Source organism: Magallana gigas, chromosome 5 (genome assembly GCF_963853765.1).
Source record: "Magallana gigas chromosome 5, xbMagGiga1.1, whole genome shotgun sequence".
In the NCBI taxonomy this organism is placed as follows: domain Eukaryota; kingdom Metazoa; phylum Mollusca; class Bivalvia; order Ostreida; family Ostreidae; genus Magallana; species Magallana gigas.
This window is the reverse complement of record NC_088857.1, coordinates 52402818-52474662: the sequence shown is the minus strand read 5'-3', so window position 1 is coordinate 52474662 and position 71845 is coordinate 52402818. Positions and strand designations below refer to the sequence as shown.

At 34.1% G+C, this 71845-nt stretch overlaps 4 protein-coding genes and 1 long non-coding RNA gene across 9 annotated transcripts; 2 read left to right on the top strand and 3 right to left on the bottom strand.

The window, feature by feature from the left end:
• Positions 1–11664: 11664 nt before the first annotated feature.
• Positions 11665–15505, bottom strand: LOC105336353 (multimerin-1). The gene is made up of 3 exons (XM_034446921.2): positions 14752–15505; positions 14514–14645; positions 11665–12189 (listed from the first exon to the last, which is right to left on the bottom strand). The coding sequence occupies exons 1-3, from the start codon at positions 15479–15481 to the stop codon at positions 11798–11800; spliced, it is 1254 nt and encodes a 417-aa protein (XP_034302812.2). The 5' UTR covers positions 15482–15505; the 3' UTR covers positions 11665–11797.
• A 7151-nt stretch (positions 15506–22656) lies between these two features.
• LOC105325130 (cullin-1) lies at positions 22657–38850 on the top strand. 2 transcript variants are annotated; one of them, XM_011424527.4, is made up of 20 exons: positions 22657–22776; positions 23181–23470; positions 25183–25363; positions 25680–25847; positions 26193–26334; positions 27115–27278; positions 27595–27757; positions 30963–31093; positions 31390–31497; positions 31589–31695; positions 31821–31869; positions 32126–32257; positions 32344–32467; positions 32783–32865; positions 33067–33198; positions 33499–33591; positions 33692–33807; positions 36135–36240; positions 36718–36831; positions 37754–38850. In XM_011424527.4, exons 2-20 carry the CDS (start codon positions 23331–23333, stop codon positions 37832–37834), a joined length of 2334 nt encoding a protein of 777 aa, XP_011422829.1. In that variant the 5' UTR covers positions 22657–22776; positions 23181–23330; the 3' UTR covers positions 37835–38850. The 2 variants fall into 2 exon arrangements, with proteins under 2 accessions (XP_011422829.1, XP_011422830.1); XM_011424528.4 differs by lacking the exon at positions 22657–22776 and adding an exon at positions 22914–23052.
• LOC136275919 (uncharacterized) lies at positions 31598–44466 on the bottom strand. The gene is made up of 2 exons (XR_010714432.1): positions 44305–44466; positions 31598–31773 (listed from the first exon to the last, which is right to left on the bottom strand). It is a non-coding gene; the product is annotated as an uncharacterized lncRNA (long non-coding RNA).
• A 3849-nt stretch (positions 44467–48315) lies between these two features.
• Positions 48316–57800, top strand: LOC105318089 (probable G-protein coupled receptor 139). The gene is made up of 2 exons (XM_011415015.4): positions 48316–48611; positions 55403–57800. The coding sequence occupies exons 1-2, from the start codon at positions 48498–48500 to the stop codon at positions 56522–56524; spliced, it is 1236 nt and encodes a 411-aa protein (XP_011413317.3). The 5' UTR covers positions 48316–48497; the 3' UTR covers positions 56525–57800.
• Positions 57801–62054: 4254 nt separating this feature from the next.
• On the bottom strand, positions 62055–67739 carry LOC105325129 (E3 ubiquitin-protein ligase TRIM56). 4 transcript variants are annotated; one of them, XM_034446849.2, is made up of 2 exons: positions 67587–67739; positions 62055–65339 (listed from the first exon to the last, which is right to left on the bottom strand). In XM_034446849.2, exon 2 carries the CDS (start codon positions 65334–65336, stop codon positions 63117–63119), a length of 2220 nt encoding a protein of 739 aa, XP_034302740.2. In that variant the 5' UTR covers positions 65337–65339; positions 67587–67739; the 3' UTR covers positions 62055–63116. The 4 variants fall into 4 exon arrangements, with proteins under 4 accessions (XP_034302740.2, XP_034302743.2, XP_034302755.2 ...); XM_034446852.2 differs by having other exon boundaries at positions 67607–67715; XM_034446864.2 differs by having other exon boundaries at positions 67521–67701.
• Between the last annotated feature and the right edge of the window lie 4106 nt (positions 67740–71845).

The following is a 71845-nucleotide window of genomic DNA, read 5'->3' as shown; positions in this document are numbered from 1 at the left end:
ACCTTGTCAAATAGGTCTAACTGACAATTAATTGGTAGGCTAAAATAACGTATTTTACGTAAAACACCATACAATGCCTTTGACGCTTGTTCTACTAAATGTTTTTTAGCATTATTAAATTTTCCACTTCGTGATAAAACAATACCCAAATAGCAAAATGATTTTACGTTTTCAATAGTTACTCCTTTATACAAAAATTTACGCTTTGACATTGCACCTTTTGAAAAAATGAGGATTTTTGTTTTAGCTATATTGACATTAAGTTTCCATATATCACAATAATTTGCAAACACATCTAAAGCCTTTTGTAAATCAGGCGCAGATTCAGATATTAAGACAGTGTCATCGGCATAAAAAAGTAGACAGAGTTTCAACATAGCAAATAAATCATCCTGTATTTGAAGAGAAGGACAAGTAAAACCCTCTATCTGGTTTCTTAATAAATAATCTTCCAAATCGTTAATAAAAAGAGAAAATAAAAATGGTGACAAATTTTCTCCTTGTCTTACACCTATGTTACACATAATAAAATCTGATAAATGTTGACCAATTTTTACCTTTGATTTAATACCCTTGTACATGTTAATAATAAATCTCAAACATTTTCCATCTATCCCACTTTTAAGAACTTTCGTCCATAGTCCATCTCGCCAAACTGTATCAAAAGCTTGTTTAAAATCAATGAAGGCACAGAATAGTTTCCTCTTATTGATTAGTGCATATTTACAAAGAAAATCAATAACAAATATATTATCTGATGTACAATAACCCTTTCTAAAACCTGTTTGCGCTTCATTGATTAAGTGTATTTCGTCAGCAAAGGTGTTTAAACGGTCACATATTATACTAGTAAAAAGTTTTCCTAAACAACTGAGTAATGTAATAGGTCTATAATTTTCAGGCTGACTCCTGTCGCCCTTGCCTTTGTAAATTGGCTTAATTATTCCTAATAGCCAATCGTCTGGGACTAGGCCACTATCAAAAACCAAATTGAAAAAGTTTACATATAAGGGTAAGAAGGTTTCCATAGTTGTCTTAATATATTCGTTGATAACATGGTCACCGCCAGGCGCTTTATTGTTTTTTAATTTTTTTACAGCATTCCTAATTTCTTCACAAGTTATAGACTGATTAAGAAGTGTATCATTATCTAAATTTATGTTTATATCCATCTCTTGGTCTTCAACTGTGCCTTCGTTTGTTTTTTTTCATAAACTCAAACATTAAATCAATATTTACACTAGTTTTGTCTTTCTTATTGGTACTATTTAAAATATCCCAGTATTCTTTAGGTTTCCCTTTATGGAGTTCCTTAAGCTTGTCTGAAATACTATTATTGTAGTCCTTGATGCTTGTATCCAATGTTTTCTTGTATTCTTTGCCATACATTTTAAGATTATTAAAAGTTTCATTTGATTTTTCTTTATTATATAAACGTTTTGCAATGTGGTATTTTCTTCTGGCTGTGCGACAAGTTTTATTGAACCATGGTTTATTAGCATCGTCTTGTCTTTTCTTCGGGGGAGTTTTATTTTTTAATGTCTTTCCTGCTGAAGCAATAAAAATATTACAGACTTCACTAGTGATTTTGTCTATATCGTACTGTTCTACAATGGGTTTACCTTGTAAATATTCAATATTTCTGACAGTTTCGTTTAATTTATCGCTATTGATATTATGTGCAAATTCTGTAGCTTTTCCAGACTCCCAAATGAATAAGTTTGAATCGACTTTTTCGGCTGATTGGCTACTTGATTGTTTCTCTATTGATAATTGATCCAAAAGCTCAAAAGTGATTGGACTGAGAACATCGGAGTATAAGTTACAAAAATCGTGAATAAAAAACCCATTAACTGACTGCAACAAAGACGCATTACATAATACATAATCTACAGTACTTCTATCTTTACAAGTTCACCGGTTCTCTCCGAGTCGGCCATTGACAATGAAGAGATTGTTATTCTTACACAGTTCAATCAATTTGTATCCAAAGTTATTACAGTGATCATCACAACTTGACCTTTCAAGTGAAATATTTGAGTCCAATAATATATTAACCTGTTCTAATGATTGCCGTGTTTCTTCGTCCATGTTATTATGGTTTGCTAAAAAATTATCTAAACATACATAATCTTTCAATTTGCCAGTTCTTGCATTGAAATCGCCTAACAGACATATATTCTGAGTAGTTTTTAACATATTCAACATTTCTTGTTCTATGTCAGTAAAACAGTCGCTGGACGAGTATCTAGTGTTTTCAGGAGGAACGTATGTAATTCCAAACAATATATCTGAGGAACTGTTAGATAAGTTTCTGAATAACTTAAACCAAAATACATATTCACATTCAGATGTTAAAACTTCAATATATTTAACCAAATTTTCTCTTATTGCTAAGATAATTCCTCCAGATTTTACCTTTGCAATGTCAAATCTTTTTTTTCATATATACAACAAAACCTGGAATATTAATAACATCAGTATTGTCTGTTTTCGTTTCAGTTAAGCATAAAATATCGTATTTACAAACAAAAGTAACAAAATCAGGATACTGTAATTTTTTCCTGAGTCCGCAGACGTTAAGGGATAGAAAACTTAGAGTCTTTGTTGTCTGGGGGTCTATTCACAAAAAGTCGTACGTCTACGAATACACTTTAAACTTACGACAAACGTACGTTTACGTTTATGGTGCTATTCACAAAAGCTGTCGTAAGATAATAACGTTGTCGTACGTCTGTTACAGTCGTAAGTGCGTCTAAGTTCTTAGTTACCGACAATGCTCATGCGCAGTGGGCATTGTGGAAAAATGACGTCACGCTGTATTTTCGCTCATTTACATTCGCAGAACTTTTATAGCGCCTTTGAGCACTGACGTTTATAACAAAGTCACTTTTTTCTTCTCATACGCCTATTTAAATGTATGTATGTTTACAATTATCGACAGAAAGAAAATCCCCATGTGCCTGACGTTAAAAATATTTCTTATGTATTATAATAAAATATTTCCCTGTTTTATAATAGTGTTATTATATTCCTGGGATAATTTTGTTGTGAAAAGAAAAATTTTGAACGTCAGACGCATGTGAGAAAATCTTAGTTCTGTATGAAATTTATGTCATGTTTTTAACTTCCAAAAAATATACTGCAGAATTTGTTTGTAATAAAACGTGGCATTTTTAAAATACTGTCAAAAACACTGAGTTTATCGCTACATGTACATTCTAAATATGCCGGTTTATTTTGTCTGTTTCGGCGATAATAAAGTCACTAAGTGTTATACCCAGTTCGGCGTGTCCATTGATAATTTTCCTTTCGATATTGTGAGTTTTTTAAAGGTCGTCTAAAGAATAAATGTAATATTTCTTTCATATTTTTTCTGTAGAAAAGTGAATAGAAGTTATTTAGTTCATGACTATCATTAAATTTTTATTAAAAATATGACCTAACATGATGGATTTTTGTGCATAATTTAATAACTCTTGAGATCATGCTTCATTGTATTAATATTTGGCGGTTGAATATTTGGATCTTGTCGTGAGCTGAAGCTCAGAATAGGAAAACCAACGTGCAATGGTATAAATATTTCGGTCTTTTTAATAAGTTTAAAAGTTGTTAAAAAAAAAAGGTTTGACACAAATTTCTTAAAGGCTGGGAGTACCTTAAATAATTAAATTGTTTAGGGGGACCAGACGGACCCCCCCCCCCCCCGAATCCATGCATGATATGTAGTACGCTGATTACATTACATACTGATATCTAATTAGTGTGTATGCATATGACTACTGTTTAACTGATTTAATGCATTTGTAGGAATAAAAGAAAACGCCTATAGTATCAAATAATTTTCGTAGTTTTAACTAATACTGATTCGATCTACCCGGTGTAACGACGAAAAGTGACCCTGTAGAATACTGACCCGGGTGTCAAATTTCTACGGAGAAAACTGACCCAGTGTCAGTATTCTATGACAAGTAGGGTCCTTTTTCTACAGTAGAAAACCATTCCAGACCTGTAGATCTACGACCCCCACACGTTGAAAACTGGCCCCATCAAATTTTGACCTCGCTTAAAAACAACATCAAAAAGTTTCTTCTTGAGAAAAAAATAATTGCAGAGACCAGTTAGTGTATTCCAACAAACACGAATGGTCGCAAACTGGTTTGCTTTGTTCAAATTCTTATATCAAATTTCCCCCATAGAAGAAAACTTGTTTCCTTAATATACAAACAACACGTGCAAGAAACTTAATTCTAGTCAAAAGGTAACGATTAACGCATCGCTGAAACAAGTTATTGGAGGATGCAATTTTGCAGTGATTCAAAAATGACATTATATTATGCTACTAATATTTACATGTAATATTTCACATAATAAAATATTGTTTAAATTATTAGACATTATACATGTATGTATTAGATCGAATGCTTTTTACCTGACAGATCATACATTTTACCTCAAATAAACTGTAAAGGACTTCCCTTCCGGACTTTCTGTATGCAACATGTTGACGATGACTTAATTTTTTACTTATCGGCAAACATATCTCAATAGATGATATACTTTATTAACACTTAGTTAAGAGTTCACTTTTTCAAGAATATTATTAAAATAACCGCTGTTTTTTTCTCTCTAGATATTCTAGATTGAATATAAATGCCTGTGCTAAATCAAAGGAGAGTTTAATGTTGAGTCAGAATATGCCGATATTAATCGCTAGATTCAGATGTCGTTTATACATGTAAGTACCGTGGTTGTATTCAATAGGAGTCAAAGTCAATGCTACATGTAAAGCCCTTTTTAGTGTCATAGTTACTTTGCGATTTGCTATCACTGTTATATACCGAAGTTTGCAAGTACATTTTAATTTTGATTACGATAGTGATCGATTTCAAACTCACACAGAATCATCTGTAAAGTATTTTGTTTCTTTTGTTCAATTCTAAATTCGAAGTTTTGGAATTTGTGACGTTTATATTGACCGATTATTATATTATATCAAGAATTGTATTTGTCTAACATATATTTTTCTTAGTAAACATGTTGTAACAAAAAAAAATTGTTCTTAGAAAAATCAAAATGGGATGATGCATGCAATCGTGGATTTAAGGAGTGGGGGAATTCAAACTTTTTAAATTCACTCATCAAATTAACCGATAATAGGCCTAGAGCCCCCCCCCCCTTTGGCAAATATAATTATCCCTCGGATCCCCCTCCCCCACCCATTTTTTCTTTCTGTTTTTTTTCTGCATACAATAAGGCGTGTTTTTTATTCATTCAGATTGATATTATACCTTTTCAGTCATGGTTTGACAATGTAAACATATGTCATTCCTCTTACCCCCCACCCCCCCAACTCCCCTAACATTTTAATTTTTTTCTCTCCTAGATTTGCGCCTGTTTTAACTATCTTTTTCCCTAAGGTACGTCTTTTTCTTCTGTTGTCTTGATTTAATGTGAGGGAAACATTTTTAATCAATGTAATTTAATTAACTAAACGTGACTATATCTTTCATTTTCAATTTGAAAAATTAAATAACAGACTAAGATAACAATGCAGAAAAGCAGTAACAGGTGATCGGAAAAGCGTACTCAAGCTGGTTTTTCGAACAATTAAGTATCAAACAGGCAACCCCCCCCCCGGCCAGGCACCAGCACCACCCCTGCATCCACCCTAAAGACAATAATAATATAAAGTCGATATTCTACACGATCATTTTTCTACAACTCTTACGGAGAATAATGACCCACAGGCCATAATTCCTATGATGTAATCCAAGTATTCTACAAAGAAGTGGGTCATTTTTCTACGTAGAAAAATGACCCCCGGTCAATATTCTATGGGGGTCACTTTTCGTCGTTACACCGGCATTGCTGTCGCGTAACATCTTTTCCAATATGTGTAAGGTTTTTAATGGTGATTTTGGATTATACACTTGAATGATTATAATTGAGCTTCAAATAAGATTAAGAAATATAAATTTCAACCACCATTAACATATTTTGCAATACGGGATACAAAAGGATCTCCGGCACTGTTTTTTCATGGCAAACCACAGCGCGTTATCAAATAGGAGTTTCTTCTCTTAATTTTGCTTATGACAAAAAGAAGGTAGAACTGCCATAACTCAACTATAAACATACCAATTAAAGACTTACGTCAACCCAATAGTAGACGTAAACTTACGACTGTTTTTTGACGTAACGTCAAACGTACGATATTTTGTGAATAAGCAAAAGCTTTCGAAAAACTCTTACGTCAAACTTACGTCTACGATTAAACGTACGACTTTTTGTGAATAGATCCCCTGGTCTCCCACGCGTCCCTATCTGACCCGGTCAGGCGTTGATCCGTGGCGCGGTCTTTTCTGCGGTTGGCGGCTACCAGTGTTTACAACTCGGGAGTAAGGCATGCGTTCTGGCTGGGTGGATACGTCCTTTTCTGGGTCATATAACTCTCCGTTGACGTATAACAAGTCTTTGACCAGTCGCACACGCTTTCCATCTCTCTTCGCTAATCTCATGATCGGGTACAGCTTCTTCCTCCTTTCCTCAATCTCTGGCGGGAATTGCTCGTTGACCCACACATTGGACCCCTTTAATTTCTGAGGGGCACGCGTCCGGATCAGCTCCCTCTCTTTGAAGTAGGTGAACTTAGCCACAATGTTCCTGGGGTATAGGTTATGCTCAGACCACTTTCCCATGCGATGCACCCGTTCAAAGCTAACGTTTAAGAATTACTGTAATGGTTCTTTATTATTTTCAGAAAGAGGAATCTGATAACATGTTGTTCATAAATATCACAGAACAATGAATAAATCAAGAAATATCGCTTGGTTAATTTAAATTTTGCGCCACTATGAAAGCTATAACAAGATGTATAATTTTTGGCATGAAACAGCTCAATTTAAACTGATTTGTTTGCTCCGAATTGAATACAGCTTTTGCTATTCATGGTAAATGCAGCTTAATTCTAGCCACATTATTCGCTTACTTTATTATTGTATTATAATGTAGATCCTCATATATTATTATACCTCTGTAATTCACAAATAATATACGTAACATGTTATTATTCAAAGACATGGTTATAGTTAGATAAGTATATATATTATCCTATATAATTATGAAAATTTATGCAACATGACCTATTATACAAGAAGAGGGTATACATAGGCTATGCCTGTTGTCCAATCCTATTGAATTTATTCAGTATAATATGTTTAAAGGACTATATATGGTTTGAGCATAAAATGGCCCCCTTAAATGAACATTGTTATTTTACTGTAATTCTTTGTTTTATTTGTACAAATATACATTTGAAGTTTTTACATAATTTTCATTTTGATTTTAGTGCCGACAATTTAAAAATATGACATCATAAAGTTTACCTTTTCCCCCATTTTCTCATTTCTAGCATAAAACGACTTGTTTTAAAGCAGTTTTCTTTACGGAAACATTGAGCGACTGCTTGAACAAACAAAATATTTTCACCAAAGATGTATCTCTCCAATACTTATAAATGACAAATAGTTCGTTCTTGTTTAAAGAGTCGCTCTATATTTCCCATTCGAAAAAAGATAAGAAAAATGTAAATTTTTGACTGATTTTGATTGAATTATAAAAATAGCGTCACTTCTGACGTCGTATACTGCCAGTGAGTGCATATAGGAATCAAATAAATAGGTGAAAAACATATTTTTATTTATATCAACTCTTTTATAAATTAACACAACAAATTAATGTGCCTGAATCATTTTAAAAATAGCGAATTATGGGGGCCAAATTTGACTAATATCATATATAGTTCTTTAAAAATTCGTCGATTGTAGTACCTAAGAAGTAACAAATAAATAAAACTTAGCATTTATTAAGAAGTAAGTCAATATTTAATTATTATGTCCTTCCTGGGCTGATAACAATTAAGAAGTAAGTCAATGTCCTCCCAGGGCTTCCGTAGGTTTCCTAGATTTTTTTTCACGATTTTGCATCATTTTTATTTCTATGTTTTTCCTATCTGGCTATGATTTTTTTTTATAGAAGTCATTTTTGGTGTTATAAAAGGAATGTAATTTTTTTATTTGTATGAAGTTACTTACATGTATTAACGTTGAAAGGTGTCATATAAAAGTTTGTATTATGTATCACAGAAAATGAACACATGTACATGTAGCAAATGTTTAATAAAATTTGTATGGCGTTCAGCGTACACGGCCAGCTGTATGCAAGGTATATATGTGTTGTTGTTATTTGTTAATAATGTTATCATAAAATACTGTTATCGATTTTGTACACAAACGGAGTTATCGATACTAGTATATCAATTTAGAATAAACAGAATCTATCTCTTTATCTCTCTCGTGATAAATTCAAAATATAATATGTAATATCGAGATGCCTTTTCATGCAGCACTAATAGTTTTACGAACCATTTGGTCTGGGAGAGTATGCGACCAGCCTGCGTACGCGTAAGACCAAAATGACAATATTCAAGAAAAGGCAGATGGACGATCTGGGTTCTAGGTCGTCCATCCGATTTTTTTTTCAGACGGAGAGCTACAGATCTGCAGCTAGAGATTGTCTAACTCTTGTTGGCCATGTCGATTTATTTTTGTTTCAAGGAGGCAAATTTTCATATCAATGAGGTTTTCCCTTTAAAAAAAATAAGAAATTGGTCACATTTTTCAGTGTAATCACTTTACAATTCATTTAATTGAAGCTTTAATAAAATTTAATTATACAGATATGAAGTTTCAAGATACAGAGCTTACAATTCTTCGTTATGTAAACAAAGCGTCTGTTTACATTTTTAATGTTGAAGTGAAAATTCTAGTTTTAAACACAAAATGAATGTGTTAATCGTTAAAAACTGTTAATTTACGCTTAAAATAATAGGCTTTCCATCGCAGCAACGAGTAGAAAATGTGAGATGAACACGGGTTGATGTTATGACTAGATGGATGATGTTAAGTTAATGTAAAGACACATGGTCCGCCTGATTTCTTGATTCAAAGGAATCCGCATTTGATAAACGTAAATTTATTTGTTTAGTCAATTTGATTATTTTATTGTACAGTCGAATAACTGTAATTAGACGGAGGATGAATAATTAGGATCAAGATTATACAAAGATAATTATGTCGACATGCACGTTACAAATCATTTTAGATGATCTGCTTTATTTATGGGTAAAATGACTAACTAAAGCCGGACTCTGATATCATAGATGCAAGATGCAGCATAATTATGACAACATGCGGCTTATATATGTTGACATGCGAGATACAGATGTAATTATGTAGACATGCAACTGTTTTATGTCTATATGTGAGTTAATTATGTTCACATGCAAGATAGTTATTTTGATATGGTTGACGAATTTCAACACAAAACATCATTAATTACGGACAAATCAGCCTAGTTAAAATGAAGGGACACGCTTTTAAGCTCACTTGAGCTGAAAGCTTAAGTAAGCTTTTCTGATCACATTTTGACTGTCGTCCGTCTGTCCGTCCGTCCGTCGGTCTGTCCGTAAACTTTTCACATTTTCGACATCTTCTCAAGAACTACTGGGCCAATTTTAACCAAACTTGGCACAAATCATCCTTAGGCAAAGGGAATTCAAAGATGTGAAAATTATGAGCCACACCCTTTTTTAAGGGGAGATAATTAGAAATTAAAGAAAAATTGAGAAATTTTCAAAAGTCTTCTTTTCAGAAACTAATCAGCCTGGAAAGCCGAAACATGTGTGGAAGCATTCTCAGGTAGTGTAGATTCAAAGTTGTGAAAATCATGACCCCCAGGGGTAAGATAAGGCCACAATGGGGGATTGAAGATTAACATAGGGATTTATAGAGTAAATCTTTAAAAATCTTCTTCTCAAACACTAATCTGCCAGGAAAGCTGAACTTGCGTTGAAACATCCTCAGATAGTGTAGATTCAAAGTTGAGAATACCATGATCCCTGGGGGTAGTGTGGAGCCACATTAAAGTTTTACATAGGAATATATAGAGTAAATCTTTAAAAATCTTCTTCTTAAACACCAATCAGCCAGGAAAGCTGAAACTTGTTTGGAAGCATCCTCAGGTAGTGTAGATTCAAAGCTGTGAAAATCATGACACCCTCGGAAGTACGGTTGGGCCACAATGGGGGGGGGGGGGTCAAAGTTTTACATAGGAATATGTAGAGTAAATCTTTTAAAATCTTCTTAGAAACTAATCAGCCAGATGAATATTTTATGATTGTTAAGACGTTGGCCCCAGGACAATTCTTCGGCCTCACAAGAAGGTTCAGAATTTGATGTAGGTTTATATCCCATATATAAACAATTGTTAAGGATCTTTTTGAGAACTGCAATCACCCAAACTCGTCCATAAAATTTACTCGGATCCGACTCGAGTGAGTTGTCGTTGATGGATGAGTCAGAGAGTACGGAAGGATAAGATCGAAAACAGAAACCGGAAGGTTGAGGAGAACGAGCAGAACTATGATGAAGAGGAAGCATAAATCGTATGCTAAATCGGATTTTATTTACAGATGAAAAATGATCGCCAAACAAAAGCTGTATATCTGTTTTGTTTTCTTATTTATGCAGATAAAACTATAATGTCATGCAATACACAAGGGCTTATGTCCTCGACTATGTACCTAGCGAGTATGCTACGAAACACTTACAGTAATTGTGATTTGGTACTGCTGAGCGAACACAAGTTACCACCAAAGTATTCCAAGTATTTGGAGAGGTAAAATAATAACTTCTATGCATTTAGCAAGTGTGAGCTTCAAGCAGGTAATGAACTGCATGGTAAAGCAGGCGTCGCTGTCTTAATGAAAAAGGGCTATATGTTAAAGAGATAAAAATTGCTTCTTCAAGACTTGTTGCAATAGAATATAATGTAAATACCAATGTACATTTATATATAGTTGGTGCGTACCACCCAGCTGAGACCAATATCGAGATGTATACAGACTAAATGTCACTGTTACAACATTTTTAAAGTTCTCATTTAATATATGGGCATGTAGTAATGGCTGGCGAATTTAACATAGTTGTTTAGAATTGGAAAATAGAAGATGAAATCTATACAAATCAAGGGAGCTTAGGCATTTTGTAGAGCAAAATCACCTAAAGAAAATCATTGATAAAGTCAAGCATATACATTTACTGGTACGTACTAAGACCATGTTAGATTACGTTTTTTCTGATATACATATTTACATGTCTCTCAGATCCTATGAATGGAAGAACCTTTTCAGGTATATCTGACCACATTCTATGAAGTCTATGAAACAGAAGTTAATCAACAACTGGAAATGGTATCTAGAAATAGTATCACCAAGAATCTCCCTGAAATTAACGATTTTTATGTGTCATTTCTTAATACAATCATCCCACGATTTAAATTCAATCCCAACATAAACCGTCTTGGACAAAATAAGTAAAAAAGGCACATGCCCAGGAAAAGGGAATAAGGGACCTATGGGTAAGAGAGTATCAGCCCTCGGATGGTATCGACCCGCGTCTTTGGGGCTTGGGCCGATACCAACCGCTCGGGGCTGATTCCCTGGCCGAGATCAAAACAGCAATGAGATATTCTATTTGTCAACTATAGTAAATAGAACAAAAAGCTTAATTTTAAAATATTAAAAGAAAACAATTACGTATGCACTGTGTAGCATTAAAATTTATTACATATATTAGTATTAGATAGGAAAATACCACAGCAACCACCAAGATACAAAAATCTTTTTTTAGAACAATGAGGTCTGGCTAGGATAGATTTTTTCATATTCATTTTTTTACAGAAGAAACCCAGAAAAGGTTGTAATGGGAACACTACGAGAGTAATAACTTTTCCCGCTGTAACGACTGACCCAGACAGAGTTTCCTGTGTACAACTGTAGCACCGCCATGTTTGTTCCCGTCATGTAGTTAGCAGTGTTGTGGGACATTGTTCTGACTTTCTTTGAACCATTCAGAACAATATCTAAATATACAGTATTTGCGCTGTACGAATTGACAGTAACAAAGAAGACGTATGTCCCGTCCGTGGGGGCGGTGAATTTCCCGGTGCTGGGATTGTATCCGTTTCCATTATTGGTGACAACGTGAGGGAACACCAAGATGTCTCCAGACCAGGTGCTAGACGAACTCGTCACCCCGACTGTGAAGCTCACACTTCTCTTTGAAGCTGTAATAAAGATGAGTTGAGTTGAACATATTTTATTGACTAATGCCAAAGGGATTGGACACAAGTTCCAAAAACTTAGAATGCCCTCTCCTTGTACATAATATATTACAGTGCCATACAATGCCAGTTAACATTTATAACAGTTATAGTACATTTAATGAAATACAAATAAATCATTAGTTTTAAATCTAGAGTTAGAATTAGGATGGATAAGAAAGTTATGCAAATAATTTAAAAACTTAGATAACTCTACCACACTTTAGTATAAATTTATGAACTTCTTTAAATATTTTTATGTTTTCGTCATAAGATAAAGTTTTATCACCCTAAAGTAACAAATGTACATCAATTATATTCAAAAAGTTCAGTGATAAAAGATTATACATAAATGATTGTCTTAATAATGAATATTTCTTACAAACGAAGAACAAGTGATATGCATCTTCTAAACTTCCACATGAACACATTGGGTTGGCTATTATGTTACACCGATAAAGATCACAATTGAGAACACAATTATGCCTTAAATTCGTATGAATGATATTTAAGAATCTTTTACCAAAACCAAAAGAAAAATACTTAGGAGGTTTAATTGCTCTGTAGTGATTTCTTAAAAATATTTAACGAAGTAGCTTCCTTGGTATTATTATTCAGCCTATTCCATTTACGAATAGTGTCAGGAAAGAATGACTTGTTAAAAGCTTCTTATCTACATCTAGGCAAAGAATAGTTTGAGGAGTTTCTAGTATTATAGTTGGAAGTGACATTTCTAATTACAGGAGTTAAGAAGGAACAAGATTGTTAGAATTTTGAACATAGTAGATAATTTAAAGCGGTCTCGTCTCATTATTAATGGTTCCCATCCTGTTTCCAAATATAGAGAATTTCTTGAGGCTATGACTGAAAGACCTGAAACTATTCTTGCTGCATATAGTTGAACCTTTTCAAGCTTATCCATATCAAATTGGGTATATCCAGACCAAACTTAAAACATAAAGATGAAATGGCATACATTGATATATATTCCAAAATAATGTTGATCATTTGACTAAGACTTTGACAATTACACCACTCAATCGAGAATACGAAGAATAGAAGTTTAAGGTGTTAAAATTAAGAAACAATTTTTTTAAAAAACGCAGCACAGTTAAGGCGGTCAATAAAAATATGGGCAAATTTTTGTGATGAAAACACGTATACTTTAGTTAAACTGGCATGTCCTTTTTAAAATCAATAACAGTCACTCAAATGCAATATATTTCTAAAATATATATATAACAGTACAATATTTTATGTTCATTGTGGTCACGTGATATGGCAGTCGCATGGTACAAGCAGATGTATTTGTGGTTTTGAGGTCATTTAAAAAATTCAATATTGCAAGGGCATAATCATGTCAAAATTCACAACTGAATTATGAAATAACTTGATGTTATATCGTAGATTTTGAAAAACGGTGCGAACTTTTTAAGATAAGAATATTTGTTAGTAGAAACCGTAATTTATAATGCATATGTTGAATAATTTTGAAGGTCACAGGGTTAATTTCATTAAAAAATAATTAATTTGTAAGATTTTACAAGGATCGTAGAAGTTTTTAAGTTACATAGCATATTTAAAATTCACATGTAAAAGTTTGTCGGGATCAGGTAAGTGTATGCCCTTGCAATCAAGTGATTTATTTAGGTACTCAGATTTTAGATATACGATATTTTATACAAAACCGAGGTGGCTTCTTTATACGATGCATACTTTTAACAAAATGAAAATAAGACTATATAGGTAGCATTCTACTAATAATAATTTTAAACAAAATATTCATTTATACTCTTCCGTTAATGTATGACATTTATTTTTCTTCGCTATAAAACTGCACGATAGCCTTCAATGATTTAACTTAATGCGTCATTTTGAAGCATATGACGTCATATTTTGTAGTACAGCGAGAACGACATCTCGCTTATTTTTCAGTGTGTACGATATAACGGACATCAAAATTGTAAGTAATAGCATTTGTTGTTTTTAATTAAAAGATTAGTATAAGTTAATTTTACTAATAAATAGATTAATAAGTACTTTCGAGGTTTGTAATATACTGTGATGTCATAATGCACATTTCCCGTACTTTTTGTCTGAACGGAGTTTATTGACAGCCTTAACTGTGCTGCGAATCCAATAGAGTCACATTCTAACGTTAATGAATTGCATTTGCGCTGCGAGTTTTCGTTTAGATTTCTTTAAATTCAAATCTTTAAAGTGGATCTGAAATCAATTTAGCGATGTTTATGAATTACGCAACGCGCTTTGTGGCGTTTTGAACTTACCGCAGTTGTTCAACAAGGATATGTTCATTCTGAAAACCTCAAGTGACGACACAGCAGCCGACAATTTCAACTGGGACTTCTGGGATTGCTCAACATCCGCTTTGATTGAAGTTATGGTGTTGTTCATTTTATCTTAAAATAAATTTCGATTTAAATACCCGGTATGTTATAGAAAGTAAGTCTTAGCCTCACGAAATGTTTTAAATTTTAAAAGATTATTTTTCAAAGACAGATTTACCTGATATTATTTTCATTAAACTAGATTGGTCATTTCCTAATGCAGACAAGTTATACACAAGCTGTTCTTGATATTCCTTTGAGGTGAGCAACTTTTGGTTTATATCACCGACAGATCTATTCAAGTAGGCTGAATACTCTGTAAGTTTGCTTTCTATCAGGTCCGGAATGGACATGTTCAGTTCCATGGTATGCTTATTCAAGTCCAGTAACGTCACAGACAGATAGCGCACCTCTATCTTGATGTCATTCAGAATCGTAGATGTATTTTTTTCAAAGTCTTCTAATTTTTTATTCACATGTGTTTCATATTGATCTCGGCTGTATGAAACCATTGTAAAATTCCCTTTAATTTCATCAAACCTGCTGTCAGTAGTCTTGAACTCTTCTTGAAATTTTACAGCTTCTTCTTTCAATTTCTGGTTCTCGGTTTTCAGTAACTGTACCTCATTTTTTAAGCTTGAGATTTCTTTCTCCGCATCATGGAGTCGTTTGTTGCTAGTTGACATGCTTTCTTTCATCTCGACCATATCTTTCATTAGACTATGAACATTCTTCACCAATGACATTCGAATCAGAGTCTCCTGGTTCAACAACTGTCTGAAGACATCGGTCTTTGAGTCCCCTGATTCATCTCGTAGCGTGCCATTCTGAGTTTCCCCATCAGTAAGAATAGACAAACAGCTTGATGGGATCACACACAGGAACCCAAGTATGATGTACGACATCATGGTTAGAATGAAAACGACTATAAGAGACAAATCAATCTTATTTATACCTTTGACAAAAAGGTTACAGTGTACAAAGTTTAATGCCCATAAAAGGGAAAACAGTGTTCACAATTTTCAAAAACATGCGCAGTGAAGAAAGCACTAAAACAATTAAAAAAGTAACAATTCTTAATTGCGTTTTCCAGTGTTTCCTCCCTAAAATATTCTTGAATCTACTTTCAGTGTCCGTGAGAGAAATTACGGCTCAAGTGAGTAAAGCTGTAAACAATTAGATCTTCTAGCTAAGGATGAATCTTTACGTCAAACTACGTGACAATTTAAATACTTGGGTAAAGGTTATTCACGTCGGAAAAAGGAATACATTTTCAAAAATTCATATACCTAGAAGTCCATATTCCTCTTTTCAGCTATTTTAATTCTTATTATATTAAGAAATAAATTATTTATAAGCACAAAATTCTTACTAACACATTGAAACACAAAAAATCACATTTATATTTGTTAACGTCTTTTAGTTATATTTTTATTTTGTATAGATATCAAGATAAATACAATAGCATACAGTGATATGCAAGAATTATGCGCAATTCATTATTGCGTATACATTACCAATAGTAAAAGGAAAGCAATCAAGATGTGAAAATTTTATCCTATCCTGATACAAAGAAATAACGAGTAGTGTAAACGGTTAAGAATGAGCGGTGTTGGTAAGGAACAGTGTTAAAATCAAAAGTCCAAAGGTGAAAAACAAAACAGGAGCATACCAAACACGGACCTCTAAAAAGATAGAGGTAGGACCAGGTGTCATAGAGGAGTGAGCATCCTCTGCTGACCGGTCGCACCCACCGTGTGCGCTTTGTCGTAATCCGGAAAACGGAAAAGCTCGAAGACAATTTGGTGATTGATTGTGATCTAACAAAAGCATGAAAAACGTCAGTCAGCCTGCCACCCAGTGTAAGATTGTATTTGCGACCATAAGGTAGGTTTTATACTTTTTAATTTCATTTCTATGCAAATGTTATACATATACTTGTATAAAAGTAGTATGGGACTAATCATTCTATTTGCCGTCCTTTAAAAAACACCAAATTAAAGGACGCAGAGAGATATTGAATATTTATTTTTGAGGTACGAGTGATTGAATATTTTGAGGGCCAACCCTTTTTAGTCCTTAATGGGGACAGCCATGATGTTATGGTTAGTGGAATCGATTAGAATCATCAATACAAACATTTGTCTATTCTACAATGCTTAACAAAATACGTCTTCGTCACTAGAAATATTGCGTTTCAGGACTTTGGTCCTATAGATACTACGACACCTTCGCGCTAACATCCGTGCCAACGAGAGAATATAAGTTGTAGAACTTCTATAACAAACGATATTAAATAAATAAAGTTTAGGTTTTTAAGGTAGTCCATCCATAACTAAAGCAAATCTAAAAATGTTGATTGATCTATACTACATCACATACATATTTTAAAGTTATGAGGCTGATATAAACCAAACTTTGGAGTATGTATATAGTCAATCAAATGAACTTCTTGCACTTAAATCTTTTTAAAGAGTTGTCTGTACTGTGGGAATTTTTTTTAATCATTATTTGAAATATGTATGGTAAATTATGAATTATTTTAACATATTTGAAAAACGGTAAAATTTTTGCAATTTTTTACCAAGAGAATAACTTGTACTAAACAAATATAATTATTTAAAAATGCATTTTCCCCATAGACTTCCATGTTAACCTCCACATATGATAAATTTGTTAATATTTTTTCTCAAAATTTCATAGGTCAATCTTTAATTATTTAATAAACCCCTTAAAATCAAACTAAGATTTTAGTGATCAAACTTGCAATCAATAAGATATGAAATATGATAGTTATGGGTGGACTACAAATTACTTAATAAGTGGGCGTGACAATTATTTTTTCAGGTAGTTATTGATTTGAACATATTTTTATTGTACAAAATATAATTGGGATTGGGCACAAGTTCTATAACTTAGACCGCCCTCTCCCATAAGGTAGTTATTGTTACAATCAACAGCATTGCTTCTATAATTTATACCAAAATCTTGATGGTTTTTAAGTGATTTGTAATAGTCTACGAGTCCTTTGACTCCTCGTTTAATGGGTCAGTCCCTATTTCTTGATTTCGTAGGAAGTTACCTTTATTTCTCTTCCACTTTTTGTTATACATATGTACATGTATATGTGTTCACAAAATTTTAAACAGTAAAAACATACAGATTTCATGCAATAGCGATCTCCAAGGAATGGCGCTACGGGCATTAAACAACTACCGGTATATGATGAACACAACTTCAAACTATAATCTACCTATCCTAAAAATGTCATATTCATACCTTTGATAGTTTCTGAGTTTATCTCTGCACTTACTTGAATTGTTTTGGCAATATGGATGCATTGACCCTTACAGAAGAAATTAGTCCTGGGAATCGGCCGGGCTCAATTTCTCATGTCTAATGCACTGACAAGGGACAGCCCAATGATGACCAATGCCAGCCATGAACCAACGAGTATATCCTGTAAGAACATTTTTAGCTGACCTGGGTTTTTTTCAGCGTTTAAGTATTGCAGCATGAAAACTCTGAAGATGTGTTCCGCGAGAACTTTGCGAGAACAAGCCGAGAGATCTACTCATATGGAATTTCAATTTCTTCACAGAGAGAACATGAGCTAATTCAAGAAAAAAGGAATTAAAAACAATCAGACAGTCTGGAAAACAAAAAATGTATATTGCAGATGTTAAATAAGGAATAGAATATCTAGTGAGTAAAGGCACAATTTTGGACAGCCTACCGAAGATTTGTACCGAGGGTTTAACGAAAGAAGGCTTTTGAAAAGTTTGGAGAAAAATGAATTCTGAAAGAGAACTAAACCATGATTGAGCGAGTGTTTGTAGTTGTACATTGGAATCAAACATCAAAAATAGAAGCTGAAGGTACTGCCAAATCTAAGCGCGGGTGGAGGATGCATCAGTATCCATAAAAATATGAGAACCTTGTACGTTTCAATTTGCCATATGATCAGGGAGTAGATAATGCTCTTAAAACTCAAGTTACATGTACCATTGTGAAAGAGAGAAATATCGACCAAGAGCAAGTTCTCTAGAACTATTATATTTTGGAGAAATGGTTTACGAGTACCCAGTCATAGTAAGGTGTGTAAACAATAAACTTGGAAAAGATTTCAAAACAAACTTCCGCTGTATATTGAGATAACGAAGAATCGTTCTTCATCCCGAATGAATGTCTAATAAGATTACTTTAGAAGCAAATGGGGAGTTTGGTATTGCTCTAGATACAACCACGTGTATCGTCCTTGGTGGTTCTGATGTCATTGTTGCTCGACTCGTGGGGCGAGCTGACGAAAACTCTGGATTTTTTTTTTTGAGTTTCAAATGGGCATGGTCACGATTTTGGTCAAATTTTATTTTTCTGTTTTTATTATTTACAATACTTTAGCAATGTATTTCTAATAATCAAATGAAATTTGGGTGCCAATCGATGAGTTTTAAGCAAGATACAGGGCTCACAATTCTTCGTCATGTAAACAAGGCTCGTGCCCTGTTTTTGTTTACATAGGTTCAATATACCAGTAAAAAATCTTTTTCAAGCTAATTTGTCTATCTTCTTGGTTTTTTTTAAGCATAAAAATCAGTTCCTAACGATTAACTCATTCATTTTAGGTCTAAAACTGGAATTTTTACTTCAACACTCAAAATGTAAACAAAAGCTTTGTTTACATAGCGAAGAATTGTAAGCTCTTTAACTCGCTTATAACTCAACAAATGACATTAAAATTTTGGTTGCTTATTAAAAATGCCTTACTTAAGCATTGTAATAAGCATTGTAAACATTAAAATCGAAAAAAGAATTTTTGACCAAATCGTGACCGTGCCCCTTTGAATACCTGATATTAGAAGACCTTTTATTAAACTTCATGAACTCACAATCGCCAGGACATTAGAAGATGGCAAAAATGTTGTCTTCTTTACAAGACTATTTAATCTAGGGGTAAAAACTAGAATAGTTTACCATCTCTTGCATATGGTCTTGAATACATCAAACTATTCGAACGGTTATATACAATTGAATGTTACATTAAAGTGTATTAGAAATTGACGCAGAGTATGGTGTAAAAGTAGAGATATCTGGGCTTTTAAAGGGCCATTTCAAAATACAGATTTATTTACTATAGGAATACATAGAAAATTGTTATTTTCCGCACTTCAAAGCAGATTTAAACAATACTACTTTAGCGATTTACTTCAAATTGTAATATGTGATTAGTATTATCATTTTCTTCCTTATAAGACTAGTGCAAATTAATGGGGGTCAACTCAAAATGTGTAAATGCACCAAAATGTTGCTATATATTTGGAGTATCACAAATGTAGATTGGTATCATAGATGCATTCAAAATTTAAGAAAACAATCCTGAGGAGAGCATTATTCTGTGTGTAAAATTTCAAAGGCGTACACTTTTTACTTCTGTTTTATATTATATATCTTATAACGTATACCTACAAAGCTTACTTTTATCAGAAAGTCATAAAAGCACAATGTCAACGCTCTCCTATCGAACAACGGAAAATTGTTTGAAAAATAAATTTCCGTTTAAAATGTCTGTATTTTGTTTATTGTGTTCAATTCAAAAATGGTATCGAAACATTTTCATGAAAGGTACATGTATATACATACGAAAGACGAATAGGGCCACTTAAAAAAATATTTTTATCTCGTAAATACGAGATAAGATCTCGAAATTACGAGTTAATCATCTCGTTATTACGAGAAACGATCTCGTAATTACGAGAAAAGATCTCGTAATTACGAGTTAATTATCTCGTTATAACGAGTTAATTATCTCTTTATTACGAGAAAAGATCTCGTAATTACGAGAAAAGATCTCGTAATTACGAGAAAAGATCTCGTTATTACGAGTTAATTATCTCGTTATTATGAGAAAAGATCTATTTAAAATGTTGCCTTTCATTATTCTAATCTTTTATGTATAGTGTATGAACTACTGCAATGTCTATTGATATATACATACTTAGCATAATCATCGTTTAAAAGCGTACGCATAATTTGATATAAAATCGGATCAAGCAGTTTTAAAGAAATTTCAGAAGAAGTAGCAAAGCAGATTGATTAACAAATTCATCGAACTGTTTATCAATAATTAAGAAGGATACGTGTAATTTGTTTTCAGACTCCAAAATGTTAGAATACAAAATCAATTATTTTCAATATACATGTATGTTGTGTATAAACATATAAAACACAAATTCGGGTAAATCGTGTATATCCATATCCATGACTGAAACTATAAAGTCATTAAAGTTATCTGTAACTTTTACGACTATAGGACTACCTGGTATATTTACTTCGTAGTGGGATTATAATATATATATATTATAAATAGTAAAATTACATGAAGTTCTCTCCTTTTATTCATATAAGATAAAATGTCAAATCCAATTATTGATATGTAGAAATTAATGAAAAATGATCGTTGTTATTTTTAAATAATCAAAATTGAATCAACGTTTCTTGAATGAAAAAGACTGAAAGGGTGATCCAGTCGAATTCTTTTCAGAAACGCACCATTTTATGTAGATCTTTTCTCGTAATAACGAGATCTTTTCTCGTAATAACGAGAAAATTATCTCGTAATAACGAGATCTTTTCTCGTAATTACGAGATCTTTTCTCGTAATAACGAGAAAATTATCTCGTAATAACGAGATCTTTTCTCGTAATAACGAGATAATTTACTCGTAATAACGAGGTCTTTTCTCGTTATATCGAGATCTTTTCTCGTAATTACGAGATCTTTTCTCGTAATTACGAGATAATTAACTCGTAATAACGAGATCTTTTCTCGTTATAACGAGATCTTTTCTCGTAATTACGAGATAATTTACTCGTAATAACGAGATCTTTTCTCGTAATTACGAGATAAAAATATTTTTTTATGTGGCCTTATTCGGCTTTCGTAATATACATGTATACACCAGTCTGTATTTTAACCCGTAACGCTAAAGCATGCGCAATGAAAACTAAAATCGGCCTCTTAACTTCGATATACATTTCTTTTACATTTGTTAACAATTTTATCATCAAGGTTACTGGTTTAAAAAAAAACAAGTCAACGATTTTGTATGTTATATTTTACAAATATACTTGTTATGATTTTGTAGATTAAATATTTGCGTATTTTTATAATGTTTTGTGAAGTTATACATTGATATGTTAGTTTTTTTGTCAAGCATTTTTTCTTATATTCTAAATTAAACTTGATTTTACAAAATGTCCCCGCTTTGTTGTAAATTGATGAAAATTGAAGTCATGTGTCCAAATGAGTGGAGGCGAATGCTTGAAAATGCCTACTATAGAGCCAAATTTATGCCCTAACAAGTGCATGCCTAGAGGCGCAACGACGTACGTTAGGTTACATTTCAGGAAATCTAGAGATATTGACTAGAATTGGCAATATGAGAACCGATCAGTTTTTGATTTTGGATGCGAATTGTTTCTTCTTATGGAAAAGCGCCGCTTTTATCCATTTTTTGAAGGTTCTGATTAGATTTGTAAAAAAAATTGGAATTCATATTAAAATCACATGGTCCACAATATTTTTCTACACTGTTCCAATAATCAACCCGCATGAAAACCAAATAAAAAGAGCAGTACATGCATTGTTTAATTCAAAATTAAATACATCGACTGCATGGTTCCCGAAAAAGAAATATATATGTATAATTTAGAATGAATGAAATGCTGTATAATTAATTTTTTGAATTGAACGAAAACGGCCAAGCTTCAGGCACCCCCCCCCCACACACACACGCGCGCCCCCCGGCACCCCCCATACACACTAGCGCCCCCCCCCCCCCCCATATGCTCACTGAAACAATTTGTGATCCTCGCATGAGAATGAGTTACTTGTATGTTTGTTTTGATATCACCTTTTGTGGTCAAGGGCCTCTTGTCAAATAAATTTCAGTCACTGAATTTATGAGTACATGTGATTTGCGGGTAAATCTAACATCAAAAATGTGTAAAATAGAAAATACGCGTTATTACGAGATATCATTACCGACGTATCTAAGTACAAGTTAATAATTTTATATAATAGATAGCGCCCTCTTTCGACAACGTTGTTAACTAGGAAAATATAATTAGACGATAATGTCAGCCAATGGAACAATCTGGGTTTTTTAAAGTACATCAGATAATGTTCTTTTATTTTAATGATGGTGAGTCTGATGTTATTGAATTGTTGATGGATATATATTTTGTAGATTTTCTTAAAATCCTAGACAGATTTAGATGTCGGACCTTGTTATTATTGAGAAATCTTTGTGATGGTCGCCATCTTGGTCACGGTGAACAAAACCCATCCGTGATGTCTAAAATTCGTCATGATCTCAGAATTGTGAAAATAATTGTTACCTTATTTGGAAGATCTTTGATAAAAATTTAGCAAGTATTGCTGTAAGATAACAGAAAGTTTACATAGAAGCATGCAGAAGGTAAACGTTATTCCAAACAAAAGAATAATTTAGTAAACTGTCAAGTCATTCATTGAAAATGCACAGAATCCATAAAATGTTTTGGTTATTATCTTGTATTTTAACACATAGACTATTTCATTTTACAGGCTTTTCCACCACCAGTCATATTGTGATGGAACAGCAAACCTGATTTTCATTTTTTTTTTTGGTAATCCAAATTGGACTTTTGGAAAGAAGTCGGATTGTGTTTGGAAGATCATCAGATCCTGTTGTGATTTCACAAGACAGCTTTTGCCATGTCTGGTGGTAGACCCTCAAATCCACACGGGCTGAAACAAATTGGTCTCGATCAAATCTGGGATGATTTGAAAGAAGGAATAAAAAATGTCTACAGTAGGCAGAGCATGCCGAAAACTAGATACATGGAACTTTACACGTATCCTTAAACGATGTCTCAGTAGGCACTTGTGTCCTGTGAAGGAGTGTTAACTTTGTAGTAAATGTAGAATGAACTTCCAAATAGCGATCTTGTTTCACACAGTTTTTGGCTGAATATTGGTTTAGATTAGGCATAAAAAAATTATCATATAAATTATCTGAAGTATGTTTGTTCATAAAAAAATTATCAAATAGGTTATCCTGATTATGTATTTTTCCTGTAAAATCAACTGATTGATTCAAATCACAGTTGGAGTGACAATTTTTCAGCCAAATCTGTGATCAATAGGGTGATGGAATTTTTACTAAAAAAGCATTATTTTAGTTTTGATAAGAATAAGTCAACTAAAATCAAATTCACCTTTAAAAATGACAATAGTGGTCATTAATATCATTTAGCATTTTCACCATGAATTTTTGAGTTTGTTTATCATATGTACATTTGACCTAATTGGTACAGTACTTATAGAATTGATAATTTAAGATGGAAGCTTTATAAAACGAACATCCAAATATTTTATATTCAAGTGTGCAGTATTTCATTGATTATCAATCTATGAAATATTGATACATTGATTCATCCAAAATGTTAGAGATTAACAAGGATTTTTTTTTTTCATTAAAAGAAAAGTTAAAAACATCAGGTGCCTGTGGTTTTCTCATAAAATATTTTTTTTACACATATTCTTACCCATTTGTTGGTATCATGATTCAAAGAATACGAACTGCTAGGTAAGGTTTTCTAATGACCGATGAGAAAAAGAGGAGCAACTTAACAAATCTCTAGAAGGTATCCACAGCAAAACATGACACATGATAAGTTTTCTAAAATTTTACATTGGAATTTTACAGATTGTTGTAACAACTTTAAATTACTATTTTTTTTATAAATAGATGTAAAAAAAAAAAAAAAAAAAGACCAAAATTACTAACTCTTAACTATTTATGAGACGGATTTTGTGATAGTATAAAAATTCCATGTTACATTCTAGGTTCTCATTTCTCGGATCTTTTTGGGGTCTAAATCAGAGTGTGAACACATTGTCAATATGTGAAGATCAGATTGGAAGTATGCAATGATAGCTGTAGACTGTATTTCATGTTTGATAAAGTATGTTGTTTCAGTGTTTGAAAAAACCGTCCGCCCGACCACCCGGGACCCATAACTTTTGACACGGGCAAACAATTTTGTTTGTACAAGGGCCCGACTGGACATGGTTATTTTTTTAGCAAAGTGTATATAATATCGGGATCAGGCAAAGTGTATTTAATATCGGGATCAGGCAAAGTGTATATAATATTGGGATCAGGGTTTTAAGAAGTTTTAATTTATCCTAGTTTCACTATCACTTTCCTTGTATGGTCATTTAACAACAGTCAAGACAAGTGATTAATTCACATTGACTATGCTAGACATGTGAGCATGGCAAGGTAGAGTCCCCAGACATGCTGCTGAATAATATAGGGCTACCATCCCTAAACAGAAAGGTAGATGATAACAGAGTTGAATGGTTTACTTAAAATAAAAAAATAAAGAAATGCCAATGTTTTCTCCGGGCTGGTTAAATCTGAACAGGGCTGGCAACTTATACTAGCTGTCAGCCCTGAGTGTGTAGCTACATGTAGTTTTGTGACGAGTCTAAAACAATGGTTGTTGTAACAATTTTTTTTTCATTTTTTTTGGTTTAAAGTTGTCCTTAACTTAATTAGACATGTGTATAATTACTGCACCAGTGTCCATCAGTCCAGTCCAAGTGGACAGAGGCAGTCCAGGATGCCCACTAATCGACGCGGCCCAAACCAGCCCACAGGTGGTGCCCAGTTTGTGGGTCTAGAGCTGTACAAACGCCTGAAGGAATTCTTGAAGCAATACTTAGTGAATCTTCTGGCGGTGAGTAATTTTTACAATACAGCTCGGCCATAATTCTTCAGGTGCATAAGTTTAAGATGAATATTAAATAAGTGAGAAAATTGGCAAAGAGAAAAAAACATACCTTGCATGTGAAGTTCAGAATTTTACCTGGGATTTTCCACCCAGTTTATTGTATTTAAATGATGAAATTCCCCTTTCCCCAAAATACAGTGTTTTTATTGAGATTAAGGCTATGATACTGCTTCATCCAACCATCTGCATGTAAGGTATTTTAATGGATTGGTGGAAGATTTGAGGGTTGTTATCATCTAATATTGTTTTTCCTCTGTAACAGGATGGACAGGATCTGCTGGATGAGCAGGTGTTGTCTTTCTACACCAAGCAGTGGGAGGATTACCAGTTCTCTAGTCGCGTGCTCAACGGGGTGTGTGCATACCTGAATCGGCACTGGGTGCGGCGAGAGTGTGACGAGGGAACCAAGGGCATATATGAAATTTACTCTGTAAGAGATTTGTTCAGTAGAGCTTTAACAGCAATACATACATTGTACATTGTTTTGAATTTTTATCCCAAAATTTGACACTTAAAGCTGTATCTACAAATCAAATTTTCCGTTAATTAGCTCAAGTGGTTTTTAAATATAGTCTTTACAGTTTAGTTACTAGTATTTCAAAGTTCCTACTGTTACAAATATCAAGATGAAATTGTAATTTAATGTAAATTTTTAGACTGCACTGAAAATCTTATTTTTTTTCCATGAAAAATTCAAGATTGTATCATTGCAGTAATTTGTTATACTATAAAGAATTGGATGAAAGATTTAAACTGTTGTTTTACAACTTGACAGCTGGCATTGATTACATGGAGAGAACATTTATTCCGGCCATTGAACAAACAAGTGACTAATGCTGTTCTTAAGCTGATAGAGAAGGAGAGAAATGGGGAGACAATCAACACCAGACTGGTCAGTGGGGTGATCAACTGCTACGGTACGTCCAAATGTGTGATTGGTCTCTAAACCTCCATTTGATATCTGTGAATGCTATAAATACAAGTTTTATTAGTTTGTAAATCGTTGTGTCTTATATGTTTGTTTGTTTGGGTTTTTTTGTGTGTGTGTTTTTTTTTTTGGGGGGGTGTTAAATATTTCATCCTATCCATTCAGATTTTGAATTTTTCTTTAAAAAAATGAACATGAAAGGTTGAAATCAATAAATAGGATGACAACTAGACATTCTGTTGTGGTTACAACAATCTGGATTAATGTTGTGCATGTGTATTGTCTTAGAATAAACTTGATCAACAAAATAGTAGCTATGTTTTCCAAATTATTTTGTTTTGTGTCTTTAATCAAATTTCTCGTGATATACTTATCGAATTTTACTTCTATACAGTGCATTCCTTAAGAAGTGCTTTCCCAATGTTCATTTTGTGATCATTCATCATTCAATTCAGAGAGGGGATTGTTTTAGAAATTTGATTTTACACAATTATAATGTTTTAAAAAGACCGTTTTATGCTTTTTATTACATGTTAGGTTACTAAATTGAAACTTTGAAATTTTGTCTAATTTAAAAATATAATAAAGTAGGGAACTAGTGTTAACTAGCTCCAGTTATTTTAAGGAGAAACTGTCTGAATACTCTGGAGTATCCATTTTACATTTACAATCTATTTATTTAAACTAGCTATTCTGTTTCTTTTATTTTTTCAAAAAGAATGCATAGAAATCACATGTACATTGATGAACATGCTTGTCCTATTTTTAGTTGAGCTTGGGTTGAATGAGGATGACCCCACCAGTAAGGGCCCCACCCTTGGGGTGTACAAGGAGCACTTTGAGACGCCATTTTTAGAGGACACAGAGCGGTACTATACAAGGGAGAGCACTGAGTTCCTGAGACAGAACCCTGTCACGGAGTACATGAAGAAGGTACCATTATCTAGGGATTTATTGTCATGTAAAGCTTCATCCTGATACACTTACAATGATCGCACTTAAAATGCACTACATTTGATTTGTGTAGATCAGGCCCCTGCATCATGTAGCAGTTTGGAACTTCAAGTTGAAATTTTAATCATTTTAAAATTGCAATTTGTCTTGAATTTACATGTAAAATTCATTTGTAAAAAGAACATAATCACAAAAATAAAATAAATGAAACCACTAAGACTATGCTCAACTTTAACATTTATTGCAACATTTCTTTTATAGTACTGATAATCAGTGATTTTTCCAATGTTTGTAGGAGGAAGCTCGTTTGATGGAAGAGCAAAAGCGAGTCCAGCTGTACCTACATGAAAGTACCCAGGATGTGTTGGCCAAAAAGTGTGAAAAAGTGATGATTGAAAAGCACCTGGAGGTCTTCCACTTTGAATTTCAGCATCTGCTGGATGATGACAAAAATGAAGGTAAAAAATTGTTAAATTCATAATTATTTAAACAAACCCATGATGAACCCTTTGTTGTCAATATATCAATATGTATATAAATCTTTAACAGTCTTTAATCTACTTCATAGAATCAGTTTAATATTATATATTATGTTCATTTATTTTAGCAGTTTGTTATAATTGTTGGATGATTGCTTTTAGTCTTGGTCACAATAAAATTTACTACTACAACATTGCCCCCTTTTGAAATCATTTACTTTAACTTAGTGCATTTGACTGTGTATTAAATTTAGCCTTTTTGACAGAGAATTAATTAAAAAACATAACTAAACTAAATGTCATGCATACCTTTTTTAGCTCACCTGAGCTGAAAGCTCAAGTGAGCTATTCTGATCACTTTTTGTCCGTCGTCCGTCCGTCCGTCCGTCTGTCCGTCCGTCCGTCTGTCCGTCTGTCTGTCCGTCTGTAAACTTTTTACATTTTGAACTTCTTCTCTAAAACCGCTTATCCAATTTCAACCAAATTTGGCACAAAGCATCCTTATGGGAGGGCGAATATAAATTGCAGAAATAAAAGTCAGATCTGTATTCAAAGCGGAGAAAACCTTGAAACTGTAAAAAAAGGGGGGTGCATTTTAAAAAATCTTCTTCTCAAGAACTACTGATTCCAATTCAACGTTGTTTAGCATAAATTATCCTTATGGGAAGGAAAATATAAATTGCAAAAATTAAGGTCTAATTATGTTTCAAATCTGAGTTATTACGAAAATAATAATAAAGGAAAGGCGTGTTTCAATCAGTTTAATAGCTTCGGATTCGGCATTCGGTAAAATGGGTAGACAAGACTTGGCCTGGGCAAAACAAAAGATTGGCAGTTATTAATCTGCCAATCTCATTAAAATTTCAGGATATTTGATGGACCAGTATATTTGTATTTGCTGTAAATATTGCTGCAAACTAATGCGTATTTGGAATTGACGATTGCCGATCTGCCCCGGCTTTTATTTTGCCACGGCCCAGGTTTGCGTACCCATTTTACCAAGACTCGTATTCCATACATCTAAAACGAGGTTCTTTGTTTTAAGCAGCCATGACATTATACGAAAAAGGGTCGATCTGACTATGATGAATTTGCTTGTTGTGCAACAGTTCGCGAATGAAGGGAGAGTTTTGAAACATGCAAAATGTATTTGTGCCGATTTTGTGAAGTAAATTGAGGCTAAATATTTCAATGCGTTGACAGTTTTCACACATGACGTTGGTGTTAGCTTGTTCTGATTTTCGTTTCGTTTTCATTATTTATGCTTTGTAACCTGGGAACTATCGTCTGTATTTCGTGATTTTTACGTATCAAATCAAACAGAGACTTCGGTAAATCAAACAGTTAACTGTTTACCTGCGCAAATTAAGCAAAATCTGATGTATCAAAAAAGTACTGAAATACAATTCATTCTATCGGTAATTCGGCATTATATTTTGCGTAATGGTATATTAATGCAATAGGTTTTGTTGAGATGCTCGGCATTTTCTCGAGTTTATTCAGTTTAAATAGAGTTTGATATCGCTGTCGGAAATATGTAGGTATATACATGTACATGTATATATATGATTCATTTCGAAAAAATAAATTGTGTTCTTTATTTGTTATAGTGCATGTTTCTTGTGTTTTATATAATTGTTTACAATTTCTATTTACTAACCATATTTGAGTGTTAAGCTTCGAATTGTAAGCAAGATACAGAGATTTGCTCACAATTCTATGTTTGTACACAGATCTTAAAAACTAAAGATTAAAAAACTAAAAAAAATTTCAATATTTATTAAGAAAATTTTCAAAGTCTCTTCTTCCAGAAACCAACTTTAACAACTTATTGCATTGTAAACTTAACCTTTTTTAGCTCACCTGAGCCAAAGTCTTCTCAAAAACTATTAGGCCAGGAAAGCTCAAATTTGAGTGGAAGCATCCTCAGATAGTGTAGATTCAAGTTTGTTCAAATCATGGTTCCCGGGGTAGGGTGGGGCCACAATAGGGGGATCATGTTTTACATAAGAATATATAGAGAAAATCTTTAAAAATCTTCTCAAAAACTATTAGGCCAGAAAAGTTCAAATTGAAATGAAAGCATCCTCAGGTAGTGTAGATTCAAGCTTGTTCAAATCATGATCCCCGGGGGTAGGGTGGGGCCACAATTGGGAGATCAAGTTTTACATAGGAATATATTGAGAAAATCTTTTAAAAATCTTCTTCTCAAAAATATTTGGCCCAGAAATCTCAAATTGGCATGTAACCATCCTTAGGAAGTGTAGATTCAAGTTTGTTCAAATCATGGTCCCTGGGGGTAGGGCGGGGTCACAATGGGGGATGAATTTTTATAGATAGAGAAAATCTTTAAAAGTCTTCTTCTCAAAATTATTAGGCCAGGAAAGCCCAAATTTGAGTGGAAGCATCCCCAGATCGTATAGATTCAAGTTTGTTTAAATAATAGTCCAGGGGTAGGGTGAGGCCACAATGGGGGATGAATTTTTACTTAGGAATATATAGAGAAAATCTTTAAAAATCTTCTTTTTAAAGAATTTTTGGCCAGAAAGGGTTAAAACTTGTGTAGAGGCATCCTCGGGTAGTGTAAATTCAAGTTTGCAAAATCACAGTCCCTAGTGGTAGGGCGGGACCGTGATGGCGGTTTGAATTTTTACATAGGAATATGAAGAGAAAATCTTTAAAACTATTCTGGGAAAGTGTTCGGTTCAAAACTCAGTACTTAGTGTGAAAGCAAAGGTTATGCAGATTTAAGTCTGATGAAACCATGATTCCCTAGAGAAAAATGGGGCCATGAAATGGGGGGAGGGGGGGGGGGTATATAGGAATAGAGACAAATCTTCTTACAGGTACAACAACAAAAGGGGCTTGGTATTTACCAAAAAATAAGAGGTTGATAAAAATTGGCAGATTTTCAATTTTTTTTAGCAAGATCTACTGTACTCAGTTGTCAAGATATTTTGATACTGTAATGCTAATTTGATCAGAATTAAGGCAATTTTTGCTCAGGTGAGCGATGTGGCCCCTGGGCCTCTTGTTTTTAATACTTAAAATATTTTTCATCTTCTCTCAGGCCACTGTGATAATTTTACTGAATTTTTGAGTAAATATGTTCTGTGTATACCTGTGGGATATATATCCCTTTGATGCCTTTCGAGCCTTTGATTTATTTCTGTGAACTGTGTAGACCTTGGGAGGATGTATCAGCTTGTGTCCCGGATCCAGGACGGGCTGGGTCAGCTAAAGACTCTCCTGGAGACCCACATCTACAATCAGGGTATAGCCGCCATCGACAAGTGCGGAGACTCTGCCCTCAATGTAAGCAACCAAGCTATTGCTTCTATGGATATATTCAAGTATTATTATTTAAAGTTTAGACAAGCACATGGCAGATAGTGCAAAGTATAGGGATTTTATTCTTAAAATGATTTCTAAATCATCAAAATGTCTGATAGATATATAGTAAGTTTTTGAAAAGATAAATTACCAGATGATTTATGATATTTGTGTATCAAGGATATAAACTAAACAAACATGCCAACTGAACATAATTAAACAAGTATTTTCAGGTATGTATCTCATTAAATCATCAATGAAATACTTTTTTTTATCAGGACCCCAAAATGTACGTACAGACCATTCTAGATGTACACAAGAAGTACCATGCCCTGGTGATGACTGCCTTCAGTAATGATGCCGGCTTTGTGGCGGCTCTAGATAAGGTGAGAACAAGCCAACCTCTGTCAACTTCCTCATAAAAATTGTCCACATGTTTGTAGTTTAACTAATTAACGGCTATTAATTGTTATACAGGCTTGCGGGAGATTCATCAACAATAACTCGGTGACTAGAATGGCCAACTCGTCCAGCAAATCTCCTGAGCTTCTGGCCCGCTACTGTGATCTGTTGCTCAAGAAGAGGTAAGTTCCATCGTCAGCTTGATTAGTTGTCTTTGAGAATCCTGATGTGTCTCATTATATCCAAAGGGTCTTTTTTCACTGAAAGATAACAGTTTATCAATGATTTTGGTGTTATTTTACTACAGTTCTAAGAATCCAGAGGAAGCAGAATTGGAGGACACCCTGAATCAAGTGGTCAGTAGACACTGTGCTCTCTGTTCTCACTGAGCAGTATTACATCTTATACTCTTAATCTATGCTATTATAGCTAATATCTCCTTATAAAATTTCTACCAAGCATCATCTCTACATTTATATGTTGCTCATGTTCATCTTGGACTCTCAGTGCCTTTTCACGTACTAGTAATGCTTGCTAAGATTCTAAACCTTGCTATTATCGGTATATTCAATAAACTTGATTGAAATGAAAAATAGAGTGATATTTTTTCAGATGATTGTGTTCAAGTACATTGAGGACAAGGATGTATTCCAGAAGTTTTACAGTAAGATGCTGGCCAAGCGGTTAGTGCAACACATGTCGGCCAGCGATGATGCTGAGGCCAGCATGATCTCAAAACTCAAAGTAAGTAGTGACCTGCCCCATGTTAATTTCTCACTTATAGAGTTTAGAGGAGATTGTCATTAATTAGTTTTTCCCTCTGACAACAGCAAGCCTGTGGCTTTGAGTACACATCCAAACTACAGAGAATGTTCCAAGATGTCAGCGTTAGCAAAGAACTGAATGACCAGTTCAGGGATCATCTGAAGAAGACTTCTGAGGAGCCACTAGACAGTGAGTATCTACATTACAGGATCCATGAAATACAATCATTATTACATGGCCTCAATACATTCAATACATTACTGTACCCTTGATGCAGTATCCACATGATAGTGTCCATGAAATAGCATCAGTTTTATTGTATTATGTAGTATCCACAATTCAGAGGAAGAGAGACAATGAAAACAACATTCTTTCCTATTAGTCACCTGTTCAAACTTAAAAGCATTTGTATTGTAATGGAGTTGTATTCTCCTGCAGGAATCTCCCTGAATTACCCCCCTTTTGATGTGAGCTGACTGATGAGGTTTTTGTTTGTTGTTTCAGTTGATTTCAGTATACAGGTTTTAAGCTCTGGGTCCTGGCCGTTCCAACAATCAGCTGATTGTACTTTCACTTTACCCCAAGAGGTGAGCGTGTCACAAGACTACTACATTTAGAAAGTATTTTTACAGTGACAATTTTAGATTTAAAAGGTTATTATACTCGAGGAAAACAAAATATTTTGGATGTAAATACCTCTTAAAATAAGAATATTTGGAAAAAATGAAATATGGATAAAAATATTGTTTCACACTTGTTAGTCAAAGGGATTTTCTTTTTGTTTTTAGCTTGAGAGAAGTTTCCAGAGGTTTACTTGTTTCTATAACAACAGACACAGTGGTCGTAAACTGAACTGGTTATATCATCATTCCAAGGGTGAAGTGGTCACCCACTGCTTCAAGAACCGCTACACATTGCAGGTCAGCAGACTGGTTGTTGGTTGAACACATTCTGTGTTAACTCATCGAGCTGAACATTTACATAAACTTTTTAAAATCAAAACTCCTCCAGCATCTGTCTTTATCTTTCAATTTTAATGATATGTATTTTCATTATCTTCTCTATATCATAATCTCTTTGCAAATTATAACCAAAACTTGACACAACACATCTTTGAGTATCAAAGGGGGTCAAGCTTAAAGACCATGCTCCTAACAAAGTTAAGAAGTTTTCTTGCTCTTTAAATGAATTTTTTGATTTTGAATTTTGAATTCTTGCAGGCATCAACATATCAAATGGCTGTGTTACTGCAATTCAATACTGTGAAAAGACTGACAATGCAACAGTTAGAAGAGAGTTCCCAGCTCAAGTCTGTACGTATCTTCTGTCATTTAATTGACATAGGTACTTCATCAATTATAGGTGTACACAAGTTACATGAATCTGTTTGACATGTGATGCATTCTTTTATAGGAGACTTTGCTGCAAGTGTTACAGATTTTACTGAAGGTCAAGCTCCTTGTTTGTGATGACGATGAGAATGACCTTCGTCCCTCCTCCTCACTGGAGTTGTTCTTTGGTTACAAAAAGTAAGATGGACATTTAGTTCAGAAAAGTGAAAACACAATTTTACTTCCTTTGTTTAGACAATCATTATTTTGATGAAAAATGAATTATCTTAACGGGGCACAAAATGGTCTTGATAAGGAATTGAAGAAATGGGAATTGGACTTGAGATATATTTGATATAAGAAATTTGATTTACCCGGTAATATATTGATGAAAGGGAGAGAAACTGCTGTTTTGTGGTAAATATTATAAAAAATTTGTATATTATTAGCTCACCGAGCTGAAAGCTCAAGTGAGCTATTCTGATCACATTTTGTCTGTCGTCCGTCTGTCTGTCTGTCTGTCCGTCCGTCCGTCCGTCCGTCCGTCCGTCTGTCTGTCTGTCCATCTGTCCGTCTGTCTGTAAACTTTTCACATTTTCAACATCTTCTCAAGAACCACTGGGCCAATTTCAACCAAACTTGGCACAAAGCATCCTTAGCCTAAGGGGATATAAATTTGTGAAAATTAAGGATCACGCCCTTTTGCAAAGGGAGATAATTAGGAATTTATGAAAATTTTCGAGAAATTTTCAAAAATCTTCTTCTCATGAACCATAAGACCAGGAAAGCTGAAACTTGTGTGGAAGCATCATCTGGTAGTGTAAATTCTAATTTGTGAAAATCATGACCCCCGGGGGTAGGGTGGGGCCACAATGGGGGGTCGAAGTTTTACATAGGAATATACAGAGTAAATCTTTGAAAATCTTCTTCTCATGAACCATAAGACCAGGAAAGCTTAAACTTGTGTGGAAGCATCCTCAGGTAGTGTAAATTCTAATTTGTGAAAATCATGACCCTCGAGGGTAGGGTGGGGCCACAATGGGGGGTCGAAATTTAACATAGGAATATATAGGGTAAATCTTTAAAAATCATTTTCTCATGAACCATAAGACCAGGAAAGCTGAAACTTGTGTGGAAGCATCCTCAGGTAGTGTAAATTCTAATTTGTGAAAATCATGACCCCCGGGGGTAGGGTGGGGCCACAATTGGGGGTCGAAATTTAACATAGGAATATATAGAGTAAATCTTTTAAAATCTTCTTCTCATGAACCATAAGACCAGGAAAGCTGAAACTTGTGTGGATGCATCCTCAGGTAGTGTAAATTCACAGTTGTGAAAATCATGACCCCCGGGGGTAGGGTTGGGCCACAATGGGGTGTCGAAGTTTAACATAGGAATATATAAAGTAAATCTTTAAAAATCTTCCTCTCAGACACTAATCAGCCAGGAAAGCTGAAACTTGTGTGGAAGCATCCTCAGGTAGTGTAAATTCATAGTTGTGAAATTCATGATCCCCAGGGTAGGGTGGGGCCACAATGAGGTGTCGAAGTTTTATTACATAGGAATATATAGAGTAAATCTTTAAAAATCTTCTTCTCAGAAACTAATCAGCCAGGAGAGCTGACACTTGTGTGGAAGCATCCTCAGGTAGTGTAGATTCATAGTTGTGAAAATCATGACCCCCGGGGGTAGAGTGGGGCCACAATGGAAGGTCAAAGTTTTACATAGGAATATATATGGTAAATCTTTAAAAATCTTCTTCTCAGAAACTAATCAGCCAGTAAAGCTGACACTTGTGTGGAAGCATCATCAGGTAGTGTAGATTCATAGTTGTGAAAATCATGACCCCCGGGGGTAGGTTGGGGCCACAATGGAAGGTCAAAGTTTTACATAGGAATATATATGGTAAATCTTTAAAAATCTTCTTCTCAGAAACTAATCAGCTAGGAAAGCTTAAACTTGTGTGGAAGCGTCCTCAGGTAGTGTAAATTCGAAGTTGTGAAAATCATGATCCCCAGGGGTAGGGTGGGGCCACAATGGGGGTTCAAAGTTTAACAAAGGAATATATATGGTAAATCTTTAAAAATCTTCTTCTCAGAAACTAATCAGCCAGATGATTCTTTATAATTGTTAAGACTTTGGCCCCAGGACAATTCTTTGGCCTCACAAGAAGGTTCAGAGTTTATGTACGTTTATATCCCATATATAAACAATTGTTAAGGATCTTTTTGAGAACTGCAATACTCAACATATGATATGACTATAAAATCGTCCTGTTAGAAAAGGGACTAATGATTATAAACATAAGAATATCCAGGGGAAAATGGATTTTATTTATACTGGATCAACATGTATTATTGTACATTGTCCAGATAGTTTGTATTATGACTCCATTAAGCTGATTTTATCATACCTATTGTTCCTCAGGTGAGCGATGTGGCCCATGGGCCTCTTGTTTATACATTTTGAAATTCTGTAATAGAGAGAAATACAGAATTTTCTGATATGTGCCATTTTGTTTACAGCAAAAAACTACGTGTGAACATCAATGTGCCTCTAAAAACAGAAGTTAAAACAGAACAAGAGACAACACACAAACATATAGAGGAGGATCGAAAGCTTCTAATACAGGTACCCAGCCACGCACACAGAGCACTCAGTATCTCACAAATATACCACACCCAGCCAAGCTCACAGAGCGCTCAGTATCTCACAAATATACCACATCCAGCCAAGCTCACAGAGCGCTCAGTATCTTACAAATATCTACACCCAGCCAAGCACACTGAGCGCTCAGTATATGATCTCGCAAATATACCACAAAATGCTGTTATTTATTGATGAATTAGTAAACTAGTTGTGTTGTTGTGTTGGGTTTGGAGCAATGATCCCAAAGTTCTAGCAGGACAGATTGTGATACAACTGGGAATACACTGTTCAATGTGCTTATTTGTCTTTGTAAATGTTTATGTGTAACAATGAATAACATTGTTGTATCATAATTATTTACCAGGGAGCTTTTTGTGAACAATCTCTGTGTACCTGTGTGAATGTTTATTTTTAACAGTGAATGGAGATAGTTATATATAAGAATGACGTTCATTACAGGCTGCAATAGTTCGTATCATGAAGATGAGGAAAGTCTTAAAACACCAGCAGCTGTTAGCAGAAGTCTTGAATCAACTCTCCTCCAGATTCAAACCCAGAGTCCCTGTTATAAAGGTGAGAATCAAAATTCAGGATTAACTTCAGAAAATAAGAGATCATGAGAAAATCTAGATTTTCTGTCTGAAAGGCTTATCTCATTTCTTCTGATTTCTTTTATTATTTATTGATAACATAATTTAAGATTCTACAATATTATGACAAGCAATATTGTGACATGTTTTCTCAGTAACCTGAATATATTCCTTCTGTCTTTAAAGGGGCATGGTCACGATTTTGGTCAAATTTTATTTTTCTGCTTTTGTTATTTACAATGCTTAAGGAATGCATTTCTAATGATCAAATGAAATTTGGGTGCCAGTCAATGAATTTTAAGCAAGATACAGGGCTCACAATTCTTCGTCATGTAAACTAGGCTCATGCCCTTTTTTTGTTTACATAGGTTCAATATACCAGCAAAAAATCTTTTTCAAGCTGATTCGTCTATCTTCTTATTCATTTTAAACATAAATAAACAGTTCCTAACGATTAACACATTTATTTGAGGTTTAAAAGTGGAATTTTCACTTCAACATTGAAAATGTAAACAAACGCTTTGTTTACATAGCGAAGAATTGTCAACTCTGTAACTCGCTTATAACTCAACAAATGACACTCAAATTTCGGTTGCCTATTAAAAATGCCCTACTGAAGCATTGTAACATTAAAATGGAAAAAAAAAAATTTGACCAAAATTGTGACCCTTTAAGTTGTGCGCTAAAATATCTTTAACTTTGAACACATCAGTGTCATTTCATATTTTTTCCAAAAGCAGCTGACTATAGCGGTACAGCAGAAAATACAACCTGAAAACGGGGGTGTGCAATTCTATTTTGACACCCTTCTTGATCCATGCTTCTTTTTACACCAGAAATTGACATGCCTAGTGTTTATATAAAAAAAATTCTTTTAACAAGTTGCTTTTTCTTTTGAATTTCAGAAGTGCATAGACATTTTGATAGAGAAGGAGTATTTGGAGCGAGTAGAGGGGCAGAAGGATACATACAGTTATCTGGCTTAGTGAGGCATTGTGGGAATCATTGCCTTTATTGTCTATATGAGGTGATCAAATCACCCAATGCCTTGGCTGATCAAAACGTTGCCATCAGCTGTCATCACATGGCCCCAGGGGACTCCAATCTTTTTGTGATTTTAATTCTAAGATCCCTGCTTTCTTTCCTTCTACTTTCCGGATCTTGCACAGAGAGAAGAAAATTTTTTTTTTTTTATGATTGAGAATTTCTGAGGAAGTATTTACCATGTTGTGAAGTTGTATAAAGAACATTTATTTATTGACACTGGTCTGTGTGTTCAGCTGACAGCTCCCAGAGCCACACGGGAATCAGATGTTGCCACCCATACACAAGGGCACCTTGGATATCGTGCCCACAGAATCGTCATCAAGAAAGTGCTTGCCTCAAAGTATTCCTAGATCTTCATCAGTGCATTAGTGTTAGTCAGTACATTAAAACTTACAGTGTTTATAGACTTTCTGACTGAACAGAGCATTGTTGACCTAGTTTTGTATTTTAATCATAGTTATCACAACAGATTTTTTTTATGTGTGAGAATTCTTTTTTTTTTTTTGTTATGTGCATTGATTTGTGATGCCCAGTACAGATCAGAGACTAGTGTGATTAGCCCAGTGATGCTCACTGTCTTGTATAATGGTGTGAGAGTTGTCTGAGAGTACTCTAGATGTCAACACATGTCTATCCTCTAAGTTTTCAAGTTTGTGATTTTTTTTAACTTGAAAATAAGGGAATTGGATGTGTCATTTTTTTCTCTGTGATGATAGAATTTAAGAATCCTCCCCCACCTGGAAATATTAATTTTATAAAATGATGAACTATAAAGAAATTCAATGATGTACATATGAATTGACAGGGTCCCACACATTTGCTTGTTTGTTTGGAAGAAAGTTTTGGTGCTGCTAAGCATGATAAAAATGGCTTTAACTGCATATATCTCATACACATAATTGGTAAAAAGCAGGAATGTTGATTCCTGTTTGATTTTTGTTGAGGCAATTTTTTTTAATAAAAACAAATTCACTGAAACAACAGGTATACCTTGCTTATTGCATAACTTGCATTACCATAGATAAATAAAAAGTAGAATTACCACTACAGAAAGAAGTAAGCCAACGAATAAGTGTGGGTTCAATCCAGAATCAACCCAAAGTTTGACATAATAGGACTTTATGGAAGAGTAGTAGTTTTTTGTGTCAGTATTTTGGTTCAAAGTTAATATTGGTTGTGCATTTAAAAATTTATATTGTAAAATACACTGCTCTGACCACTTGGATAGAGCATTGACCTCTGGGTAGAGGTCACAGTGACATTGACCCTTTGTGTAGAGGTCATTTAGGCGTTGAAGCCCACATGTGTTTCTGCTTTCCTAAGTTAATGTAGAATTCTTAATCCAGTTGAACGAAAAAAAAAATTCAGAGAAGTACTAGAATTTATCCAGTTATTCCTATTAACTGCTATTTCTTGTTGATATATTACAACTATGTTTTTTTTCTCAATCAGAAAGTGGTTGATATTTATTGATGTGACTTAAGAAAGTCACAGAAAACAGATACCAATGCATTAAATGACGATGTCAATAAACAATTGTCTTATTAATCCAACAGTTCCTTTAATTTTGTTTTGTAGTTGTTAAGAGATGCATCATGGATAAATGTTTTCATCCAATGAAAACTGTCCCCTCTATTCATTTGGACACACAGATACCAACTAACTAGTAAAATTGTATCACAGTTTATACTTTTGAGGTTACAATTAGAGGATTTTCCCGGATTAATTGAAATTCTAGCTATACGGAAAATGTAAGTTGTACTGACGTCAGACTTCCAAATAGTTGTATTAAGAAACTTACAGCTGTAGTTATATGGAGGAATGGACTGATCTTCTTTATTTGTATAAGGAAATGATCGACTATAAGAATATATCCCTTATTTATCTCACTTTGGAGAATAATAGAAACATACTGACGCGGGTTCATACCCTCATGAACCACCACAGAAAACATTTTATTTCTTAAATATCTTAATAGGGGAAAAACCCAAAAACCCCTGAATATCCATTGTTTATTTGAATTGAGATACTTCCATTATATTCAAGGTGTGCTCATTTTATGATATGCAGGCCACCTGACAATTTGATCTGCAAAAATCCCGATATATAATTTTGTTGTCAATTGGTATTTGTAAAATGGTACAGGTTTTGATGATAACTAATATAAAGCACTCCTATACAATGGAAAACAACTGTACAAAACATGCTTTTGTGAAGGAGTTTTACATTAATTGAATGAAGGGCTCCGAGGTGTTTCGAATGTTGCGGAAATATTGACTGACGAAGGATGGAACGTTATAGAAATTCATTTTACCCTAACTTTCAAAACTTTTGCGTGAACTTCATTATGAAATTATTTTTATCCAATCAATAAAAGTCGTGGGCTAACAAAACATGTTAAATCTGCATAAATATATATTCAAAACCTAAAAATATACCACCCACGTGTGTGTTGGGGGGGGGGGGGGTAGGCTATAGGGATACTTTACCGATGGGGAAGAATACGAAACCTTTTATTTGTAATTGATAAACTTTGCTAGCCAAAGGGAGAGGCGTTCACTAAAACCCTCGACTAACGAAAGTGTTGATGTGGATACAAGTCCTTGTAGAGAAATCTCAAGACTGTTTTTAAATTGTTTTAATAAAATGAACCCCCAAGCGCGTGTGTAAAATTAAAAGAAATTAAGGGGGCTAAGGGGTGGCTGCCATTTTAGACAATATTGATCTCCTTTAAAAGAAGAGCTCCTTATAAAGATAATATTTTATATTAAAATAAATGAAATTTTTCTTTATCAAAAAGTAGTTGACAGCTTCAGAAATCACATATCAAATTTTCAGCTAAATGTGATGGTTTTATATCATAATTTATTACATACTTAGTAATAAATACAGACTTTTTGCACATGTGATACAGATGACATCACAAAATCCGTATCGGCCTCCGGGGCTGATACAGGTTATCAGCCCTCCAGGGCTGATACAGATCCGTATCACACCCCTTGCGGAACTCCTCTGCCTTTTTTCGCTTCGGCATTTTTTGCATGTTTACAGACGAAAAATAAAACATTTCCAGTTACAGTCGACATTTGTAAGTGCAGTTGAAAACTTCAAATGCTAGCAAATGTTTTAAAGCAGTCAACTTTTAAAACCTGAAGAAATTCCTTTCTGTAGCTTCATCTTTGTTAAAACAAGAAGAACTCATATTTTTATTTAATACATGTACAGGCTACTTTCAAATATTATTTAAATTCAATTTGTTCAAGTTGATGCCTTTTTACATAATTTATTACTAATTATGTAATAAATATAATAATAAATACCCTTTTTCCATATCACAACCTGTATCAGCCCTCGACCAATATCATCCCTCAGGCCTTCGGCCCTCGGGCTGATATTGGAGTCTTGGGCTGATACAGGATGTGATATGGAAAAGGGTATGTATTATTCTCTATATATTTTGACCCCCACCTTCTTGTATTTCGTGACTTATTATAGTTTAATCCTTGATAACCTGACGCACCACGTGTGCTCTGGGGTTTACTAGGACGCCTCATGCAATTCGTGAAATACTAATGTGCTCCTTTTGTAACTCTTTAAATACAATTGTATCTTTTATAACCAATGATGTAGAATTGTCTCATTTGCCATTTTTAGATCACCTGAGCCGAAGGCTCAAGTGAGCTTTTCTAATCAAATGTCTGTATGTCTGTCGTCGTCGTCGTAAACTTTTTACATTTTCATCTTCTCCAAAACCACCGGGCCCATTTCAACCAAACTTGGCACAAAGAAGTACTGGGTGAAGGGGGTTCAAAGTTTTAAAAAATGACCACACCCTATTTAAAGGAAGAATATTATATAAAAATTGTAATATTTGTAGCTATTCCTTTAAGAACTTTCTCAAAAACCATTAGAACAGAAGCTTAAACTTGTGTGGGAGCATCCTCTGATGGTGTCAGTTCAAATTTGTTCAAATATTGATCCCCGGGGGTAGGGCCACAATGGGAGGTCAAATTGTTACTTAAAATTATAGAGAATGTATTGAGAAAAAATCTTTTAAAATTCAAAAATCTAATCGGCCAAAAATCTGTAACTTGTGTGAAGCATCCTCGGGTAGTGTGGCCTCAATGGGACTGTAATTTAATGTTTAATATTGAAGTAAATAAAAGTGTTCTTCTTCACAAAAACCAATTGGGCAGAAAAGCTGTAATTTGTGTAGAAGCATCCTCTGGTAGTCTTGATTCAAGTTTGATCAATCATGATCCCTAGGGGATAGAGTGGGGCATAATGAATGGGAATGTATTTTTAAATTGGAGTAATTAGAAAAAAAAATCTTAAAAACCTTTTCCTTTTCAAAAGGAGCTCAATGCTTAAGAGGGCCCAATGGTCATGGCCATTTTTAGACTGTATTGACCTCCTTAAATAGAAGAGCTCTATGTAAAAATATAGTAAAATGACAAAATTTAAAATGTAAAATATATGGGGTTTTTCTTTACTAAATAATAACTCATATGTAAAAAAAATCATATCTGGAAGTTTTTGGTAGATCTGATGGTTGACCATCTAGCCTCCTTAACTTGAGGATACAATACAATGTATGTGCAGAACATATTTTTAAACAAAATATACACTACAACTTAATTGTCTCGATGTTTTGTATTTGATACTTAAGCTTTTCTGATCAGTTATGGCTATTGTTGCTCTGATGAGCGATGTGGTCTCTGGTCCTCTTGTTGATATACTTATGGATTTTTGCGAGAATTAATGACACTTTGACAATAAATGGGCGCTATTTGTGATGTAACTTTGATTGAGTAATTTATAAATTCATTGCAGTTTTTTCTTTAGATTCCTTAGGTTAAAGTAAGTTCACAACTTATAAGTCGAAAAATTTATAAAAAGAACAGTAGGTACATGTAACGAGTCACATTTCACAGTCAAAATGACAGGTTTTGGTTTGAAGCAGTGGCTTTGACGAATTCTTGTATCAGTAGGGGTGCTTGTAAAGGTTGTTTATCTTTAATTTGTAACTGAGATCTAGGGTACTCTGATTCCTGACCTTTTAATGAACTCCCTCAGTTCAAGGATGATTGTTGACTTTTCTAGTTTTTAATTAAATTAAAGATTTTGCGTATCGATTTCTTTGATCCCGTGAAGAGGAGAAACAAGATATCAATGTAAACAATGTAAAAAGGAATTTTTACCTTTATCTTTAGACAAATCTTTTATTAGAAGAAGTCTTTATCAGGAAGTGAAGAAACGATTCCAAATGAGACTTAAAGACCAAAAAAGCAAGTTATGCAATTCACAAAAGAGCGACAAAACATAAATAAAAAGAAATAACATTGATATTTTTGGCTATGGTTGAGAGCTTGGGAAATAAAAAAAATCCAATATAATCAAATCTCTGAGAAAACGCTCAGCATATAACCGAGAGGAGTCATGAATCGTGCCAATTACATACTTTAAAAGAGTTTCGATTTTTGATGTTTTAATTACAATGCTTTATCAAAGACATTCCTTATATCAAACCAAAATTCGATTACAGAGAGCATAATTATTTTAGATTTTAGTGTCTGTAAACAAAGTTCGAGTGTTTTGCTTTTGTTTACAAAGTTTTACGTTTATTTATTTTGTTTTGGAATGATTTATAATTTCTTGTTTATGACAGGTAATTTTTTTTAGAACGAGCAATTTTAATTTTATAGCAGTCTTTTGTAAGATAAACATACATTGTAACTTGAAAACTGACATGATTTTGTCTGAATGCTAGGCTTACTAAAAAAATATATATATTATAAGAAAAAATAGAGTTTGAGCATCATTGCAGTTGGGGCAAAAATTTGCAAATATGTCAAGCAAACTTGCATGTAACATGTCCACAAGTGGGTATACAGAAGATACGATGGACACATGTCTACAGGTGGGTATACAGAAGATACGATGAACACATGTCCACAAGTGGGTATACAGAAGATACGATGAACACATGTCTACAAGTGGGTATACAGAAGATACGATGAACACATGTCTACAAGTGGGTATACAGAAGATACGATGAACACATGTCTACAAGTGGGTATACAGTAGATACGATGAACACATGTCTACAAGTGGGTATACAGAAGATACGATGAACACATGTCTACAAGTGGGTATACAGAAGATACGATGAACACATGTCTACAAGTGGGTATACAGAAGATAAGATAAACACATGTCTACAAGTGGGTATACATGATTAGAGTCTGATATTTAAAATTTAGTGCACATAAATGCAGTGCAAAAACTTAAAATCGAGAAATTCTCAGCCCTGCTACAAACTTAACATAAATAATTGTTATGGTAATCTCAATGTTTACTCAATGGATTAATTGTAGGCGCGTGTTATGAAATACAGTAATGAGCTTACATCATGGCAGCAATGATACTGGGATTCTTCATAGGAAAGGAACGCTCATCCAAGACTTTTTGCCAGGAGCCAACAGTCTTTCTCCCTGTTCACTGTTTCTACGAAAATTACAACGTCCTGTTTTGCAACATTTTTTAATGACGTTAACTTGTTTGGGCGATATTGCGCAATATGATGTAGAATAGTTAAACCATGAAAATCTGCTTCACTCAATTCATTTCTTATAATGATTAAAAATTTATTTCTTGATAAGTTAACATCTCTCCTGTGTATTGTTTAAGTATGTATCAAGATAAATGTATCTTATTGTAAATCTTATTAATTTAAAAATATTAACTGAATAGGAGAAATTTAAAGGACTTGTTATATAGTGATATATATGTATATTCGTCAGAACAAGGCCCAGTTATCCTCGCGAAAAATATGAAAAACTAAAACATAAAAAAAATGATTACAATATTATGGAAAGACAAATCATTAATCAAATCATTTAAAAATACAGGTGCAATATAAGACGATATTATGTATCTAGTCAACGATACTTGATATACTGCCATTACCCACATAATGGATGAACTAGTTAGTGTAAGTCGTCGACTTTAGAGAGGTTAAGTGAATTCTGCCGTCTCTCACAGAATCAGGCTATGTGTTCTTGTCTTTCTTTAATGGAGTTAGATACCAGCTATTATCAACACATTAACGTGCTATGTGACTGTTTAGTCCTGCATGTCATGGACCGGATGTTTAAAGAGATTGCGTGAAAGTTGAACTGTCTGAATCTGTATCGTATCTGAGAGAGTCAATCCTTATATATTACCAACGAAGCAACAGTTCTTGGAATGAAGATACTAACAATACTAAGCTATTGATAAGAGGTTTTGAATACAATAGACACTCCTCCCCACCCCCTACCAAAAAAAAAAACAAATCAAAATTAAAAACAAACCAAATACAGTAAGACAGTTCCAAAAATACATAAATGATGAATAAACTAAAAATAACAGAACAAACAAACTAAAACCATAAATATATATTTATAAAATACAAACATACTAGTATACAAAAAGAAAAGCAAGAGAAAAGCTGTCAATGTGACAGCAAACCGGGTTTACTTTTGTGTGAACGGTATGGACCCCAATTCATTTGTCAGCCCTAAACTGATAAAACACTACGTTTCCAGGGAAATGGGATCCTTTATACGAAATATTTTGCCAAAAGATGACCTAATTTAATGGCAGGTATTTTTTGCAAAAGCTATTAAGAATAAAAATCCAAGTAATATGCATATCTCTAATATTTGTATAAATGATCTGCAAAACAAAAATTTACTACCTTGAAAAATATAGGAGGAGTTAACTGTACAATATTGGTACCCTATATGCAATATTATAGAAAAAATGTTCAGCAGCTGGTATGTTTTGCATGAATTATCAGAAATCAAAATCCAAGTGATATGCACATCTATGATATATGTATAATTGATCTGCAAAACAACAACTTCCTATCTTGAAATCTGTAGAAGTTATCCGTACAAAAGGGGTACTACCCTTTTAGATGCCACCCGCCCGCCATTTTCATTATTTTAATAACCGGATTTTTCCTTTAGAAACCCGATTATAAACAGTGATTAACATCTAATATGGTTTTGAAATACGCATGCTGAAATGGGTACTCGTCTCCAAACAATGATTGAATGAATTAATTAATGAGGAGTTTACTCTTGATTATTTTAGCATTACAGAACACAGCCATTAACTGGTTTTGGGAATTTCCATTCCCGTTCTTAGATGTTACTCTTTTATAATTATTTATTCTTGCAATTCTTAAGAGTTCCTAAGACAAATCTTAGGTAAAAGTTAGATCCATCTTAAGTCAAACTTAGGGGTAAAAACAAAAGCTATCTTAGGAATATCCTAAACTTAAGGTGTCTTAAATCATTATTATATCGAGAAACACAGCGCCTAAAAGCAATCAAAGTGGATTCATTGACTAGTAGTTGTTATTAGTGGAACATTATAAGATAGGTGTATATAAAAATCATAGTAATGATAATTAGTGTATGTAAAAAAGCGAAACATTGTTTTGCTTGATTCAATAAATAATAATTAAAATACATATACACGTACATGTACTTTTAAAAACTGAATGAAACATTTTATTGATAAGATTCCATTGATTACATTTAGGTTCTTTAAACATAGTCATCCATTAGAAACTTATATAAATCGCGTGTTTCCCCCTCCCCTCAACTCCCCTCCCCTCCCAAACCGTTGTAACTTTTATTCTTGTTTCAAAAGGAAATTGTTGGAAATTAAAATCAAACATTATCTAAAGCATATCGAGGGAATAAAGGAAAGGATTCTTTTTTCAAAATTCACCGATGTATCTAACTTTTTGAACTAAAATAGTAAACATGGAAGTTGAAGGAAAAAGACGGTCTATATTTAACATTCTCAAATATATTAGTAATTCATGAAAAAATAAAAAAGCAAAAATGTTAACCATTGTAGCATCTCTCTCTCTCTCTCTCTCTCTCTCTCTCTCTCTCTCTCTCTCTCTCTCTCTCTCTCTCCTGAATGTTCTGAATGTGTTTCATTTCCTCGCATTAAGTGAACAATTTTTTGTTGAGTGGGAAGATCGGGGATCGCTGGTGACAGCATGAAGACGCGTTATAAATGGAATCTTTTTAGAAAGTACAACTTCGGACAGTACAGTCCATCAGTATATAATAATAATGATTAAAATTCACAAGTATACAATATTTAGACTCCATTGAGTCTAAAATAAAGGGGGGGGGGGTAATTAAAACCTCTCGTCAAGTGTTCCTCAACAGCTAACTGTTCAGAATTCCTTCTAAATAACATAAACATTTATAATGTTTATGTATTTAACTACTTTTAACATTATCTATTTATGACGAGGCTGACTGGGTCATTGTTCAAAGTTATAGCTCTGATAGAATAACATTTTCATGCAATATTTGAATTATATGAAAAAAATCCCAAAATCTCACAAAATATTGGTAAATAATGAATAAATTTATAATCGCCAAGATCAATCAGAAATTGAAATCGATATACTATATATCAGTATTTCAGAGACTTGAACCGGTCTCCTGAAATAAGGTATGAAATTAATCATATGATTGAAGATAATAATGGTGCATGTAATCTACAGTGTGAAGGTCTGATAAAAAAGAAATCTTTTATGAATCTCAAAAACAATAAAGCTAATGGAGAAGATGGGACAAGAAATGAGTATATCAAAGCAACACAGACTAATGTTGCTGGTTTATGAAAACAATTCTTAAATTCGATTTTTCGATCTGGGAAGCATTATTGGTTGAAAAGGAATATTTATATGCACATATACAAAAACCATGTTATTAAAAAAAAAACAATCTACAAACTTGTTAATTTTTAAAAATCATATAGCAATTGAAGGTTGACGTTGGGAAAATATAATCGAAGGCATGAAAGGATCAGTGCTCATCGCAATCTGCACGAAATAGGAGATGTATCCTATTACATACTTCGCTGTAATTTATTGCAACAAGTATGAATTCAATGTTAATTAGCAAAAAAATTGACAGAACAAAAAAAATTATTAATTTTAAACTTATATATTGCCTAGTACGAAACACTTGGGGAGGGGGGGGGGGGGTCTGTTGTTTTTTATTTCTTTTGGATTTTTATGTTTGTATGTTTTTAAGAAAATTATACAATTTCATTAGAAAAAAATGCTCCACGGTCTATGATTCGCATTCTTCACATTGGTAGTAAACTGAGCGATCTATCCTATGCTCTCTCACGCTTATTATATTCATAAGATAACATTTATTATCTATTTTGTAATTATAATCTGTGTATACCGTTGTACAATGGTGCTGAGATAAAACAATAAAAAATTTAATGTAAGGTTATTTTTCTCAAAACATTACGTATTCCTCCACTGAACTATTTTGTTTATCTCCGGTAACCAAGTCGTGCCCTATAGAACAGGTAGTTTATCTTGAGCGAGAGGCGAGATCTGCGCGGGATTTGTGAGTCCGCCGATTTCCTTCTTCTCCTGTCAGTCAGTGGATGTTGAACCAATTTCAGTCATGAGAGGAGGATTGATTTTCCCGGACGTATAAATCTGGTCTTTCATATCTCCCTGATCATTTCTAGCGTGGAGAGTAGCCGACGCAACTGATGAATCTGTCCACCCCCACCCGACCGGGCCTTGACATCCTGTCCCCACACGGCCTCATCCCGCGGGATGACCTAAGCCTGCTGAGCATGCTGGTCAAGGAATATTTCTCAAACGTAAGTATCAAATTATTGTATCTTTTACCCAAAATTGGAATAGAGAATAGACATAATTCAAAATTTTTAAATGATAAAGAATTTAAAATCGCTTATTTCAATATTCACACGAACTTTCCAATTTAAGTTTTGCTTTGATATCAAGAAACAGGTGATGAAATCCGTAATTCGTGTAAATAAGATATTTTTTCTATAGTAAGTATAGACTAAGTTCCTGATCATAGAGCACGGTATATTCTTCAGTCGAGGAATCGCTTTACGATCGAATACTCAGTAACGTAAAGTAACATTCACACTAAAATTCTTTGTAAATTGTGAGAAATATAAACAAAACTTCATAACTATATATATAATTTGCTAGGTGTGGATATATATGTTGAAATAAAAATAGTTTTAAAAAACAATTCCAATATGGTAAATATCAATTGACTGATAATTGAAAATCAGTTATAATAAACACACCAAAAAATTTGAATATTATTAAAGTACTATATATCTTGTACAAGATTCCCACAACTTGATTGTATTTGGGAGTGGGTTTAAATAGGCCGTGCGTGTTAATTGCTCAATCCTACTGAGCCTACCAATAATACAAATTAACGTGTATATTCTGCGGATGATTTCATAGAGTTTGAACACATTGTGCTTTTAGATCAAAATTTTACATATTTTCAAACAGGAACCGATATAAAATAACAATGAGACATTTGCGATCTCTATATTTAATATGTATCTCATAATAGGGTCCATAATTAGCATTATTTTCCAGGAGAAAATAGAATGAGAAATGAGCTTAATTATAATTAGAGTTATTAGCAAATATGCATGTATCGCTATTTATCATAATACACGTAACTTAATTAAGCTAAGTATCGCGACTTCTTCAATTTAATACTGGTACCATTCATTTAATCAAAACTATGTTTTCTATTTAAAGTGAAGGAGATACCGAGTAAAATCAAACCTTATATGTTTGACAAGAAATTAAAGTCAAAATTAAAGCAATATGATGAAATGTATTCTTTTTAAAAATAAAAGAAATATACCGATAAAAAAATAAAAATAAATGATACCCCATATCAAAGCTCTAATAATAAACAAAATAATAAACAACACCCACCCCCTCCCTCTAAAAATAAAACGATACAAAAAGCAATAGAAATAATAACTGACAATAAAGTTGACAAAATATCATAAAAGTCGGCTAACATATAACAAGTTATAATAACATCCAATTCACAAGAGACAATGGACGAGGGTCGCTGATGACACGGTGATAACAGCGCGGAATACGGTGATGACGAGGATTAAAAATAGAGAATTCAAAACGATCAATGGAGTTATTGCACCAATACCATACATCAAATTCATGTTTCCATGCACAAAAAGAGAATCCTACGAAGCATTTTTATCAATGAAACGTGTTTAATGTAAGTTTGCGATAAAGCCTGTTCTCTAATTGTCTGCTGCTGAAACCTTGAAACCATCAGGGGCTTCAGCATAGGACGGCCGTTAATTCCCTTTCGTTGTTATCTTAAAATGGAACCTCTCCTCATCCTTCTAGGCACCTTTTTGGACACACGATGATTGGCCAAATAAAGATACATATACATGTAGATCTACCCAAAATTTGCGGTTACCACTTTACCTGATTAGAGTGAAATGAGAGGGTGGGATTTTTACAAACATATTTATTTTTTAAAATGTTTATGTTCAAAACATATTACTTACCCCCCCCCCCCCCCCCCGCCAAAAAAAAAATACCAAACTAAATATTTGAATAACAGCGTTTTGAGTACTTTGTTGTTTGCTTAATCCCTTCTATAACGATTGTTTTCTTCATATTTACGCGGTACATCTAAAATTGAATAGATAATAAAACTATTAGAACATTCGGTCCATAAAAATTAATGAAAACGTGACGAGCACTTGTTGTAGAAAAGTGAATCATGCGTAAATATGACTGATCGCGTGCACGATAGCGCGATGTTAGATTTGGATGTCTATAGACATATTCAAGAAATATCAAGGGGTGAATACCGTAACAGTGAAATATATTTGTATTCTTATCTTGTTTGAAGTGTTAAATACACGCAAAAACAAAACTGTGGGAAATGTTCAATATTCAATCGCAACTCATCTTGCTACAATCAACGTGGTGTCTGAAATTCTGAAAAGTTTTAGGGAATTAGGTGTTATAATTATTTATATTATATCTGTCAGCAAACAGAGGGGAAAATAAGGGGTTTATTTCATTAAAAGTCCATCTGCTTTGTAACAAAAATATAAAACCTATTTATTTGGAAATTACGGTTTAATTTGTACTTCATTTGCATCACATCGCAAAATCTTGTTTACGTTTGTTGGAAATGAGTCATTGAGATTTTTAAAACTATTAAATAATCATGAAAACAATTAGAACCAAACATATCTTTTGCATTATCTCTAAACAGCTCGAAATTGTTATCTTCTCAAATTTTCGGTAAAAGTGCGCTCCACTGCCAGTTTTAAATCCATTTCATTATCAGTTGTCAAATTTTGCTTCGACTTCTTAAAATCTCCGAGTGGTATAATTATACACCATTTTATTTTTGAATTCAGACGTCTTTTCGAGATAAAGGAATATTAAGAAATTAAAAGTGCAACAAAATCCTTTCAAAAGAGTGAGAGGGAGATAGGATTTGTTTGGTACATTGTCGCGTTCATTGAATTTTATTAATAGGAAAATCTTTTACGGTTTTATGTACATGTACCTATATATAGTGTCTAACATGCATATCATTTAGAACATTTGAAATTGGTCTTAAAAAATTACATAAAATGCTTTACAATTATAAGCAATAGATCATGCTGTAAAATAAACACTGTTTCCCATACTCCTAAGATAATACAATGTGTAAATAATGTTAAAAATGTGTTTAATGTTTAATAAGCAAAATATATTATAGTTTATGGTAAAGATTTATTTAAACACCATTTCATTCAATATAATACCGGTATATTGCAATGAACAAATTGAAAAACTCAAATTTTCAATATTGATAATACAACTCACACTACAGAAAGGATGCAAATGAGAGAGAGAGAGAGAGAGAGAGAGAGAGAGAGAGAGAGAGAGAGAGAGAGAGAGAGAGAGAGAGAGAGAGAATATGAATCCGGTGTTTGAAAAAATATGACTTGGTGATTTTTCATAGATATTTACAAATAGCTTTTTGTTGCTGCAATAATAGTATGTACTGTTTTAAATATTGGAACATTGATATTATGTCCATGGCTAGGATGACCATATAACATTTATTAATGTAAAAGTTGATGATCAGGACTAATTATATTATTTCTATGGCTTGAAAAAGTGTGATTCTACATGATTTATACTTTGGACATTTAAAAAATTAATGATAAGCATTTTCAACTGAATCTTCACAATTACCACACATTGCGGTTTCTGCTAAATCATGGTTATACATATCTGCCATTAAGATACTTGCATGGTTTCTTAATTGACTATGTAATATATTATATTTACGTGTTCTAAAATTTAAAAAGTTTATTACTTTCCCTACAAAAAAAATAGGAATTCATTAAACTCTTAAAATAGGATATACTAGAAGCGTTTCTAATGTGATCTGGTAAATTGAGCCATGGTTTGACAATAGAAGGGGAAAAATGTCCGGAAAGGTATTTGTCAATGAATTTGTTTCCTCTTTTAACACATTGAAATTAAGATGTCCTCTACAGCATATATCATTTTCATGACTACTTTCCAACCTTGCAGGGGAGATATTTTGATAGGAATTGTCTCCTTTTCTAACATTATTAATTTTTTTGACAATTTTAGTTTTCCGCAATGATTATTATATTTGATTTATTTGCAAATTATATTCATTTATTTTAAGAACGAAACAACTTGATTTTTAAAATTATTTACATCATTGGCTTTTTTACATAGCAACTTCATAATTTTATCAAAATAATGCTTAAATGAGCATTTCAAATTTTGAAGTTTTTGATTCTAAATTTGAATAAATTGTGACGGCACATAAAAAATTATCAATGAGTTTTTTGTTGTTGTTGAAAATTTCATACATCAACATTTTAAAATTTGGCCCATGATGAGGTTTGTCCTGTGCAGTACTTGGGCCATGTTTTCCAAGATTAACATTAGAATGCACAATATTTTTTCTAGAAAAATCAATGTTAACAGTTTTGTCGGCATTGAATTCAACGACTTTGTGACATTGTAATATCATTGTCTACAATAACATTTGAAGAAGCATAGGCGTCGGAACCGGGGGGGGGGGGGGGGGGGGCTAGGGGGGGCTTAGCCCCCCACTTGTTTTGCAAAGTTATACCTAACCATTAGAAACATAGCATGGTAGAGGGTTCAGCCCCCCCCCCCCCCCCCACTTTTTCTAGCAGGAAAGATTATTGTTCCTAAATTTACCTTGAAAGATTGAGAAGTTGGATTAAGAAGCATACTAGCCCCCCCCCCCCCCCCCCCCCCCCCGGATTAGGATTTCCATGATTTTGGGAATTACTTTTTTCTCAATATTTTTGAGGATTAGTCTAGCCCCCCCCCCCCCCCCCCACTTTCAATTTGCTTCCGACGCCAGTGAGAAGTATCCTCAGCAAAAAATCGTTTATGATTAATGATATATTGATAAACAAAAAAAAAACCCAAGAGAGAAACCAGCATTTACAGTTTCAGTACTAGATGTAAAACCATCTATTTCAGCTTTTTGTTGTCTATTAAACAAATAGTTCTCAATCCACCCCAAGATACTACCGCATATACCATATTTTTTTTTTATAGCTCAAATGTTTTATAGTATAGATTAAATAAATAACACATGTATACCCACTAACCAAAACTACATTAATTTTATTTTACAATCAGAAGGTTTTAAAAAAAAGATGTTGTTTTATATATCTAACAAAGTTCTGCAGTAATCAATTTAAAATTCCGTCATCATATACTATAAATCTTAGAGTTCGAAATCCCTGAAGAAATTGCACAACATCATTAAGGCGTCGAATACATGTATAGTGAGAAAAAACCCGGAATTGAGCAATTCTCCGGTGAAATCGTTTCATTTTAACATTTATTTCAGAATTTTGCGAACAACGCATTTCTGGTACCAACGTTATGCCAGCATGCACTGAGAAGCAACGCGTAAGAACAGCGTTCTGTTTCGATATTTCTAAATGAATATTTCCATACTTATTATGTAATAACAGCGAATGACTTGTTTTTTATATGAGCTTTAAAAGGAATATGATTGTATATGAATAATTCATGTCATTTTTAAGGGGCACCCACGACAAAATTTTTTTATCTGCCATCTACCCGAACGTAATGTCGAACCAAACTATCATAATAATAGTCATAATTCCATCAACAAATGAAAACCATCAACCAGATAGTCCAAAAGGACGTGTTCTTGATAGCATATTAAACTTTTAGGTGATCATTAAAAATGGCATAAATGCCATTTGTTACATTTAACTTCAATATACTAATTTTACGAATGAAAACTTGGTCCGCACCGGGACTGTGTTGTACTGTAGAGCCTATGTGAGGCTTTCTGTTGATTGGCTTCCCGGGCAACAATACAGAGCTATTACCAATAAAAAATGGAATGTAGTTCGTTTTTGTTTAATTCATTTTCCGTCCTCTTTTAACGGCAGTGATTTGGCTTAATGGGTCCCTCAACACAAAACTACCTGATGTCAAAGCGACCAAAAAAGAACAATGGTCCGATTTCTAGTAAGTCTTAATAACCGCTGGAGGTCCCCCGATGCCACTTATATCTCACGGAACTGAAAAACTTTGCCAAATGTCTGTCGTAATTGCACTTTCTGTAATGGCTCCGGAGAGTTTAAGACTATCAAGAGATGGACAAGAACACCTGTCTGAACTGCTAATTAATCAGAATACGAACATGAATGAAGAGTAAAGCTAACTTAACTTCCTAACTGTCAGGTCTAATTTGTTAATTGTGCGCTGGGTCATAGATCTGTGATCACTGCTATGTAATATATTGATGAGTAGTGCATTAGTTTGAGGCCAATGACTCTTACCCTAGCCTAGAATCAGCAATCGACAGTAGCTAATTAAGGGCCGAATGTTGTATAAGAATTATCTATGTGACTATAGTTTGACATGCGACTCCTAAATGCATATACATTTGAACTTTATTTCCTACATTATAATAAAATGAAACGGTTTGTATAAACTGAAACAAGAGAGCTATTTCAAGTTCGAATTTAAAACTATTAGTTATAAGCCGCGATACTATGCCAAACTTAGCAAATATGTACACGGGTATATTGGAAAGACATGCAATGACATCGACATATTACTATGAAAGTCTCTTAAGTAATGACGCAATTGTATTTCGTAGAATTTAATTGCGTAATATTCTTAGATAAGAGAACCTGGTCCAAGGATCATAAAGCTGTCTTAGACTTAAGTTAGAATTTGTATACGTAAATAAATTTTATTAAGTAAGTAACATACGATAGATATGTTAGCAAAAATACGTCATCTTACAAAGTAAACAGTGATTTTGCCGTAAATCACTTTGTCCGCGAACTTTTCTAACAACCCTATTACACGTGTGAGCTAAACTTAAAATGTGTTTTAAGATTGTTTTCTTAGCTTGTTACTTGTCTATCGACAATCTACAAGAATAAGTAATTTGTGATCAATATGAAATTTGACTTTAGTCATTAATCTTTCATGATCCTAGGGCCTGGTTTGATTTTTAGAAATATTTTTTCCGTTTCAGACAACCATTGAACCATGCAATAGATCAGAAAATGGTTCATATGACAACTGCCAGACAGTGACGATGGAGCGGCAGAGTATACCCACTGCTGGGGAGAAGATCTTCACCTACATGACACCTTTCATTTTTGTTATTGGAATTTTCGGAAACATCCTGTCTTTGCGAGTTTTTGTGACAAAGAACATGCGGAAACTCTCGGCAAGTTTGTACCTCGCTGCTTTGTCCACCGCCGATCTGCTGTCGTTGATCTTTTACGTCCTGATTGAGTGGATAAAGCGATCAATCTCTCCCGATCCCAGCGTTCCCGCGGCGCCATTTTTCGAACAAAATGGCATCTGTCAGATCCTGATCTACATGCAGTACATCTCTCGGTTTCTGTCCTCCTGGATCATCGTCTGCTTCACTTTTGAAAGGTACATCGGAGTCTGTCACACACTGAAAAGAAAAACGTTCTGTGACATGCACTCCACTAGAAAAATCGTCACGTCCGTCGTATGTCTCGCTGTGGTTCTCTGTATATACAAGCCCTGCATGACGGCCTCGGTTGAGGTGGGGCCGTATAAAATTAAAGTATGTTCCACGGACCCCAACCACCAAGACATGAGCTTTATACTGGACTGTATTTTTGTGTTTTGTATCATCTTTCTCCCCTTTGTTATCATTACCGTCTTGAATTCCATGATAATTCGTACACTCTATGTTCGAAACAAGCATCACAGACAATGTAAAGTGATCACTGAGGAGAGCATAATTCGCCTGGAGTTCACTGTCATCCTCATCGCTATTTCGTTTTGTTTTATCGCCCTCAATACACCGTACACCGCCATATGGTGTAAGCAGCATTTGCTGACGAGGTTTGTCAAGCAGATGGATGGCGACCAATTGCTGGTCGCCAATACGGGGTCCGAGATGACGTGGAATATCAACGTCATGTTCATTACCCGAACTATCTTTTATATGAACTATTGCGTCAACTTTTTCTTGTACTGTCTTACCGGGGCGTACTTCAGAAAGGAGCTGAGAATGTTGTTTATGTACAAAAGCAAAAACTACCAGAGTCAGTACCATCGGTGTTCTGTCCAAAATACCTCCTCAACTCCGACCCCAAACACGTGTGTCTAACACAGAATTTACTTCGAACACGTTTAAATCCCTTCTTTTTGTCACCGATTGTAGATTGTGCTTCTCGAAACTAAATATGACTGCACACTGAGTTGTTCTAAAAATGATCTGCTTTTTTGTATGACTTTGTTATGAGGAATGTTGTTGTGGTATTGATCTCACCAATAGATATAATCAAACATAAAACACTGTGATAATGTAGACACACGCCATCGTTACCCACTTGCTGTTAACCCCTGACCCCATTTCTGGTTGTTTATGACCCCTATATTTGTCAGTTGCTCTCATTAAAGCCAGAATTTAGTATTAACAATTCTTTTGCAATATCTATTCAACAAGCTGACGTCCTGATTTTATACTAACTTCCTATTCTTTCGACGTCCTGATTCGTTCCTTGCCTCCCTATTGTATATAACGACTTCCTGTTCTATAGATACATGTATCACGATTGGCTTTTTGCCTTCTGACTACTTGTAAATACCGAATTGTTGATGCAACGATATTCTGATGGGCTACTAAACTCATGTGTTAAATATCCTTTTAATATGAACAACCGTAACGATGATAACTTTAACAAATTGCTGAAATAAATTTTATAGCAATATGAAATGTCATCTTCATTTTATTGAGATTTGTAATTCAATATGATTTAACAAAAAGAGAGAGATATACAAACTCATGCCATTCATATGCATCTATTAAGGGTCTTTATCAAAGCCCAATTATATTTTTGTCACCCTGAACAAAATTGATCTTTTATTCAATAGTTGTTATTTCAAAGAATTTAAAACATTTTTCTTCTTATAAAAACAATAACTAGTTTAAGCCTTATTCATTATAAAGTGACAGGTCGCTTCACGAATTATCGTAATCGCTCTTTTTTTTTAACAAATTAGAAATCTTGTACAATAATATTTTATCACTTTCCCCTGTCGGATATTATGGCAAAAAATCGTTATCTTAGAGAAAGAACCCATGCTTATACCCTTGAATAACCCTGCCTACATCAAAAGTTTTGTATTCGGTGTCATAAACTTCCATATTTTTGAATTTTTATGATTGATATTTGAATCGATATCTTATACTTTGTAAGTTTGTTTTTAAATTGCAAATGGGTCTTTGCTGAGGTGAAGCACGTATCTAAATATCAGTGTATAATTGTCATTTTGTCCTTAACAAGTAACTGTTATATTTATTTCTTAATTAATGTTTTGTTGTTTCGCTAATGTTCATTGCTATTTACAAAATATCATGGAAAATTAAAAAAATGGTAGTTCCAAATGAAAGTTTTGTTAATTTTTCACCAACTTTTTTTTAGCCCTAAGAATACCACAGACAATCTGCATTCAGTGTTTAAAAGTGCCAAGTGACATATACACATCTGCAATAAAGTTTCACTGAAATCGATCGGTCAATCAGTCGAATAAAAATCTGTCATATCCGCTGCCGCTAATTCAAATTACTGTCTTTGCTATTTTGTTTCATTTTGTTCTAGAGGAGTAAAACCTTAAGTCGTTCCCCGATGGCCAAGACACATTGGTCATCTTTAACAACTCTCGGAAGATGGTGGATTCTATTGGTAATACAATGTCGGTACAGCCGACTGATGACCTTCAATAGCAAGAAACAGAATCAATAATGAATATCAAAAGTGTAAATTAATCTAAAAATCTCAGCTGCATACACTGTAATTAAATAAGGATCGTTAAACACCTCCTAAATAAAGTAACATTGATTATATCTAGCTATATAGATATCAATGTTTGAAGTCTTTCTTAATATCTGTCACCACTAGCTACATTAAATAGTCCTATCTGACTGTAGAAAGAATCGTGATATGGCTTCAACGGCTTTGAAATAATGTTTTCATTTCTTTCTTTAAACTTTGATAACGACTCAGATCTATTATCATGGAGAGGCATTGCGATGTTTAAATAATGGCGTGTACAAAAACCAGTCCGTTACGACAACAGTCAAGGGAACTGGTAAAGCTAGTCAGTTGATCACGAACATGATCTGATTCAACGAGTCAGTTTCATAAACATTAAAAGGATCTACATGTTATCACGTGATCACCAACAGAAACTGATTTAACTAGTCAAATGTGTAAACATTATAGAAAGTACATGAGAACACGGACAGGAACTGATTTAACTAGTCAATTGTGTAAACATTATAAAAAGTACATAAACTAATTAAACAAGTCAATTACATAAACAGTGAATAAACTGCATGTGATCACGAACAAGTACTGATTTAACTAGTCATATAGGTAAACATAATGGGGACTACAGTTACCTGAACATTTTTAGAAACTGCTTGAATGCGTTACCAACAGCAGAAATTAATAATAACGTTTGTAGGAACATCATGAAATGAATACATTAAGCTACTTAAACAAGAAGTATAAAGAGCGGCATAAAGTCATCTCTATAAAAAACCATTCAAATTAAACTTTATTTCATGTATCACCTAATGGAAAATTTATCAGTGTCAATCTATTAATACAATGAATAACTTGTATGTAAAGGGCTGATAAATATCGCAATTGTAACCTGCACTGGCGGTAACTCGTAGTGATAACCACGTCATTTAATCCCTTTCAAAATGACGCTTTCTTCTTCACCGATCATCTACCATGATTTCAATGAAAAATAAATTTATTTAACTATTTCAATTACTCACTAGTGCCAGGATACATTTTGATAATCATAATTTTCAAATATAAACGTGTATTATTAAAACAGAGTTTATATTGGATGGCAATACTTCATTTAAGTTCTGTATTGTACGATTCGCAAAATGGGAATTCTATATTCAAAGTAAGAAATGAAAGGTGAATCAACGTCAGCAGAAATGAAGTTTTATTCCATTGCAATCCAAGAAGCCTATGGCGTTGATCTTATTATTGATAATAAAGGTTAATATTAGAAGAATAAATATTCCATTTATTAACATTTATAGAAGAGGACGAAAATATGATCGAATAAAAAGACCACCCCTCCTAAAAAAAAGTACTAGTAATTACTCAGTATAGGGGAGGGACTCAGTCTCTCCTGGACCTCCTTGTTGGTCAGTGTGGGGATAATCGAGTAATAATAATAATGATAGCAAAGGTTACAGTATGTAAATGTTTAAACCATTTTGTTGTATGTTTGTAAATATCGGGGAAATAAAATTCTAAAGTATCAAAATATCACGACAGCCCACTTGTTCTGCACTCCAAGCTCCCCGATCTGTATCACTGCCTCGCTGATTGTTACTTCATGTAATGCAATTATAACCGAGGGATCGGAATGCTTGCCCCTAGACGTCTTGCACTGCGGTGGGAGATCCGAGTGTTGTCTGGGCAATTAGGGGCTCTGCGTCCCAAACTCACCGATACGCCATAAAACTCCGGGATTGGAGAGATAGACACGACCAAGATCAGCGGAATCTGGAGATACAGAGCGGGATTAGTACTCTAGCACTCAGATAAAGCCAAATGTTGCAAGGAAATAAGGTTTGATATCATGCTTTGGTTGGGAAATTTCCAAAAAACTTTCTATTTACACAGGAACTGTAATACTCAATGAAAACGCAATCACACCTTAAAAATACTCACAAGACAGAACAAGATGGTTTAAAAGTATATAAGAGCAATAAATTATTTATCTTTCTGCTTATCTGCTCTCTTGATTTTTTAAATTCAATAATTTCTTAATTTGATATCGTTAATGTTTGAAAAGATTTTCACTTGCTGTCAAACAAATTTATTAATTTCAATTTTTTTAACCAATAGTTTAAGTGACCAGTCTTCTTTTACATCGATTGGGAATTCGAAAACCATTATTAACCAACAAAATAACAGAAAAGTGTCACCTTAGTGTTAAAAACTCTACAATCCAGGGCTGCCCTCAGAACACCAAATAAAGGTTCCTCTCGACAATAACAAGAACAATAAGATATTTATAAATCCAATATTTTTCCAAAACGGGCATAAAAAATGGAACGAAAGTAACGTCAAAAAATCACCAGAAAAAAAAAATAGATTGTGTGACTGAATTGGACAAATTTTTAATCACGCTTAGGTTATTCAAATCGGGGTTTTATGCCGAAAACACGACAATAAAGGGAATGAAAAAGGAAGATTTGAAGATCAGATAAATAATTAACATTTAACTGCGCTGATTATGTGTCATTCGAGAGGCTCCGTACATCTGACGTCGCATTAACTTGGCAATTTTGTCCACTTCTTCAAAACTCTTTAGAGAGACATAAAAACACATTGGACTCGCTAACCGGTGACTTGATCTTGTTTCTCTGTCTGTCTCTGTATAGGTATATATGTAGCCAATGAGAACAGTTTGTCAATCAAATAAGTAATATTTCAAAGGTTGCAAATGCAGAATGCAAATCTATAAGACGCAAGTCAAATATAAATATAAAAGAGGCCCAGGGGCCACATCGCTTACCGGATCAACAACAGCCAAAACTCTGATCAAATCAGCATTACAGTATCAGAATCAATATATATCTTGACAATCAGGTACAGTACGTCTTGTACTTAATCTGCACAACCTGTGCTTTCACACAAGTTTCAGGTTTTTTTTGGCTGAATGCTTTTCCAGAAGATTTTCAGAGTTTTCTCTATATCATCCTTTCTTAACAAATTTTGAGCCCTCCACCTCCACTGTGGTCTCAACATACCATACCATACTATTCCCCGCAACAAACTTAAATCTACAGTACATGATGATGCTTCCACCCAAATTTAAGCTTTTCTGGTCAAAATTTTTGCAAAGATTTTAAAAGTTTTCCTCTTGTTCTTATGTAAAATTTGATCACTACATTGTGGCCCCAACATACCCCCAGGGACCATGATTTGAAGAAACTTAAATCTACACCAGCTGAGGATGTTTCTACACCTGAGCTTTTCTGGCCTAATAGTTTCTGAAAAGATTTTCTAAATATAATATTCTTATGTAAAAATTTACCTCCCTCCATTGTGGTCCCACCCTACCCCCGGGGATCATGCTTTGAACAAAATTAAATTCACACTATCCAAGGATGCTTCCACTCAAGTTCCAGCTTTTCAGGCCTAATTTCAAAGAAGAAGATTTTTAAAGAGTTTTCTCCATATATCCCTTAAAACATTCCTCCCCAATTGAGGCCCCATCCTCCCTATAGCACTATGGTTTGAACAAACTTTAACCAACACTACCTATGTATCCACAGAAGTTCCAGCTTGTTTTTAAAAAATTTTGAAAATTACCAACAGTTTTATAATTATTCTTAATTATCTCCTCTCTACAGACGGCGTGGCCCTTAAATTATACACTTAACTTGACTTAACTTGAATTTCCTTCACCCAGTGATGCCTTGTGCCAAGTTTGGTTGGAATCGGCCCCGTGGTTCTTGAGAAGAAGGTGAAAATGTGAAAAGTTTACGACGACGACAACGACGCAAACAACGACAGAAAAATGTTTATCAGAAAAGCTCACTTTAGCCTTCGGCTCAGGTGAGCTAATAAATGAATGGAAGCAGAATCCACGGCTTAACAAGCTGATTTATTTCTCATTGCTGTCACATTAGGTAGACCCCATTGACTGTAAATGATGCCTTAAACATTGGGTATTTTTTTATAAAAATAAATATCATCAAAATTCGATGATAATCGTTACTACTAATGAACAGTGCGTGACAAAGTTTACAGTCCAATTTTTACACAAGGTACATATCTCAATTAAACAGGTACACAAGTATATCCCTTATATCGGGTTTACATATCTTGATACAAAATAGTTGCAGGTATTTAAAAAATCAACATGAAAGGAGAGATTTTACATTAAAAGAAACGAATTAAACATGTTCTTTGACAAGAAAGATGATAACCACAAATAGCATAATATGCAATCCAATCAAGACTATCGATACAAACTCTTGTGGATACCGAGATAAACAGAATAAAATTGTAAAAATACATTTACAATAAAATTTTTAAGAATAAAATTCTGCAGTCAGTTTTGACAAAATGAGTTTCGATTTGTGTGAAAAATTTTCAGTAATATATTACTCTAAGTGCATGGTTGCGGGTGAGATTTGGTCATTGTGATTCACGTGTACGCATATATTTCAAAACTTAAGCCAATGTGATATACTATAGTAGTCTTCAAGAACATTTGGCCCATTTTCGGAAAAGTTGGGGGAAGGGGGGGATAAAGATGGACTTGATTTGACAAATCATACTATTATAACTATGACGTATATTATTCCTGACCTAAATCAAAATAATGGATACAACAACCAGTTTAAGTATTTAATTAAATATCTAAACATAAATCATGATAACGATTACATTTTTCAAAATATAGCCAACAATGTTGCGCTGTAATAAACGCCATAATCCAGACTCGAGTGTCATGCAGTTTAGCCTACCTAAAGATTGTACACAACATACAGATATATTAATCCAGATTTTCAATGAATTTGCTGGAAAAAAAAAACATTGAACAAGCTAAAATACCCTTAATTTACTATTAACAAATCAAACCTCAACAATAAACTACAGAATCAAAGACTCAGTGACTAGCCTACAGGAAACACGTGACAATCAGATGTGCACCAGCCACGCTCTCCCTTCTCCATCACAGACCAGTAACTGATTTTGGCGGGAAATCGACATGCCTCGAGGACTGGTCGGGTGGACCTCCAGGATACCGAGCAGTTTCCCCTGGGGGGACAGTTTGACGATGTCGCTGCCCGCGCTGTCAGATACATACACGTTGTTCTCAGAGTCAGTGGCCACGCCTTCCGGAACCCAGCCGGGTAGCCCGTCAAAGAATTTACTTATACCTTGTCCCTCCTGGAATTTCTTCACAATAGTGGAATTTTTTTCAGTAAAAAAGAATGCTTTGTTTTCATTTAGAGCAATATAATTAATTTTCAATTTCTTTCCTAATGGCAGGTATCGGATTCTCTTCCCTTTTGTAGTATAACATCTAAGTTCAGGAAAATCGGCGTTTCCTATAATCACTTCTTTCCCGATGGTCTTCGCTATCGGGTAAGGGTTTGTTCGATTCGTGGTACTTTGGTAATAAATCTTGGTAAAAGATTCGTTTCTCATATCCAAGTGTACACCAGATGGAAAGTCTGAAGCAACAACACCATCAACACAAGCTATTCTATCGATCAAACCTTCTTGTATGTACTTCTGCCAGAGAAACTCTCCTCCATCTTGGAAGACTTTGATTGTTTGATTAGCCTTGTCACCGACGGCGAACTCTGTGTCTGTCAGCCATGCTATATCGAAAATTTCGGGTGAATTTTTATCATGTATCGTAGATAATGAAATAATTTGAAAATCATTGACATTCAATGTTGCAATAATGCCCTCGTCATCAACAGTTTTTTCACTTTTTCTAGGCACAACTGGCACATTAAATGGGCGACGGTTTGCATTGTTGTCTGCATCATCGTCATCCTCAGTTTCTTCAACATCAGAATCCTCAACCTCCTCGCATCCTTTAAATTCAACCTCTTGTGGATGCGATTGGTGATCTGTTCCAGCAGCACCACTCTCTGGGAAGTCTGTTTTGGGTTTGTCACCCCTGGCCTCTGGTGTTGGGATGCGTTCAGCGTTATTTCCCCTTTGTCGTGTGTAGAGATTTTCCTGGAGCCTTTCATTCACTGATCCTGTCATGACAACAGCGCTTTTAACTCTTGGAATCTCCAATTGACTAACAGGTCTCTGCTCAGACACCGACACACTGAAAATTGTGGGAAAAGACAACTCGTTAACGTTGACGTTTATTTCAGGCATGGGCGGAAATTCAAGTTGGGCTCTTTTACGGTCGCCCTTTTTTACTCTCTGCAGCAAATCTCTAAAATGGACGCACTCTCCTTTAAGGCCCTCTTGTTGAAGCTTTTCACAGAACAGTCGCGATTTCTGTGTGCTTTCGGAACGTTTCTTTTCTAATTCCATCGATTCTGATAAGAGCATTTTCACAGCCTCAAATGGCTGAGATATGGCCAATTCTGCAGCAGTTGCTTGCTGTTGTATTTCTTGAATCAGACGTTCACGAGCACTGTGGACAATCTGCAGAAGAGTTTTCTCTTTGTTTGTCACCTCCTGAAATCTCTTAGCCATCTGCATATCGGATTCGCCATCACATTCTTCTAAAACTTTGTACATTTCAAGTGCATTAGACAAATTGTCTCGTACCTCTTCAACAACATCTTCTAGAGGTATAAATGTATGTTTTTTGTGGTCGGAATGTTCGCATTCAGAACATACAGGTGTTTCGCACTTTGAACAAAATTTTCGTAATTTTTCATCGTGAGAAATGCATTTTGACTCATATAGTTTTCGGAGCTCTGGCCTGTGTTGGGGGTCTACTCTTACATCGTCAAGCGTCACCACCTTGTGACGCTTGGTGACCGTGGTGCCGCAGTGACGCCCGGCACACGCCAGACACAGCCAATCACCGCAGGTCAAACAGCGAGATGATGCCTCTTCCCAGTCACCCTGGCCTTCACAGAAAGTGCAATAAAAACTGCAGTTGGAGTTGGTGATCTCCTCCACTCTTCCTATGTTCGTTACAAAGATGTTGGTCGTCAGAGAGTCAATAGAATCACTGGGCAAACGTGTGTGAGTTCCGCAAAGTTCGCAAATAACGACGTCTTTCTTTGTAGCTTGTTCCTGTTTAATAACAAGACATTCTTTACAGAAAGAGTGCAGGCAGTCTAAAATACGCGGATCCGTAAACCTCCCTCCGCATATTCCACAATTCAATAGAAAATCTCGCTCTGTTCTGTTTAACGCCTCCGCCATGTTCTGAAAAAGTGATGAGAGAACATTTACTAGTTTGACCTGCTCAGAGTATATGAAGTAAAATTTATATTGAATGCGAATTCAAATTTCCATGAGTAGTCTTTTTTATTATACCCACATTTTCAATAACATGTACATTTGTAAAAATACGATATTTTAAATTTCCGTTTATTTCAAAAAAGTTAATTTAATATGCAGCGAAAATAAACAGGTCCCTGGATGCCCAGGCTAAACATTATCTTAAATGAAAAAATCAAAGATATTTGATGGATAAAAAACGATTTGTCAATCTCAGTTTAAAATATTGCTAAAAATAAAAATTTTCACTGCAAAATTAAAAGTTATTTAAGAGTATCAGGAAAATAATGAAATTGTGCAAGGTGTCTGTTTTTAAATTAAAATCCTTATAAGAAACTTATTTTGATATTTGTCAAACATTCAGAATAAAACGAGGGTACCTGAATGAATGAATTTAAACGACCTCCGATCCTAAGCAATGTTCGACAACTCTAAATCATACGGATTTTTTTTATTCGTCCCATAAATCTGCCTTTTATATTTAGACAAATTTAATTAGACTTGAAGTGTCAATATTACGCAAAGCCATGCAACAAACTGTTTGGCTTAGTGGGTCCCATGGCTCTATTAGTGACCTACTACCTAAAGGTAAAGGGGTTCGAGCCATCGGTTACAACCGGGTTTTTCTAATTTGATATCAAGTTGTATACGTTATTTACTCCATTACATTCATTGTGGTCAAAATTGCAATAACTTTGTAAAATGCATGGATAACATCCAAAAATTTCTTTTTATTTTAATTCATTTAGTCTGAAGGATAAATAAAATTTTCATGATGAAAAAAATACGTTGTGCTGAGGATCGGAGAACCTAAAAGGCTCATCTCTGATAAGTACTATGTGTATATACATTTCTGTTTAAAATCGCCACAAGTGAAGAAAAAGTGAAACAAGGATCAGTGTATGAAAGTTTCAGTTTAAAAATTTTTCTTTACACACTTTTGAGGATATTTGTCGTCAAATGAGTTTTTAATATGACTTTATTTAATTTAAACAAAGTTTTTATTTTGTGGTTCATTGGGACGCTATAGCATTAAGCAAGCATTATGGGGAAAGATATCTTCTTGGCCGAATAAAATAGAACAAAAACAGTCTTGTTCGCCTATTAAACAAAATTGTGAGCTCCGTATTTTGCATGTTGTTTAAACTTTGGTTGACAATTAAAACATTAAGTAATTAAACATTTAAAATGTAAATTATATGAAATTAAAAAACAACAACAAACTTTCAGCCCAACTAGACGTATTAGATCGTATTGACAGACATAAAGACAACGTACAGGTACGTGTTTGTCGTGGAATTTTTTGCTGGTGAAGCGAGTCGTGTTACATCTGAGAATTAGCGTTGAGAGTCATTTTGAGCAATTTGGAATGAAATGTTTTAGTGAAAATATTTTGAATTGAATTCAAACATTGATATTACAATATACATGCAATGCAAAATACTTGTATAACAATAGGGGGTTACAAATACATGCAACTTTCGCATTTCTAAATACTTTGTACACTGCTTACAAAGTACATGTACTTGATTTTCATCCAACATTGATTATGAGGTTTTATGTTGTAAGGAACAGTAATGTCCAGCCTCAATTAATGCAAAGGTAATAATTATATATCAACAGATTTGTAAGACTTGGACCAGAGATTTCCTTAGAGCTGTACCTTTAAGGTTCAGCAGCTGGTGAAATGCATGTTTTACTCTTTATATGTTGGTTATGGCATATATGACGCACCGTACTTATGATTCCTCGCGTCATCAAATTATTGTGTTATCAGTTTTAATAAAAATTTAAAAATTAGATATTTGTATATTCAATACAATTTACAAGTTATGATGATAAATATTTAGGCCATACGATTCTCTCTCTCTCTCTCTCTCTCTCTCTGTTTCTCTGATAGTGATAAACAAACACATACGAGATATATCAGATTTAGAGAGGTTACACCCCATATTTCCTTAAATTCTTGCCAAGCAAACAAAAGTAATCAATTATATATTAAAACAAAAATTGATTAATTGAGTCGCATAACAATAAATAAACTTTTTGACTGAAAGACAACAAAACAAATTCATGCAATTATGCCTACATTATCAGATTATGTACAATTGCATTCTTTGATTATCGTCCGCACTCCATGTATGACTCCCTGTGAATATGTAATATACTTACAGTTAGAAAGTTTTACATACAATCAATCTCAAGCTGTTTGTTTGCCCTTCCTCTTGTTTCCGAGTAAAATAAGAGGTTTTACTTTCGTTTTAATCAAATTGAAGTATGGAAGCCTCGTAAAGACTTTTATTTTTTCAACTCGATATCGCATCAAACCACTGCCGCTGTAACGAAGAATATTGACCCGGGATTTAAAATTGAACGGGGTCATTTTTCAACGTTGAATTTTTATCCGGGGGGTGGTTGTTCAACGAAAATTATGAAATACTGGTGTAAAGTGATAAAAACAGCTTCTAGCATAAATTGGGCGAGGGATATAAAAACTGAACTGTATTATGTATGAGTTAAATTTTGTTCTTCAATGCCCATAATATACTAGTGGAAAAAAGAAACTGTGCATTATAAAATTTATTATAATTTTTCTATATCTATTATTTGTATTTATAAAATTTAAACAATCGATAATGGTAATGTTTTTGACAATATCGGATGGTAACCGTCCAGGTGCACGGACTTTTTCATGGTTAGTGAGCACCTGTTGTATATTGAAGAATTTGTACGCACGAGTTTTACGGGCCAATACTGTTTGGAATAAGAACTGTAAAGGATTTGTTTAAACTTTTTTGTGTGCGTAATCGTACTTATATCGTCTGCGCGAGCAAAACATCAGACCAAGACGTCCAGCGGTGCGCCCAGTACTGCTTCAACGTGATCGTATCGCCAGACTAGCGTGGTGCACACGACATCTGCGATTCAGAATACAGGACTGGGCCAATATTCTGTTCACTGATGAATCCAGATTTCATTTGGATATTTGTGACGGCCGTTGTAGTATACTACTTCAAATCACTAAGTACATGTATATCTAAATAAATCCAGATGTAAATCTACTCTGGTTGTTCTCGGTATATATATGTAATAGGACGGGTTGGGTCAGAATCACACTCTGAAATATGTTTACCGTTTCCTATGTATTATAATTTATTTCCCAGGTTCTTTATGATTTGAGATTCTGCTTGGTCTTAATTTTAAGTTAAAGAATATATATTTTTCACCTTTTGACACCGTTCAACACACTGTAATGAAAAACACCAGCTTCAACAAACAACAATATTTATTTACGACTTTATAGAAAATAACAAAAACAAAATAATTATAACAATGGTAAATTCCTGCCGAGTATAAACCAAAAAAATGTTACTATCAAAAATTCCTATCAAAAATCCCTATGAACACCACCATCAAAATCATCAACAAAAATCACCCCCCCATCCTAGCGTACGGGAACGCTAGCCCACCTAGCCGGGGGAACGGCCTAGGTTTAATACAAAAATCCCTTTTAATAAGAACCTAACACTTAACTTTTAGTTTAAGGGCCAAAAATAATTCAACAGGAGCAAATGACGACGACAAAATGATCAAATTATTCTCCTAACGGGTGCAACCTGTTAAATACCTAATAAACCATGTTAGAGAAGTGAGAAACTTACAGCAAATCAATGCTTAACAAGTCCCCAAGAAACTACGAATTTCGGGGCTTTATATAGCAACCACGACAATAGAAAAATATAACGTTAAATCTAGTGAATAGACTGTAAGGGTATGACCTTTGACTGTATTTAGCACCACCCGAAAAAGGTTACTTCCGGTATATTAACCAATCGAAAAGTATAAACAAAACTGGACATTTCCTATGATGATCGAACACGTGTGAAGGATTATTATCGATCTATATGGCAAAACAAACCTATTTATAGTAACCACGGAAGTAAGTATATTAACTAAAAACTTCCAACTATTATTAGAAACAAAAGTAGGGGCAAATAGGGAATACATAACGTAACTTGAACCCATTCCTGCTACACTCCCCCCTGCTTAAGAATAAATGATATAATCATTTATTTTAAGGATAAAGTTATACATAATCATAGCAGGAATTTATATAAAAATAAAACAAACATTTTTCTTTCCCTACAAACAAAATATAAAATTCAACAATGAAATCAATATATGGCCAGTGATTAACAATCATTATTAAAACATAAAATAAAACTCTAATGGCCAAATATTTGTATACCCTGCGTACCTACTAAATTTAATCTAACAGTTCCTTAATCTAACAACCTTCTCTTTACTATTCGGCCCCCAGAGTTTCTTTGTAACTACAACTGTCTCGGTGTCATAAGCGAACACCACCTGGTCCCGGGAGTTGGTGTCCTCTTTTACTAAAGGGGTCGCGATCCCCGCAACAAGTGACCTCCGCCGCCTGGCCTCTTCATCCCGAAACTGTCTCCTATTGTCTGTGATCTCACAGATTGGCATAAGGCCATTCCCTGGATTATGGTACTTTCTATTGGGAAAAGTCTTCAGCTCCAGGTCCTCAGTTGGCTGATTTGGGTGCACCCGACCCATATGTCGGCTGACTTGGTTCTTCCTCATTGTCGCAAACCGACACAAGGTGCACTGATATCCATGAATATATTCCATATGTATCTCTGCCCAATGTCTCCGACATTTAGCCATACATTCCAAGAAGATGTCGCATCCGTCGGCCGGACATCTCATTCCTCCTTCCTGCCAGACGGGACGGATATCTCTGTCAAGCTCCATTAACTCCTCTTCGCTCACTAATAGGTCCAAAACAAAATCCTCCATAGATATTTCTGAAATTATTTATGACAATTAAGTACGTACCATATATACAGATCATTATTCATTGTCCGAGTGTACTAGTAATTACAGGGTTTGGAAAAGAGCGCTCAACAGACCAGCTGTTTATATATATTCCAATCCCCTTCTTACAAACAAAAATTAACCAGTAATCTAATGAAAATTTCTGCATAAAAGATATTGATATAAAGAATTTGTTATTATTTTTAACTTATCTGCAAATTATGGAGAATAGATCTCTCTTGGCTTAACTATTCTCCCAGTTCTTGTTTTCACAGGAGAATTATGTACAGGTTGCACCAGAGAATCATCAGAAATTTGTGAAGGGGAAGTTTCGCTCAGATTTTCTTCATCAGCCTGGAAGCTCTCTACCTCTTCCAGCCAATTGATAGGAGGTTGTCTCCCTTGGAATGGTTTCAGGTGATCCACATGGACGACTATGGGATTTTTTTCAGAATTTAACTGTATTTCGTATGTAACATCTGAAATTCTTTTTATTACCAGATATGGCCCTGTCCAACCTTGACCTAATTTATTGGAAATCGCAGGCAAATACCATCTCCAAACCCAATCACCAGGCTCATATTCTCTTGGTTTTAACCCTTTATCATAATATTGTTTTTGTCTCTGAGCTACAATGCACAAATTATCATGAGCAAATTCAAAAGCATTATTCATTGCAATTTCTAACCATTTGACATACATTGAAGGACACAATTTCCGGGGATTTTCAGGAGGTATTCCGACCATAATATCTAGAGGACAAGATATTTCTCTACCAAGCATAAGTAAATTTGGACTACATTTTGTACTAATATGGGGGGTAGCTCTATAAGCCATCATAAGGTAAGGCAAATGATCATCCCAGTCATCTTTATTTTCATTTACAAAAGCGGACAACATGGCAATTATGGTTCTATTAAAACGCTCTACAAGTCCATCAGACTGAGGTCGATAAGGAGTAGTTCTTGTTTTCTCAATACCCAGGAGTCTACAAAGTTCAGAAAATAATTCACTCTCAAATTCTCTCCCTTGATCTGTATGTATCTGATTTGGAACACCATAGTGTGCAATGAATTCAGTAGCAAGTTTATCAGCAACTGTAAGTGCAGTATGATTTGAAACAGCATAAGCTTCTTTCCACTTTGAAAAATAATCCCCAACAATAATGATATATTCATTTCCATTATTAGTTTTAGGTAAACCACCCAAAATATCTATTGCAATTCTATCTAAAGGTTTTGTAGATTGAAGAAGAGAAGATTGAAGTGGAGATTTCCCAAACCCTGGACCTGGTTTTCGACGTGCACAAAGATCACATGATTGACACCAAAGTTTTACATCGTGGGACATTCCAGGCCAATAGAATTTTCTCTTAATAGATTCATATGTTTTGTCTCTGCCTAAATGACCTGATAATCTGGAATTATGGAGGGATTCTAAAATCTTTTCTCTAATAATTTGAGGCACTACAATTTGATTTAAGATGTTTCCCTGTGGATCTTTTTCACTTGTTCTGTAAAGTATCCCATCGGGTTTGATTTCTAATTCTTCCCACATTTGACATAAAATTCTAACTTCATAGGAGA

Excerpts from the sequence above, each read along its gene's own strand:
- LOC105325130 (XM_011424527.4), top strand. The coding sequence starts at position 23,331 with ATGTCTGGTGGTAGACCCTCAAATCCACACGGGCTGAAACAAATTGGT. Across the intron at positions 32,866-33,066 it reads CTTTCACTTTACCCCAAGAG|CTTGAGAGAAGTTTCCAGAG; the intron begins GTGAGCGTGTCA and ends TTTTGTTTTTAG. Across the intron at positions 33,592-33,691 it reads AGAGTTCCCAGCTCAAGTCT|GAGACTTTGCTGCAAGTGTT; the intron begins GTACGTATCTTC and ends ATTCTTTTATAG.
- LOC105325129 (XM_034446849.2), bottom strand. The coding sequence starts at position 65,336 with ATGGCGGAGGCGTTAAACAGAACAGAGCGAGATTTTCTATTGAATTGT.
- LOC105336353 (XM_034446921.2), bottom strand. The coding sequence starts at position 15,481 with ATGATGTCGTACATCATACTTGGGTTCCTGTGTGTGATCCCATCAAGC. Across the intron at positions 14,646-14,751 it reads TTTAATGAAAATAATATCAG|ATAAAATGAACAACACCATA; the intron begins GTAAATCTGTCT and ends ATTTATTTTAAG. Across the intron at positions 12,190-14,513 it reads ATCCTTGTTGAACAACTGCG|CTTCAAAGAGAAGTGTGAGC; the intron begins GTAAGTTCAAAA and ends TCTTTATTACAG.
- LOC105318089 (XM_011415015.4), top strand. The coding sequence starts at position 48,498 with ATGAATCTGTCCACCCCCACCCGACCGGGCCTTGACATCCTGTCCCCA. Across the intron at positions 48,612-55,402 it reads TCAAGGAATATTTCTCAAAC|ACAACCATTGAACCATGCAA; the intron begins GTAAGTATCAAA and ends TTTCCGTTTCAG.